Here is a 72,089-nt window from a genome sequence, read left to right as displayed (position 1 = left end):
TCGAGTGTCCTGGGGCAAGTTCAGCCCGCAAGTGCCGCCACGCTTCCGGCACCAACATAGCATGCCCACAACTTCCTAACCCGTACATCTTTAGAATGTGGGAGGAAACCGGAGCACCCGGAGGAAACCCACACTGACACGGGGAGAACGTACAAACTTCTTACAGACAGCGGATGGAATTGAAGCTGGGTTGCTGGCGCTGTAATAGTGTTACGCTAAACTCTACACTACCATGCCTGCCCCAGAGTTTATCGAGTTGAAAAAGGCCAACAAGACTTTTCCAAAGAGTACATGTTGAATATTGTGATGGGATTGATAATTTTTAGCACTCATAGATAGCCAATTATATTAGATTGAGGTAAATCATGTTGAAGGCTGTATACAACTGACTGGGTGCTATTGAAGAATTGAGACCTAATTTATCACATCATGGCTCACCAAAGGAACAAGTTTCAGGTAAATATAATTTTAGTATCTTAAGAAGCAAAATGGAATTAACTACTCTCAGGTCACCCAGCATTCAATTCAACAGCTAATAAATCAGTAAAAGATGTCAAAGGAGATTGAAGAAATGGGTTTTACAGAGGAGTTCAAATTGAACTAAGACATAAAACAGCAAACCTTTTGTTCAGTTAGTTTGAAGCCACATCCCACAGCAGGATATGCAGTCACTGAATTACTAATGGGTGGAAGATATGGAATAAGTTGAGCCTACTTCAGCCAAGACCTGAGAGACGGGTGGAAGAGAGGAAGTTGGGATAAAAATGCAAATATGGTTCCAAGTTATGGAGAGAAAAAGTTCAACATCAAGAGAGAAAGTTCATGTGCTGACACCACACAGCAAATTGGATGTTCAGATATGACTTGTTAAGGTGATGGTTCCAATTCCACAAGATATATGGTGCAAAGGCATACCTTGTGGAAGTAGGAGATGAGTTCAGAAGTGTACATATAAACTGTTTCATTCCAGCAAAATCTATATGATGTAAAATGTGATTATGAGCTTATTCCAGAAGTTGATCTTGTGGAAACAACACTGGATTCTAATGAATTAAGTCAAGTGACACCTTCGTCAAGGCAGTCTAATGTATGTAAACCTATAACATATATTTGTGATGCAGTGTTGTTGGAGGTTGAATTACGACAGGTTCTAGCAGCTCTTCACATCCTGGTTTCTCCATATGCTTTGTATTGCTTGGGTTCACAGTAAAAAACATGTGCACATGCACATACGTTTCATACGCTGTGCCCCAATTTTTATAAAACCCAGCATCCTGTATACTTCCTTACCAGCTTTATATCTTGCCACCTATATATCTTTATCTATATGTCTTTATATCTGTATATCTTTATATCTATATGTCTTTATATCTTGCCACCTTTATATCTTGGAACAGAATATGAAGTATTACATTAAGGTTTAATTATGTAATGAGTCACTGTATTTTGGAGGTCATCTTGATGCTTAGTTCTAGGACTTGCATGCCTTTTTGTTGTATATTGTTTACACCGGACTTCATTTACTGCTCCAGAGCTAATGCATTGTTATTGTATTGAAAACTGAAGCAGCACAATGCATGTTGCAATGTAATCATCTATTAATGGCTGTGGTGTCTGAATGCCCAGATATTGTGCTGGAGCCACTTATAAAAAGCCTTCTCTTGGTAATGCAATCACTTCTCCAATCTCCATCCTTGAATAGATCTTCCACGTCTAGACATAAACGATAATCATTAATCTGGAAGGAGACGGTATACCCATTACCATCCTTTTAATACCAACCCTTCGTTCATTCATTCCTATCAAATGAATCTGTTGAAATGACTTAGCAATTGGCACAATTATAAAACATATACATTACATTCCAGTTACAGGCAGTGTGCAGCAGATCTTCACAAGTTTGAAAACTGATGCAGAATAGAACATTAAAAGCTACAAGTCCTGACACATCACAATTAGTAGAAATAAGTTTATACTTATTCTTAGCATATGTGGCAATGTAGCTTTTTTTGACATCCCCAATAGCTCTGTGATAGAGTGGAGTCACATACACACTGGACCAAGCAACATCCTCTCCACAAGGACATAGGTGAAACAGAAGTTTTTCTTCCACCAGTCTGGAAGCTCGTCACCAGATCCGGAATTACCAGTTTCTTGAATTCACTCTTGAAGCTTGCTGCAACGGGATCTCAAAACAAGATCACTGCGTTACCACAAGCACAGGGTTGCTTTGGCATTAGTGGACAGCCTTATCAATGAGAGAGCCGGAATAGTTAAATGCTAATGCACCGCAGTGTGGTTCTGCCTGAATGATTTCATTTTAGCTCCTATATCATAGAATCATGAAAGTATTACAGCTCAGAAAGAGGCCACCCGACCCATTGAGTCTATGTCAGCTTCTACAACACTGTCAGTCCTACATTTGTATTTACTAAGTGAATTGGAATTTGAATAATGCTGCTTTCCTTCCTGATTCCTTCTTGCTTAATCCCAGCCCCAAAGTCTTCTGAAGGTCCTTGTCCCTATGAGGAGTTGGGTTCTGTAGCCACTAAATTCTCTTTACCCCGGATGTCTCGAACCTCTTTAATCTACTTCACACACCAGGTGGGCAGCCTGTTCCTTCACAGAGCAAAATAAAAGCAGGAAATGCTGGAAATACTCTGCATCTGTGGGAAAGGAGACAGAGATAATGTTTCAGGTCGAAGCCACCGTCAGAACCGGGGAGGAGGGAAAAGAAGCTGCAGAGAGGGTAAAGGTGGGGGGGGGGGTGATGTCTGTGATAGGGTAAAACCAGGGTGACCATGGGGATAAGCTGTAACCAGGGCTACCTGGTCAATGAGTGGATGGGAGCAGTTAGAGAAGGAGAAAAGAACATAGACAAAAGAACATTGACCTACATCGAGCAATCCTCAGTCAATCCCCACTGTTACCACTCCCTGCCACTTGAACTGAATTTACACTAATCTTTAACAACATTTTTAACACTTTCCAGGTGGGAGTTGTTAGTATTCCTGAAGTCCTGGTTCCATCCACTCGCTACCCGCACACTTCACCCACCACATCTTCTTCCATCTGCCCTCTACCTCTCCCTGAATGGTTCCCGTGATCACCTTCCTTACTTATCAGCCCCCAGCCTCTGGCTCCACCTTCACCCTACCCCTCCCACCCCCCACACCTGCTCCATCTGTGCTTCTGTTCCCCTTGCCTACTTCCCAACCTATCATCCAACTGCCTCTGTCTCCCAACTCCAACCCTCTCCTCCCCCTCCCTGCTCCTCCCGTCCATCTTTCCTCACCCCTCCTCGATCCACCTATCACCTCCTGGCCCCTGTCTCACCCCTCCAGCTCTCCTCCTTATACCGGCTACCTTCCCTCTTCACTCTTGGTCCTGATGCAGGGCCTCGACCCGAAATGTCAACAATTTCCTTTCCCCTCCACAAATGCTGCTCGACCTGCTGAGTTCCTTCAGCAGTCTGGTTTTTTTTTTGTTCTGGAAGCCCAAATCGTTCCCAACTCATATTCCAGTCTCCCTGATCCCTTACATCTGCATTGCGGTAGGGACTGTGTTCCTATTGATAGATTCTCATACTAGGAAGGCAATGGATAGAGAATAGAAGAGAGTAGGTGGAGTTACCACACAGATCGGCCACAGTTTAAGAACACAGAACAGTACAGCCTAGGAATAGGCCCTATGGCCCACGACGTTGTGCTGAACTAATTAAGCTAATGACACTTAACGAAGCTGATCCTTTCTGCCTGCACATGGTTCATATCCTTCCATTCTCTGCATATTCACATTCCCATCTAAAAGCCTCTTAAATGCCTCTATCGTATCTGCCTCCACCACCACCCCCTCAGCAAATTCCAGGCACCCACCACTCTCTGTGTAAAAACCTTGCCCCGCACACCTCCTTTGAACTTTCCCTCTAGTATTAGGTATTATGCCCCTGGGAGAAAGATACCGGCTGTCTACTCTACCTGTTCCTCTCATAATCTTATAAACTTCTATCAGGTCTCCCCTCAGCCTCTGCCACTCCAGGGGAAACAACCCAAACTGCTCCAGAGTTTATTGGAAGGTAGAATAAGCTTGAGGCATTGAATGGCATTCTTTCATTCTATGTTCTTCCTCTGACTTCCGTCTGGAAAACCTGTCTGATCACAGCTCCCATTATTTTCATGCAACTGATTCTACCCTTCCAGTCACAGACTCCATCTACAATGGGATGGTTTCCCTCTCTTCCCATCCTGCTCACCATAAAGACTCCATTTCTGATGCACCGTGGAGGGATTCTGTCAGTCTCTCTCCAGAACGACGCGACCATAAGGTGAGCAGAATTGACAGGAAAACTCATCAAAAACCAGTGCAAATTGTGTTCCTGATTACACCAGGAGAACATCACAAGTCTCAGAAACACAAGAAACTGCAGATGTTGGAAAGAAAAAACTGCTGGAGGAAACTCAGCGGGTCGAGCAGCATCTGTGGAGGCAAAGGGATAGTCAACCTTTCAGGTCATGACTCTGAATCAGGACTGAGAGTGTTAAGGAGGGATGGGCAGTGTAAAGAGGTGAGAGGGAGGGGTGGGACAGGGCCTGGTCTGTAATAGGTGGAACCAGGTGAGGTGGGGGATGACGGACAGAAAGAGGGACGGAGGAGAACATGGGTGGCAGAAGCCCTGAGGAAGCACAATGACCTCCATTACTTTCTCTCAGTCTTCCTTGCCCCAATTTAACTTAGGTAGGAGTTGTGTTGACAAGGGCTGATACAGATGGTGATCCACCCTGGCCCTTGAAGTTGGAGGCCTGTTCTATCTGACTTCCTATCGTTATGACACCATGCCTTAGACTCCCACCCAAAGCAGACTGGGACCACACAGAGTCCAATCAACAGGAACAGGAACTCAGGGGGTCAGGCAACATCTATGGAGGGAAATGGACAGGCGACGTATCAGGTCAAGACCCTTCATCTGGACTGAAAGTTAGACGGGAGATGGCCATCGTAAAAAGGAGGAGGGAAGGGGGGCACCAAGCAGTGGTGGAAGGTGATAGGTGGATCCAGGTGGGGAGGGGGGGGTTGGATAGGCAGATGGGGGGGGGGGGGGAGTGGGAATGGTGCCGGCAGCTGGGAGGCGATAGGCGGAAGTGACAAAAGGGCTGAAGATGATGAAATCTGATAGTAGAGGAAGATGGAGCGTGGAATAAAGGGAGGGAGGTGGGGAGGGCAGAGGGGAGTGGTGGGAGAGTGTGTGGGTGAGGGGCAGATCGAGGATTGGGAGAGGGGAAAGAGAAATGGTGATGGGGGGAGGTAGATCAAGAGGGGAGAGAAAAGGGTCAGAGGGAGAGCAGCTACCGTCAGTTGGAGACTGAGAGAACTTTTTATACAGCTATCTCCCTCTTTCTTTCAGTCCAGATGAAGGATCTTGACCCAAAACATCGACTGTCCATTTCCCTCCATGGATGCTGCCTGACCTGCTGAGTTCCGCCAGCATTTTGTGTGTGTTTCTCCAGATCCCAGCATCTGCCGTCTCTGTGTCTCCAGGAACCAGGGAACCAGTAACTCCAGGGCACTGGGAGAGCAAGGGAATCCTGCTTCAAGGTATATCAATATCCCACCCATTAATTCTGCCAGTCTTATGGTCACATTATACTAGATGAAGAATGAAAGAACCTTCCCCACCCCCGCAACAGAGTTGCAGAACTAGAGCCTTCACAATGAGCAGAACAGGAAAAGAGGGATCCCAGAATAGTGTAGACAGAGTCTAAGAATGGAAGGGGAGACTCAGTTGGAGACACAAGAGATTGCAGATGCTGGAATCTGGAGCAACCCTTAAAACGCTGGAGGAATTCTGCGGGTCAGGCAACGTCCATGGACAGTTGACACTTCAGGTCGAGACTGTTCATTTGGACTGGAAAGAAAGTGGGGAGATAGACAGTATAAAAAGGTGGGGGGAAGGGGTGGCAGGTGATAGGTGGATCCAGGTGAGGGGAGTGCACAGAGGGGGAGCAGAGAGAGAGGGTCTCACAGAACTCCTGTCAAAGAGAGGAGGAAAGCTTCTTTAAGGTAGGCATACCTTGAAGAGACTCACAGCGGAGCAGCAAAATGGAGACACGAGAGACTGCAGATGTTGTCATCTGTAGCAACACACCAAGTGTTGGAGGAATTCAGCGGGACAGGCAGCATCTATGGAGAGATCTATGGAGGGAGATTCAGTTGGAGATTGTATGAGAATAATTGTACCTGCAGTCAAGTGAGTTTTCTGGATTGAAGCTAGAGAAATGTAGAAGGCCATCCAGCCCTTCAAGCCAGCAAGGGGGAAGGTGAGGAAATGATCATGAGCCTGGGATAGGAGAGGTCCAAAATCTATCCACAGCTCCAGGCTTCTCGTGGTACCTTGTTGATTAGATCCTTCAACCACTGGAGAAGAGTCTCATTGGCCTAGATTTTCCAGTTCCCTTTGAAAATTGCAACTGAGTGTCCTACATCATGCACAGGGCAACAACTGAGTAACACATAAAATGCTGGAGGAACTCAGCGGGTCGGGCAGCATCTATGGAGGGAAATGGACAGTCGACGTTTCAGGTCGAGACCCTTCATCTGGACTCAACCCAAAATGTCGACTGTCCATTTCTGTATTTTTTTTCCTTGTACTACCTCCATGCACTGTGTAATGAATTGATCTGTATGAACAGTATGCAAGACAAGTTTTCCACTGTACCTCGGTACACGTCACAATAATAATAAACCAATTCCCTCCACAGATGCTGCCTGACCTGCTGAGTTCCTTCCAGCATTTTGTGTGTTGCTCCAGATTCCGGCATCTGCAGTCTCTTGTGTCTCCAACTTCCATAATTGAATTCGCTGCCTATTTTTTTTAAATAAGGAAGGTTGGTTCAGCCCTTCCATTATTATAAGGAGGAACAGGGATCTGAATTGTTATAGACAGGAGTATAATATTTGTACTTATTTTACTGGCTCACTTATTACTTTGTAGTAAGAGCACATTGTATCATTTGGCAGCACCTGGCCAGTAGTCAACAAATGAACTCCATGTAAACCACAGACTAAAGTTTTAAAGTGTAATTCTGAAATAGAGCTCTGATATCAACTACACAGGGAACATTAGAAGTAGAAGACGGCTATTCAGCCTTTCATGCCTATTCTGCCATTCATTAGTGATGGAGTCACAGTCATAGAGTAATACAGCACAGAAACAGGCCCTTTGGCCCAACTCATCCATGCTGAGCTAGTCTCATTTGCCCGCATTTGGCCCATATCCTTCCCAACCTTTCCTAACCATGAACCTGTCCAAATGTCTTTAAACATAATTGTACCTGCCTCTACCACTTCCTCTGGCAGTTCGGTCCATATACTTTCTGTGTGAAAAAGTTGCCCCTCAAGTCCCTTATAAGTCATTCCCCTCTCACCTTAAACTTATGTCCTCTAGTTTTAGACTCCACAGATCAGTGACCATCCACCTAATCTCTGCCCCTCATAGATATATAATGTCACCCCTCAGCCTCCCGATCAATTACCTCAGTCCCACTTTCCTGCACTGATCCCATAGCCTTTGATTCTTTTTCCTTAATATTCCCTTAATATTCAAAAATCTGTTGATTGCTGTCTTGAATATACTCAGTCCCTCTGCAGTCCCTTGAACTGTGAATTCCAACAATAATTTTTCTTCTGTCTGATAAACAGAAAATGCTGGAAACACTCAGCAGGTTGGTCAGCAGCTGTGGAAAGAGACACAATTATCGTTTCAGGTCGAAGACCCTTTGTCAGAACTGACCCTTCTCGTTAACCAAAGGTATAAAGGGATATGAGGCAATGGGTCTGGAGAAGAAAGCTGTCTAGTCCTGTCATATGGGGTAAAATATGTAGTTTCAAGTCAGTTTATTGTCATATGCACAAATAAGATAAGATATCTTTATTAGTCACATGTACATCGAAACACACAGTGAAATGCATCTTTTGCGTAGAGTGTTTTGGGAGCAGCCCGCCAAGTGTCGCCATGCTTCTAGCGCCAACATAGCATGGCCACAACTTCCTAACCTGTACGTCTTTGGAATGTGGGAGGAAACCGGAGCACCTGGAGGAAACCCACACAGACACGGGGAGAACGTACAAACTCCTTACAGACAGCGGCGGGAATTGAACCCGGGTCACTGATGCTGTAAGAGCATTAAGCTAACTGCTGCACCACCAGTATACACAGGTGCAATGAAAAACTTATTTGCAGCAGTATCACAGGCACATAAGAAACATTCACAAGAAAAACATAAATTAAACAATTACAAGAAAGAACACAATTAGAACAAGGTCCATTTCAGTGCAAAGTGATCAAAGTGGTCATAGTGTTGCTAAACTGAATGGCTAGCCTCTTATTTTGAGTCTGTGACCACTCCCACCCCCCAACCTCAGGTAGGGGAAAAATTAACTCAGCATCTGCCCGTTCAAGTCCCTTAGGATAGTAGGTAATGGGTACAAACCATGGGTGAGGAACAGATGGGCAGCATGCAGAAAATCTCTCCTGGCAGGTTTACATCTGGAGCATTAACGTGTCTGCTCAGGTGTTGACAGGCCCACTCTCTGTAACTTCAGCTTCAGTTCATAGTTCAGATAGATAACGGTGAAATCCTGAAATAATTCTATATTTAGTCTTATACCCTGAATGTAGCCTTCTTGGCATTTCAGTGTCAATGTGTAGGCTTCTGAAGAAGCTCCAGAAAGTTCATGATATCTTCTGACACGTGGAGGGAGCTAATAGGACATGAATTATGGAGGACTGCTTGCCCAAGTTGAAAATATTATTTATTGCTCTATTTATTATAATTATTCCCTTTGGTTTCAAGATGTTCCATATAATCCCAGTCATAAAAAAGGCTCACATTTCAAACTAACACTTGAAAAGCTGCTAGACTGTACTTATTTTATTTTGGAAATATGCAATAAGCAGGAGATCCCCAATTAGAAAAATGTGCTATTTATATCTAACTGCATGGATGAATACTGGCCTTAAAGAGTTAACAGACCTTTTCTATGTCTGGACAGGGACAAGGGAGCAGGGAGTTACAGTGTTTGGCCCAGTCTGAGCCTGGCTAACAAAGCAACCAGCATAATCAAGTACCCCTCCCACCCCAGACATCCTCTCCTCTCCCCCCCCTCCCACCAGGCAGAAGATTGAAAGCATGTACCACCAGGCTCAAGGACAGCTTCTATCATCCTGTTAAAAGATTCCTGAATGGACCTCTTTCACGATAAAGATGAACTCTTGACTTCACAATTTACCTCAAGACCCTTGCACCTTACTATCTGCCTGCACTGCACTTTCTCTGTAACTGCAACTGAACACCATATTCTGCATTCTGTTATTGCTTCTCCCATTGTACTATCTAAATGTATACATGTTTTGAAATGATGTGTATGAATGGCATGCCAGACTAAGTTTTTCACTGTATTTTGTTACATGTGACAATAATAAACCAATACCAATACCAATAGAAGTTTATAAAATTGAGAGGCATAGATATTGTAGATAGAGTCTTTTTCCAAGGGTGGAAATGTCAAATACTAGAAGGCATAGCTTTAAGATGAGAGGGGGAAAGTTTAAAGGAGATGTGCAGGGTAAGTTTTTTTACACAGAGAGTGGTAGGTGCCTGAAATGTGCTACCAGCCATAGTGGTGGAAGCAGACACAATAGTGGAATTTAAGAGGCATTTAGACAGACACATGAACAGGCAGGGAATGGAGGGATGTGGATCATGTGCAGGCAGAGAGGTTTAGTTTAATTTGACATCATGCTTGGCACAGAAATCTTAGGCCTAAGGGCCTGTTCTTGTGCTGTACTGTTCTATGTTCCATGTTCCATGCTCTATGTTCTATGTATGATGAGGGGTCCTACCTCTTCCTTCCATTCAGGCAGCAAGTTCCAAACTCTACAACCCTTGAAGTGAAAACATTTCCTCAGGTCCCTTATCCACATAGACACCACAGCCATGAAAGCTCAACCACGTAGACAACATGGCCAAGACAGCTCACCAGTGCCTCTACTTCCTCAGCAGGCTAAAGAAATTTAGCATGTCCCCTTTGACACTCGCCAACTTTTACCGATGCACCATAGAAAACATCCTATCTGGATGCATCATGGCTTGGTATGGTAACTGCTCTGCCCAGGACTGCAAGAAACTGCAGAGAGATGTGGACACAGCTCAGCACGTCACGGAAACCAGGGTCCCCTCCTTGGACTCTGTCTATACCGCTCGCTGCCTCGGGGAAGCAGCCAGCATAATCAAAGACCCCACCCACCGGGTCATTCTCTCTTCTCTCCTTTCCCATCAGGCAGAAGATACAGGATCCTGAGGGCACATACTACCAGGCCTAAGGACAACTTCTATCCCACTCTAATAAGACTATTGAACGGTCCCCTTATACGATGAGATGGACTCTTGACCTCACCATCTACCTTGTTTGACCTTGCACCTTATTGTCTACCTGCACTGCACTTCTCCTGTAGCTGTGACACTTTACTCTGTATTCTGTTATTGTTTTTACCTTGTACAACCTCAATGCACTCTGTACTACCTCAATGCTCTGTGTAATGAATTGATCTGTATGAAAAGTATGCGAGACAAGTTTTTCACTGTACCTCAGTACAAGTGACAATAATAAAACATTACCAGTACCAATACCTTATACCAATAAACTTAATTCCATGTCCTGTGATCTGTTCTTATGCTCTGTACTGAGGGAAATAGGTCCTTTCTGTTTACCTTGTTTAACCACTCTTAATTTTATACACCACCCCTTAGCCTCCTTTGCTCCAATACAACAACCCCAGCCTTTCCATGGGTAGGAGAGTGTAGGATCCCAAGGGCACAGCCTCAGAATAAAGGGTAATCCCTTTAGAACAGAGATGAGAAGGAATTTCTTCAGCCAGGGGGGTAGTGAATCTTTGGAATTCATTGTCACAGAGGGCTGTGGAGGCCAAGTCATTGGGCGTATTAAAGGCAGAGATTGATAAATTCTTGATTGGTAAGGGGTTAAGGATTAAGAGGAGAAGGCAGGAGGCAGGTTGAGAAAAAGAAAATCAGCCATGATTAAATGGTGCAGCAGACTCAATGGGCTGAATGGCCTAATTCTGCTAATAATCCTCCACTGCACTTTACAGGAGAATTTACACTATTTTTATGAGGAAAAATTGTCACAGTTTTGTTTGTGCAAGCTCCTTAGAAATGGACTCCATAAACAGACTTTTTGCAACGTGATGCAAACAGAATAAAACAGACTTTACCTATGGCAGTGTGGTTGGTTTTGTGCCTCCAGGGGATGAAACAGTGACGCCGCGAGTGTAGATGCTGCCTCCCAGCTCCAGCGACCCAGATTCGATCCTGACCCCGGGTGCTATCTGAGTGGAGTCTGCACATTCTGCCTGTGGGTTTACCTTGCTGTTCCCAAAGACGTACGAGTTGGTAAATTGGTTTATCATTATCACATGTACCGAGGTACAGTGGAAAAACTTTGTTTTGCATGCAATCTATACAGACCATTTCATCACATCAGTATATCGAGGGTAAGACAATAACAGAATGCAGAATAAAGTGTTACAGTTACAGAGAAAGTGCAGTGAAAGCAGACAAAAGGTGTAAGGCCATTATGAGGTAGATTGTGAGGTAAAAAGTCCACCTTATTGCAGAAGAGGTCCATTCAATAGCAAGATAACAGCAAGATTAAAGCTGTCCTGATGGAAGTTAGTAGGTTGACTGGCCCCTGTAAATTGCCCCTATTGTGTCAGTGAGGGCGTAGAATCTCGGGGAGTTGATGGGAATGTGGGAAGAATAAAATGGATGTTTGATTGTCAGTGTGGAGTAGGTGGATGTCAGTGCTGTACAACTCCTTAGCTCCATAAATTGATGCTGTGAAGTCAATAGATACTCTGACCTAGTTACATAAAGATTAGTAAAGGTGGCAGAGTGGCGGAAGGGGATTAGTCAAGAAATCTGGAAGCTAAAATCACTGTTAATCTCACCTGACAGTATTTCCCTGTGCTTTTTTTATGGTGATACACTTATAACCTGGAGATGTCCATTATAGTCTTCTAATGTTTGGTAATGTGCTTCAGGCAGCTGTTAAATGGATCAACAAATTGGCTGCAACCTTTCCAACTCCACTCCATAATTTTGACCTGTCAAAAGTAATGGGTTTATTTAAACAAAGGAGACGCAATTGATTTAGCAGCTGAACTTAGAAGCATTCAGAAGTATACCTTACCTTCTAAACAGAATTCTTATTATGTAAGTGTTATGGAACAAATAAATGGACACAGGAATTTAACAACAATAATAGGGAACTTTCACAGCCTTCTTAAAGTCTATATCCAAGAGCCCTACACAGCAGTTGTCACAGTGTAATTGCCCTGCCAATCATTGAGCAAGTGGCAGGGTTTGATTTTACCTCGTTAATTTGCAGTGTGTGACTATCCTCCACTGACAGCATTTTGCTGGAAAAGTTGCCATACTTCATGAGAACAGACACAATGGTGCATTGAGCTTTTTAATCTAAATAATGAAAATGTATTTAATTAGTCATTGAAATTTTTTTGGAGTATTTACATATTTTGTAGATAGCTTGCAAGGTGAGAGATAGTTTATAAATTTTGATCTAAAGTAGGAAAATAGCCAGTATAATAAAATGGGAGTTCATTGTTTTCCATAGTGATGTGTGAAATTGTTATTTATTTAAGGTGTCTTGGTGGCACAGCAGTCATATTGTTTGGTAATTCAAAGACTTGGATCAACAAACCAGAGAAACCATATTCAAACCCCACCTGTGGAATTCGAACTTTAGTAAATGACCTGAAACTTTAATAAGGGATTAGTAGTTTCATTAATGATGGCTTTGAAATTATCAGATTGTTGTACAGTAAAAAAAGAAAATGCTTGAAACCCTCAGCAGGTCAGGCAGTGTCTGTGAAAGGAGAAACTGCATTACCTGATGCTAAAACATTTGGATGAGTTGGGCTGAATGGCCTGTTTCCTTGCTGTGTAACTCTATGACTCTATTGCCTTCATCATCAGGGAGATACATACTAAATTGTTGGGACAATTTGGCAGAGTACTTATAAGAAGCCTTCCCTTCCCTGCTCCTGGCACATTGGCTGTTGGTGCTATGTCTTGCTTTTGTATGACTGACTTGGACTAATGGTCACAAGTCTAATTGAAGGTTAGTTAGAGACACAGGAGACTGCAGATGCTGGAATCTGGAGCAACAAACAATCTGCTGGAGGAACTGCTCAGCCCACTGAGTTCCTCCAGCAGATTGTTTGTTGCTGAAGGTTAGTTAACCAGTCCAATTCTCTCGGGGGTGGGGGCATATCTCTGTAGGATTAGGTTGAGGTTTAGAGTAGACCTGTTAGTTCTGTCAGTCATGTTCTGCAGAACTCTGAATTGCATCCATTGAATCTGGCAGCCATCCTTCCTTTCTGGATCTGATTTAGAGCCTTCCATATTTTATTCAGCTGATCCAAGCTAGGAGACTTTACTGCTGGGTCAGAGATTAGATGTTCATTTGACTTTACATTCCATGCTTTCCTTAATCCATTGCAATTGCTCCAAGGGCTTGGCTACCAGGTTACCAAGACCAAACACCAAGGGAGTCCTGCACTGGCAACCTGTCTGTTCCTTCAAGTGGATATAAAAGATCCTGTGGAAATATTGGAACAAAAACTTCCCTGTGCCAATTTTTCTCCCTCATTTAATATTAATAATAGATTATCAAGTCATTTTTTGGTTTCTTCCTGTGTGAAAACTGCATGTAAAGCACTCGGAGATGTTCACAGGTTGTGAAAGGTGCTATGTAAATGCAAGTTAGTCTTTCTTCTATGTCTGTTATTCCATGAGGTGTTTTTGGACAAAAAGTAAAATTGAATTGCTGTGTGAAATTTCCTGCTCATTATTTTGATAATGATCTGAAAAAAGCTGATAAGGTGTCCACGAGGTAAGAGTATTTACTTTTTGAAAAAGATGAGATGACTCAGATAGGATCTAATTTGAAAGTTTTCAAAAGTCACTTTATATATTTTACCCCATCAGATCAGAATGAAAGTATCGGGTCAATGTACCATAGATTTTATCTGAAAAGACATGACACATATGACAGGGAGTCGGTGAGACCGATAGACCTGGTGTCTGCAGATAATCCACCATAAAAATCCCATCATTACTGATAAAGGACTTCAGACCCTAACCTAATATATGCTAAGTCAATGTGGACGCTCCATAATTATCAGAAATAATGAGCTTTTCAATCAGGTACACTCTCCTTGAACAGAAATTAAAACTTCTGAGAACTTGAGATGCAGGTACAAACTTTCACATTAAATTCTTGAATTTTCAGAATATTGTACCTTTCTAAATGTTGTGCCATCGGGTAATCTAGAATTGTTAACATAAGAAGACGCTGCAAAGTGATCCAAAAGCAAAATACTAGCAAAGCCAACAACTTGAAATAAAAACAGGTAAAATCTTTCATTAGAACTAGTCAGCCTAGATTCTCCCTCCACAAATGCTGTCTGACCTACAGAGCATTTCCAGCTTTTTCTGTTTTTGACATAATATGCAAGTGTATACAGAACAGAAACACAGAGTCTTAAAGTTGCACAGCACCGAAGCAGGCCCTTCAGCCCACCTCATAACAGCCAACCTTTTTGCCCATCTATACGAATCCCATTTTCCCGCATTAGAACCATATCCTTCTAAGCCTTGCCTATTCAAGTCAATGTCTCTTAAATATAGTAATCGCATCTGACACAACCACCTCCTCTGATAGCAAGTTCCAGATACATAAGAACATAAAAAATAGGACCAGGAGTAGGCCATCCAGCCCATCGAGCCTGCTCTGCCATTCAATAAGATCATGGCTGATCTGGCCGTGAACTCAGATCCACCTCCCTGCCTTTTCCCTATCACCCTTAATTCCCCTACAATGCGTCTTTTAACTGTGTCTTAAATATATTTAATGAGGTAGCCTCTACTGCTTCCCTGGGCAGAGAATTCCACAGATTCACTACTCTCTGGGAAAAGCAATTTCTCCTCATCTCTGTCCTAAATCTTTTCCCCCCAAATGTTGAGGTTATGTGCCCCAGTTCTAGACTCACCTACCAGTGGAAACAACCTTGCTGCCTCTATCTTATCTATCCCTTTCATAATTTTATATATTTCCATCAGATCCCCTCTCATTCTTCTGAATTCCAGCAGGTATAGTCCCAGGTGACTCAATCTCTCTTCATAGGCTAACCCCCTCATCTCTGGAATCAACCTGGTGAACCTCCTCTGCACCGCCTCCAAAGCCAGGATATCTTTCCTCAAGTAAGGAGACCAGAACAGTACGCAGTACTCCAGGTGTGGCCTCATCAGTACCCTGTACAGTTGCAGCATAACCTCCCTGCTCTTAAATTCCATCCCTCTAGCAATGAAGGCCAACATTCCACTTACCTTCTTGATAACCAGTTGCACCTGCAAACCAGCCTTTGAAATTCAATCCTACTATGGCCACTCTTTCCAAGAGGATCCCTAACTGCAAGATCATTAATTTTACCTGTCTCATTGCACAGGACCAGATCTAAGGCAATATTTTCCCTTGTAGGTTCACTAACATGCTGTTCATGAAAGCTATCACGGATGCATTCCATGAAGTCCTCCTCAAGACTGCCTCGATCAACTTGATTCATCCAATCTATGTGGAAGTTAAAGTCCCTCATGACAACTGCTGTTCCATTCTTACATGCATCAAATATTTATTGGTTTATTGCCTGTGCCACTACAATGTTATTATTCCTTGGCCTACAGACAACTCCCCCCAGTGATTTTTTCTCTTTACTATTCTTAATCTCTACCTACTCTGGATTCAACATTCTGCTCCTTACATCTCATATCGTCTCTCACTATCGCCCTGATCTCATTCTTAATCAAGAACGCTACCCCACCTCCCTTACCTTCCTGCCTATCCTTCTGTATTACCTGATACCCTTGAATATTTAAATCACACTCATCTCCATCCTGCAACCACATTTCTGTAATGTCCACGGAATCACACCCCTTTCTACTGAATTGTGCCACAAGTTCACTGACCTGGTTTCGAACACTACGAGCATTCAGATAAAGTGCCCTTACACTCATTGTCCTTTTAGAATCTAACCTTTGTGTCCTTTGTGTTTGACTTTTCTGTACTCCACTCTAACTCTTCTCTTTAACTTTTGCTCTGGTCTCTGCTTTGTTTCCCTCTTATCTTTCTGCATGGATTCCCAACCCCCTGCCACTCTCTGCATCAAAAGTAATCTCCTCAAATCCCCTTTAAAATTCTTTCTTCTCACCTGAAGCTTTACCATCTTGTTTTTGATACCACATCATGGGGAAAAGAAAAATCTCCTTTGATGTTATCAAGGCAGCCTGAAATACTTTACAGCCAATGAAGTAGTTTTGAAATAGTGTCACTTGTAATGTAAGAAAAGCAGACAGACAGTGCCTGGATTAACATCTTTCTGACAGTATCTTTCAAGGCAGGATGATCCTGCTCTCCAGATATTAATCTGTTTCTGCTGTCCTTCTGCAGCCACTGCCTTAACCCCTTCAGATCAATTCAGCCCCACATTTCACGTCCTCTCGAATTTTACTCGATAGCAAAAGCAGTGCAGATACGAGTAATCTGAAATAAAAACAGAAAATGTTGGGAATAGCAGGTCAGGCAGATGAATATTTCCAACAATTTCTGATTTTACACTCTAATATAACTTTGCATTGACTTTATTCACATCCACCCTGTCACTAGTGTTACGGACTCAGTGAAAGTCCCTTTAAGATAGAGAGTGTGTGTGTATGTGTATGTGGAGCGTGCTTACGTCAATAGAAGATAAAGGACGTAAAGACGTTGTTGAAGAAGTTAGAAGAAGGAGAGAGAGAGAGAGAGAGAGAAGGGAGAGAGACACCAGCCTGCTTGTTTTCTCTACCGATGGATGAGAAACAATAACTGTGTTTGCTACTGAAATCCATGTATGGAAGTTGGAAGTAATCCGGTGGAGTTCACTTTGTTGCTGACCTGTAGAAGGAAACAGGTATTTGTGTGTGGACGACCACGGTTCGGATGCTTTTCGGGGTGAGGAAGTCACTACCGAGTAAACACTGAAGTGTCGTTTGGGTTCCATCGTGGAACATTTGGATTTCGTATGTACTCTCTCTATGTTTTTCTACATCTACATCTTATCTTCAGACAACGGTGGTTGTTGAAGAAGCCCTTGCTCATGTTTCACCTTATGGCTTGCGGAACTGAACTTTAAGAACCATTCAGGAACTGGGAGTTTTGGACTTTGCCACACCCACACACACACGAAGAGTTTAGTTTTGGGGTTAACGTTCGAGGTTTAACATTTTTGAATTCTAACATACTAACATTTTTTTAACTTTTATTTTACGTATTATCATAAGTAGTGATTAATAAAATAGTTTTTAACACTGAATCATGCTCAGTGTGTTTCTTTTGTTGCTGGTTTGTGACACTAGTCCTTAAAATGCATTCCTCAATGTTACCTGTGTTAGAGCATTTCCTGAACCCTTGCCTTAAGTCTGTTAATTATATGTCTTATTCAATTCCAGCTAATGTCTGTAAGGAGTTTGTACGTTCTCCCCATGTGTCTGTGTGGGTTTCCTCCCACATTCCAAAGATGTGTGGGTTAGGAAGTTGTGGGCATGCTGTGTTGGCACTGGAAGTGTGGCGACACTTGCGGGCTGCCCCCAGAACACTCTACGCCTTGTTTGACATCAGTTTTGACATGAAAAAAATGCTAAGATGCCTAAAAACCGGTAAATTGGTAAATTGGTTTACTATTGTCACATGTACTGAGGTACAGTGAAAAGCTTGTCTTGCATAACATTCATACAGATCAATTCATTACACAGTGCATTGAGGTAGTACAAGGTAAAACAATAACAGAATGCAGAATAAAGTGTGACAGCTACAGAGAAAGTGCATTGCAGGTAGACAATAAAGTGCAAGGTCATAACGAGGTAGATTGTGAGGTCAAGAGTCTATTTTATCGTACTGGGGAACCGTTCAATAGTCTTATAACAGCAGGATAGAAGCTGTCCTTGAGCATGGTGGCACGTGCTTTTAGGCTTTTGTAGCTTCTGCCCGATGGCAGAGGGGTGGGGCCTTTGATTATGCTGGCTGCTTTACCAAGGCAGTGAGAAGTATAGACAGAGTCCATGGAGGGAAGGCTGGTTTCCATGATGTGCTGAGCTGTGTCCACAACCCTCTGCAGTTTCTTGCCGTCCTGTGTAGAGCAGTTGTCGTACCAAGCCGCGATGCATCCAGATAAGATGCTTTCCATGCTGCGACGATAAAAACTGGTGAGGGTCAAAGGGGACATGCTGAATTTCTTTAGCCTCCTGAGGAAGTCGAGGCGCTGGTGAGCTTTCTTGGCCATGGCATCTACGTGGTTGGACCAGGACAGGCTATTGGTCATGTTCACTTCTAGGAACTTGAAGCTCTCAACTCTCTTGACTTCAAAACCATTGATGTAAACAGGAGAATGTGCATCACACTCACCACCCCCCTTCCTGGTCAATGACCAGCTCTTTGGTTTTGCTGACATTGAGGGAAAAGTTGCTGTCATGACACCATTTCACTAGGGTCTCTATCTCCTTCCTATACTCCAACACATTATTACTTGAGATATGGCCCACTATGGTAGTGTCACCTGCAAACTTGTAGATGGAGTTGGAGCAGAATCTGGCCATGCAGTCATGAGTATATAAGAAGTAGAGTTGGGAGTTGAGGACACAGCCTTGTGGGGCACCAGCGTTGAGGATAATCATGGCTGAGGTGTTGATGCCTATCCTCACTGATTGCGGTCTGTTGGACAAGCAGTCAAGGATCCAGTTACAGAGGGAGGTGTTGAGTCCCAGGTCTTGGAGTTTGGTGATGAGTTTGTTTGGAATTATAGTATTGAAGGCGGAGTCAATAAACAATAGTCTAACGCAGGTGCCTTTGCTGTCCAGATGCTCCATTGATGAGTGGAGGGCCAGGGAGATGGCATCTGCCGTAGACCTGTTTCGGCGAATTGCAGTGGGTCGAGGTTGTCTGGGAGGCTGGAGTTGATGTGTGCCATGAGCAGCCTCTTGAAGCACTTCATGATGGTGGATTTCAGAGCCACCAGGCAGCAGTCATTAAGGCACATTATCTTAGGTACCGGGATGATAGTGGTTTATGTAAAGAAGGTGGGAACCTCAGATTGAAGCAGGGAGAGGTTAAAGATGTCTGCAAATATCCCCGGCAGCTGATCTGCACAGGATCTAAGGACAAAGCCAGGGAGACCATCCGGGCCAGATGTTTTCCATGGATTCCCTCTCTGTAAGACTAATCTTACATTCGCAACTGTGGGTTCAGGTGCATTGGAAGCTGTTGGTGTGCGTGGTGACATTCCTATCTCCTCCTGTTAAAAACGTGCATAGAATGCGTTAAGCTCACCTAAAGGTGCTCCACTGGAATATGCAAAGCATTTGCAATAAATTAGAGGAATTAACAGTGCAGATAGATGTAAACAAGCATAATATAATTGCTATTACAGAGACAGGGTAATAATGAGTGACTTAACCTATATATAGATTAGTCAAAACAAATCAAAATAATACCGTGAAGGATGAATTCTTGGATGTGTACCAGATGTTTTTTTTAAAGACCAGTATGTTAAGGGGCTATAAGGGAACAGGTAGACCTAGATTGGATATTTTTGCAGTGAGAACGGGTAGAATCAAAGTCAAAGTCAAAATCGAGTTTATCGTCATATGTACAGGTACATGTACGCACAGGTGCAATGGAAAACTTACTTGCAGCAACATCACAGGTGCATAGCATCGTATAAGCAGCATTCACAAGGAAAACATAAACATAAATTGTACGCAGTTTTTACAAGAAAAAAACGTAATTAATTAGAACAAAAAAAAAGTCAATTTTAGTGCAAAGTGATCAGAATAAGATATCTTTATCAGTTACATGTACATCAAAACACACAGTGAAATGCATCTTTTTTTGCATGGAGTGTTCTGGGGGGGCAGCCCGCAAGTGTCGCCATGCTTCTGGCACCAACATAGCACGCCCACAACTTCCTAACCCGTACGTCTTTGGAATGTGGGAGGAAACCGGAGCACCTGGAGGAAACCCACTCAGACACGGGGAGAATGTACAAACTCCTGACAGACAGCGGCCGGAATTGAACCCGGGTCACTGGCGCTTTAATAGCGTTACGCTAACCACTACACTACCGTGCCTGTTGTTGCTATACTGTAGTGGTGATTAGGCTTTTGCTGGTTGGTTCAAGACAATCTTATTGTGTTGGGTGCTTTAGGGAAGAGTGATAACATGATAGAATTCTTTATTAACATAAAAAGTTAAGTGGTTCAACCCAAAACCAGGGTACTAGATTTAAATAGAGGTTTGAGGAGGGAGTCATGATAGACTTGGGAGCTTCATTAAAAGGTATTAAGGTCGATAGGCACTGAAATTGCAGAGCAATGAAGAGGATATAAATAACTCCCTAGTAATGCCAGGGAACCAAGAATCTAATGGAAGGGAGGAATTAAAGGAAATAGGTACAAGTAAAAATAATGACATACAACACAGAAGCAGTCCCTTCAACACACCATATCCGCACAAACCATCAAGTACCCATCCATACTAATCCCATTTACTGGTTCTATGTCTGTAGCTTTTTTTATATATTTTGGCAATTCAAGTGCCAGAGAAATAAATGTCACTGAAAGCTGATTAATTAAATAATTAATCTGCGCGCGCGCACGCACGCACACACACACACACACACACACACACACACACACACACACACACACACACAAACACAAACCCCCCCCACTCTCTCTCTGTCTCTCTCTCTTTCTCTCAGAAATTTAACACTTATCCAATTTATTGGGAAAGAGTGGACATTTCGGGAGGTTAGCTCCAGTGTGTGTCAGTGGGTTCAAGATATCTGCACCTAAGGAACATGATGGGGGTACGATGACATCAGCAGTGGTCAGCAACAAAGTGCATAGAGCCAGATTCACCAGGAGAAGGTGTATTTTTTTAAAATTTATTTATTTTATTTATTATTAATTTTTTTGCATAAACTGGTGTATAAAATAGGTGTATAAAATTATGAGGGGCACAGATAGGGTGAATGCACACAGTTTTTATCCTAGGGTTGGGGAACCAAGAATTAGAGGGCATAGGTTTAAGGTGAGAGGGGAGAGATTTAGCAGGAACTGGAGGGGTTACATTTTCACCCAGAGGGTGGTCCATTTATGGAATGAGCTGCCAGAGGAAGTGGTTGAGGCAGGAACATTAACAACATTTAAAAGGTACTTGGACAGGTACATGGATAGGAAAGGTTTCAAGGGATATGGGCCAAATGCAGGCATACAGGACTAATTTAGATGGGCATGGTGGTTGGCATGGACCAGTTGGGCCGAAGGGCCTGTTCTGTACTGTATGACTCTAACTTCAATGTTGAATGTGATTTATCTGAATTTATTATCATTTATTATTATAATTACATTTTTTTAACAATTTAAATGTCTTTAATTGTTTCCAAACACCTCTGCTGTCAAAAGACCATCAGTGTTGTCCCCCGTGGCTTAGTCACCAGCAGCAGCTGTGTCTGCCTCAAAGAACAGCCACAGCAGCGAGTTTCGAAGGAGGTTGGAAACCCTGGGTATCCCATGAGCAATGAATGAGTCAGGGGCTAGGCCCCATGTGACCTGGCCCAAAATCACATTGCTGTCTGTAGGTCCTTGCTGTGTGTACCTTGATGACCCCAACATTACGACTGTGACTGCACTTCAAAAGATCTGCATTGTTGCAAGGTGTTCAGGATAACCTGAAAGGGATGCGGGAAGTGCTACATGAATGCAGTTCCTAAAAGAATTACTTTCATAGGAGCCTGCTGAGGAAGTGGGAGCTGCACAGCAACAGCAGGCACGGTAGTGTAGCGGTTAGCGTAACGCTTTACAGCGCCAGCGACCCGGGTTCAAATCCGGCCACTGTCTGTAAGGAGTTTGTACGTTCTCCCCATGTCTGTGTGGGTTTCCTCCGGGTGCTCCGGTTTCCTCCCACATTCCAAAGACGTACGGGTTAGGAGTTTGTGGTCATGCTACATTGGCGCCAGAAGTGTGGCGACATTCGCGGGCTGCCTCCAGAGCACTACACAAAAAGATGTATTTCACTGTGTGTTTTGATATACATGTGACTAATAAGGATATCTTATCTTATTCCAAGTCCATAGCTCTCCGAAGGTGACAATACAAGTAGATAGAGTGGTAAAGAAGGCAAATAACATGTTTACCTTCATGGCTTGGGGCAGAGAGTACAAGAGTCAGCATGTCATGTTGCAGTTGTATGAAATTTTGGTTAGGCTGCACTTAGTGTACTGCATGCAGTTATGATCACCGCATTACAGGAAGCACGTGGAGATTTTGGGAGGGGTAGAGAAGAGGTTTACCAAGACATTGCCTGGATTAGAGAGTATTAACTCGAAGGAGAGGTTGGACAAACTTGGATTGTTTTCTCTGGAGTGTCGAATGGTGAGGACAGACCTGATAGAAGTTTATAAAATTAAGAGAGACATAGATAAAAAGTACATAGTCAGAAACGTTTTCCTAAGGCAGAAATATCGAATACTAGAGGGCATAGCTTTAAGGTGAGAAGGGAAAAGTTTAAAGGGGATGTCAGGGCAAGTCTTTTGCACAGAGTGTGGTGGGTGCCCGGAACCTGCTGCCAGGAGCGGTAGTGGAAACAGATATGGTAGTGGTATACAAAAGGCTCTTAGACAGGCACATGAGTATGCAGGGAATGGAGGGATATGATAATGTGCAGACAGAAGGGATTAGTTTAATTTGGTATCATGCTCGGCACAGACATTGTGAGCTGAAGGGCCTTTTCCTGTTCTGTACTGTTCTACGTTCCCTCGAATCACTGAGAAAGAAAAGGCAAAAGGAAATGTTTTAGTAGAAGAGATTGTGCTCCAGCGTTTTTCTTTCCACAATGTACCTTAATGACCAATGGGTTGATAATTGTAGTGTTTAATTTAATATAAAGGTACGTATTTGAATAAGTATGGAGTGGGAGAGACTGGGGAATTGTTGCTGGACTATGCTTGAAGATTAGAAACACAAATGGAATTTTTATAAAATCTATTCATTCATGGGATAGAGACACTAGTACAAGACCGGCATTTTTTGTTCAACCCTAATCGCCACTGAATTGATAGGGCAGTTAAGAGTCTAAAAATAGAAGAGAAAATCACAGACCATGTCACAGAAGGTTATTAGAAGTGAAGTATACAGCTCGATTGCACACTTGAAATATCAATGATCTTCTTGACAAATATATGAACCTAAGTCCTTGATTAATAAGATATTCTGTCTCATTTTTAACCAAGTGAAGGAAGTAAAAAAGGAATCAATTATTTTTTAATTTTATGTGGGGTCGATGTGTCACTGACAAGGTGCTTTCCTAAACCACTGTTATAGAGTAAAATTTTATGACACAAATACCTCGAAATCTTTGTATTTCTCAAACCCAGAGGGTTGTGTTTGCCCAGTCATTAGATATCTTCAAGGCTAAGATTGATAAATGTTTGGACACAAGGGGAGGGGTCAGGGGTTTGGAGGGCAAAAGTGACTTGACAATCAGAAGTGATCTTGTTGAATACCAAGTAGACAAGAGGGGCCGAATGGCCTTTTCCTGTTCCTATTTCTTATGTTCTTATGCAACTGAAACTCGCACTAAATGAAAGAGATAATTGGCCCTTTAGGCAGAGTCATAGAGTTAAATAGCACGGAAGCAGGCCCTTTGGCACAAATTGTCCATGCTGACCAAGATATCGATCCAAGCAATAAACCTGGTTTGATAATTTGCCTGCATTTGGCCCACATCTGTCTTTCCGATCCATGTACCTGTCCAAAAGTCCTTTAAACATTGTAACCGTACTCACCTCTACCACTTCACTCGTTCCATATACCCCACCACCCTCTGTGTGAAAAAGTTGCCCCTCAGATCGCTTTTAAATCTTTCCCCTCTCACCTCAAATCTATGTCCTCTAGTTTTAGATTCCTCTGCCCCGGAAAAAGGACTGGTAGATGTTATCATGCGCCTGAAACAGCTAATGGAAAGTAGCTCTGATCGTAAGGGGGCATGACGAGGTGTATGTTGAGATGCTTTCGCTAGCGTGGGAGCTCCCGATCGAGGGGACATAGATAGAAGATAAGGAAGACAAAGGAGTTGAGGCCAGGGGCAGATCACCCATGATCATATTGAATGACAGGACAGTTGAGGGGCCAAGTGGCCTACTCCTGCTCCTATTTTCTAATATTCTTTACTGCTTGAGAACCTTATGGATGCAGCAATCTCTTATACATTGACAGAAATCTGATTCCTCCGTTGGATGAATGATTTATTCAGAAGACTCACCTCTACTCTAATCTGTGGGCTCTTTTCAAAAGAGAGAATAATTTTACAAAGGTTACTGATCAGTACTTTAAGATATCATCAAAATGATAAATACAATTAGCAGCAAATTCATCACCTAGCGACGGCTCACTTTGTTCTTAGACACCAGGTAGTTCATTTCTTCTCTTCCTTGATGTGATTAGATTTGTTCTATATGAAGAAAAACCCTTAATAAGTCCTGCCTTTGATATTTCAAATTACTACATATGCTGCGGATTATTGCCAGCATTGATTAGAAAATCAATTATGGTATATTGGCAACAAGAAACAGCCTACTCGACCCGTTCAATCAATGAGATGTTTTCTTCCATCATTCCCCATCTCCTCTTCGTTCCCCGCTCCTCTTTTTCAAGCAAGTGTCATTTTTGTTTTAGAGGCATTTAGACAGACACATGAACAGGCAGGGAATGGAGGGACACAGACCACATGTAGACTGATGTGCAGTTTGGCACAAAGAACTTGTCCCTGTGTCGACTGTATTGCTCTATGTTCTATGTTTCCTCAAAGAACAGAAATATGGTCTCCTCACCTGCGTCTGTGGCAGAGAACTCCATCTCATAACTGTCTGTTGTGTGTTACGTTTTCCATTCCTGTGCGGAATATCTTCCAATTATGTGCCCTCCTATTACTGCCTATAATCACCATCCTATGTTACTTCAGATTGTTTTGTATGTTACTGTGTCACTTTAGTATGTTCTGTGCAGATCCTCCCTCTTGTTGGCCTGTTGGCAGATCTTTTATATTCCTTGTGACTCTCAGTCATACTGCCCTGAAGCATCATTGGTAAATATTCACATTGTTCCCATTAATGTTATTGAATTACAGTGGTGACCATTTTAGTTAAATCACATTGAGTGCAGCACAGTGCCTTATAATCACAGAATGGTTATAGCATGGAAAGAGACCAGTTATATCTTCTTTCAACATAGAAGTAGGCCATTCACACCTTTGAATCTATGCTGGCTCGCTGAGCATTTCCATCAGTCCTTTTCTCCCACTTATGCCCTCTTCTCTCCAAATGCCCATCCACTCCCCCTTGATTCCCCTGCCTTCCACCAACAAGGGGCAATTTACTTTTGGCCAATGAACCTGTCAACATGCATGTCTTGTGGGAGAAAATCAGAGCATCCGGGGTAAACCCATGCAGTCATAGGGAGAACATGTTAACCTCACACAGGCAGAGGTCAGAATTGAACTCAGGTCACTGGAGCTGTGTGGCAGCAACGCTAACTGCAGCACCACTATGCTGCGTTGGATCAATGGGTCTGTAGTGGCTCTGTGTAAGAGCAATCCAGCTACTCTCACTCACCTGCCGTCTCCTCACAGCCCTGAAAGTTATTTCCTTTCAGATATTATCCATCTCCACTCTTAATTTTGCAATCATCTGCCTCCAACACCATCCGCAGCAGTCTATTCCTGATCTTAAACACATTGTTATGTTTATAAAACTTCTCCATAATCACATTTAATTTGTTTGCCCATCACCTTCATTCTATGTTCACTGGTTTATGACCTCTCCACCAATAGGGACTGTTTCTCCTTGTCCATACACTTCATGATTTTAAATACTTCCATCAGATCTCCTTCCAACCTTTTCTTTTCTAAGGAGAACAACCCCATTTTCTCCAGTCAATCCACTCAAACTAACTCCAACTAAAAATCCCTCATCCCTGGAATGATGTCAGTACAATCCTTCTGCACACTCTCCATCAGAATTGGACACAATACTCCATTTGTGGCCAGCCAGAGTTTTATGAAGGTTCATCACGACTTCTTTTCTCTTCTACACTATTCCTTTAATTATTGTCCACAATCCCGTGTGCTTTTCAAACCACCTTCTCAACCTGTGCCACCACCTTTCAGTGAATATGCACACGTACCCCAAAATCTCTCTGCTGTTGTACCCCAGTTAGAATTATTCTCCCCCAATTTTTATTCCCTCTTCTCATTCTCCCTCACAGAAGATAAAACATCCCAGTTCTTAGCATTAAATTTCACTGACCATGTATCTGCCCATTTTAACAACCGTGAGCCTCCTCACACTTTACCTCAGCTCCAAGTTTTACACCAACTACAAAGATGGTGTTGGTATTGGTATTGATTTATTATTGTCACTTGTACTGAGGTACGGTGAAAAGCTTGCCTTGCAAACCGATCGTACAGGTCAATTCATTACACAATGCAGTTACATTGAGTTAGTACAGAGTGCATTGATGTAGTACAGGTAAAAACAATAACAGTACGGAGTAAAGGGGAAGTGCAGTGCAGGTAGACAATAAGGTGCAAGTTCATAACAAGGTAGATTGTGAGCTTAAGAATCCAACTCATTGTAGAAGGAAACTGTTCAATAGTCTTATCACAGTGGGATAGAAGCTATCCTTGAGCTTGGTGGTATGTGCCCTCAGGCTCCTGTACCTTCTGCCTGATGGGAGAGGAGAGAAGAGAGAATGACCCAGGTGGGTGGGGTCTTTGATTATGCTGGCTGCTTCACCGAGGCAGCGAGAGGTAAAGACCATGGAGGGGAGGCTGGTTTTCGTTACGTGCTGGGCTGTGTCGACAACTCTCTGCAGTTTCTTGCAGTCCTGGGCAGAGCAGTTGCCATACCAAGCCGTGATACATCCAGATAGGAAATTATGCTCTGGATACTCGGGTCCAAATCAAGTTAATTAGGCACAATTTGCTTTTAACAAATCCAACACTTGTCTACCCTCTTTTGTTTTAATCTTCTGGCCTCTTTTACCACCACGATGTCATTGACCAGCAGATCCCATTATCGATGCACCATAGAAAGCATCCTATCTGCATGCATCACAGCTTGGTATGGCAATGGATCTGCACGAGACTACAAGAAACTGCAGAGAGTTGTGGACGCAGCTCAGCACATCACGGAAACCTGCCTCCCCTCCATGGACTCTGTCTATACTCCTCAGTGCCTCAGTAAAGCAGCCAGCATAATCAAAGACCCTACCCACCCTGGACATTCTCTCTTCTCCCCTTTCCCATCGGAGGGAAGCTGCAAAAGCCTGAAAGCACGTACCACCAGGCTCAAGGAAAGCTTCTATCCCGCTGTTATAAGACTATTGAATGGTCCCCTAGTACAATAAAATGGACTCTTGACCTCACAATCTACCTCGTTATGACCTTGCACCTTATGGTCTGCCTGCACTGCACTCTCTCTGCAACTGTAACAGTAACTGCGTTCTGTTATTGTTTTCCCTTGTACTACCTCAATGCACTGTTTTAATGAAGTGAACTGTAAGGATGGCATGGAAAACAAAGACTTTCTCTGTACCTTGGTACATGTGACAATAATAAACCAATTCCAATTCCAAATGTTTTACGGACTCAGTGAAAGTCCCTTTAAGATAGAGAATGTGTGTGTATTTGTGTGTGTGGCGTGCTTACGTCAATAGAAGATAAAGGACATAATGACGTTGTTGAAGAAGTCAGAAGAAGAAGAGAAGAGAGAGAGAAGGGAGAGAGACACCAGCCTGCTAGTTTTCTCTATCGATGGATGAGAAACTATAACTGTGTCTGCCACAGAAATCCATGTATGGAAATTGGAAGTAATCCAGTGGAGTTCACTTTGTTGCTGACCTGTAGAAGGAAACAGGTATTTGTGTGTGGACGACCACGATTCGGATGCTTTTCGGGGTGAGGAAGTCACTACCGAGTAAACACTGAAGTGTCGTTTGGGTTCCATTGTGGAACATTTGGATTTCGTATGTACTCTCTCTATATTTCTCTACGTCTACGTCTTATCTTCAGACAACGGTGGTTGTTGAAGAAGCCCTTGCTCATGTTTCACCTTATGGCTTGCGGAACTGAACTTTAAGAACCATTCCTGAACTTGGAGTTTGGGACTTTGTCACACACACACAAAGAGTTTAGTTTTGGGGTTAACGTTCGAGGTTTAACATTTTTGAATTCTAACATACTAACATCTTTACTTTTATTTTACGTATTATCATAAGTAGTGATTAATAAAATAGTTTTTAACACTGAATCATGCTCAGTGTGTTTCTTTTGTTGCTGGTTCGTGACAAATGGAATTGGCCATTAGTCCATATCTGCAGTTTGAAAGCCACGTGAAGCATTCTTAAAGCAACTGTGAATGAAAATGCAAATTCTGCATGCTTGACACTTATTGCTGGCACGGAATATTATTGGTGAAAGAAAATTATGAACAAAACAATTTTCCATTTAGGCTTTGGGGGTTTGTTCAGCTTTTATTGGTCAATATTAAAAATGTAAAGGTTGAACGATTTCTTAACAAATGCCATATACTGTATATACTAATTACTAACATTGTCTCTGGCATGGATTCCTGTGAAACATTCCTTTGAAGTCAATGGTGCGTACTTGTGAAGTAAGGGCAGTGAACAGTCACTATCACAACACATGCTTAATGCTGTTAACCAGGGATGACTTCCCAGCCAATCATTTTCCAGTCAAATAGACATCCTTGTATTCTACCAATCACCTCAGACTCCTGTCTCACCACTCCCCTTCTCCTCTCCATACTGCCCATCTCACCTCTCCACGCTCAGTCCTGATGCAGGGTTTCGACCCGAAACGTCGACGATTCCTTTCCTCCCACAGACGCTGCTCGACCCACTGAGTTCCTCCAGCAGATTGTTTGTTATTCCAGTGTCCAGTATCTGCAGTGTTTTGTGTCTCCATTCAAACGCTGTGCTGCATTTGGCACAATTCTACCTACACTCTGAGTGGTAACTTGGGCTTTTTTTTATTTCTGATTCAATTGTCCTGTGCTTCATCGATTTTTATTAGTGTTTGGCAAAATTGGGTTTTAAAAATACTTTTCTCAAGAGATCCATGAACTTCCCACCGCTATAAATGGCAACTAAATCAGAATCAGTTATAATAGCAATAATTATAGACTAGCTCAGATGTTCCCTTAATTATGTCTTCAACACAAATGTCATTTTAGTTAATGTTTTAGATTTTCCTTCTTATTTCCAGACGAGCTTTTATTCTTTCTTTTTTCACCACTGTGACGTCACTGAACAGCACATCCCACGGACAAGCGAGACTGGTCAAAACGTATGAGCATTTGAAAGCCATGCACAGCATTCTTAAAATAAAATGTAAATTCTGCATGATTGTCAAAGTTAAAGTCAAAGTCGAGTTTATTGTCATATAGATAAATGGAGGACTACGTAGGAGGGAAGGTAGATCTTAGAGCAGGATAAAATGTCGACACAACATTGTGGGCCTAAGGGCCTGAACTGTGCTGTAATGTTCTATGTTCTATGCACAAGTACATGTATGCACAGGTGCAATGAAAAACTTACTTGCAGCAGCATCACAGGAACATAGCATCAAAGAAGCAGCATTCAGAATAAAAACTAATTATACACTATTTTTACAAGAAAGAACACACTTAGAAGTCCATTTTAATGCAAAGTGATCAAAGTGCTCACAGTGCCGCTAAACTGCAGTGATTTGGGTTTTGCCAGTTGTTTCAAAAACCGAATGGTTGAAGGGAAGTAGCTATTCTTGAATCTGGTGGTGTGGGACTTCAGGCGTCTGTACCTCCTGCCCCATGGTAGCTGTGAGAAGATGGCATTTATTGATTATTGATTGACCTTTATTGCCAAGATAGATCTTTAAACTTTTCTAGTTAGGCCTCCACTGAGGTGCTCACTGCTTTTAACTGAGTAGAACTGAAAATTTCTCACTTACTACAACACAGCAGAAGGCCACTCAGCCCAGTGGGTTCATGCCAGCTCCAAACAGAGCAATCCCATTATTCCCATTCTCCACCAGCTCAGCCATTTATTCTCAAAGGCCCATCAACTCCCTTTTAGGTCCTTTTGCCATTTACCTACATTAAGGGGTAATTGACAGTGGCTAATTAATCAACCAGCACGTCTTTGAGATGTAGGAGGAACCTAGAGCTCCCAATAGCATCCCACACGGTCACCAGGGAATATGCAAAATCTTCTCAGCAAATCACCTGAGGTCAGGATTCAACCTGAGTCGCTGGAGCTGGGAGACAGCAGGACTAACCTGCGCCACCCTCACTTAATGGTACCTTATCAAATATCAGGCTCGGCCAAGTGGTAGGATCGGTGCCTGTGAGACAGAGCACAGTGCGTTCAAGCTCCTCACCCAGACCTGAGCAGATAAAATAGTCTGACACTTCCATGCTGCATTGTTGGAGGGATTGTTCGACAGGTGCTCTGAGCGTGAAGCTAAATCAGAAGGGAAAGTATCTGTTCTGTCTAATAGTTAACCAACACCACTGAAAATATAATCTGTTCATGGCCAAAGTACTTGCTGTATCAAATTAACTGCTTTGTATCACAGCATTAGAACAACAATAACATTTCAAAAGTACTTTGTTGGCTTCAACGTGTCTTGAAACATCCAACATTTCTTCAAGGTAAGTAAATTCTCGTCCTGTTTTGAAATCTTAATTTAAAAATCCATCCAGTATATTTCATTGCTACACTTCCACAATATGATGGTAAAGCAGGGTGAAGGATACCTTACTGTCTTGGCTATTGTGATGGTGATCCCACAGGCAATAAATACGGTCAGGGGGCAATGATTGCCGGGCCTCCGACTTGGGCATTCTGTTGCAAGTTCACCACCACTGAGATCAAAGAGGTGGGTGGAGGCCATCTTCTCAAAACAAATGTAATGCACAGAAATGCTCTTCTTTGGCTAATCAATGTGAAGAATATTCTGATCGGTGACTTGACCCGTATCATGGATGCGGCTGGATGATCCAGCATGGCCAACAATAAATTGAACGTCATCTCGAGAGTCCTGGAAGCAGTGAAAGGTGCCAGGATGGGCAACATCTTCAGCAACCTGTAGGTGGAGCACTGCAGCAATACAGCTGATTGAGACCAGTCCTGGACAGTCCCAAGCAGTCATGGTGGGATCATCCAATGTCACGTCAGTGTTCTTCTCTAACACACCACTGACCATCATCTACAGGAAGGCTAGCATGGGCAGGCACGTGGAAACTGAACAGCAAACTGCTGACCCCAGAAAACATCAAGTCAAGTTGAGTTTATTGTCAAGTGCATAAGTACGATGAGGTACAGGTACAATGAAAAACTTGTTACAGCAGCATCATAGCCACATAGGTGCCTATTACATGAGTTAGAACATAGAACAGTACAGCACAGGAACAGGCCCTTCGGCCCACAATATGCCAAACAAACTAAGATAATGATGCCTAATTACACTAATCCCTTCTGCGTGCACAAGGTCCATATCCCTCCATTCTGCACATTCATGGGCCTATCCACGAGCCTCTTAAATGCCTGTATCGTATCTGCCTCTTGTATTGTATATCATATAAGCTGAAGAACTGTAAAACCTTTCTTTGCTTCCCTAATCCATTGGTGGGAAGCAATCAAAGTGGACATCAAGAGGTTCTTCAACCTCAAAGGTGTTCAGAAGGTGAGAGAGTCAGAGGCAGTTGTGTCCACTCCAGAAAAGCATGCAGAATCTGCTCTTGCTGCAGACATTTAGAGGTGAATATGGAGCAGGAGCTCCAAGAGGTAAAGACCCTCAAATCTCCTTCCATAGGCCAGCCCCACTCCCCACAAACACACTCCGTGAATTTTCTTCCAACGCCACCCTACTCCCTATCTACAGACCCTCTGAATCTTCTTCCTCACACCCAGAGTTCACTAAATGATGCAATCGTGTTTAGTGTTCATTCAGTGCTATCGGCCTCCAGATTCCCCTGGCTTGCTGACAGTCCAGACCTTCCTCGGCTATTGGAGAATATTTTCCTCAAGGTGAGGGCATCTTGCTGATTTGGAATAACTCTACAATCGTGGTTTTTCCAAAACTCAGCTTTAAAATATGAAAAGATATGTAAAATTTAAAAAAAACTTCTGAATCTCTGGAATGCAAGAGCAGATTTTACTAGGTTTGTTAATCCCTCCCTTCAAGTTTCCATGATGCAAGTACTTAAAAGGCTCTTTCAAGCTGCTGAACAAATTAGGAGATCTAACATCTCCTGCATGTCTCCTGAAGTCTGATGCAAAAGATTGTAAATATTATTTTCCATTACTGCCTGCAGAGCAGGGTAATGAAGCATTATGACAGTGTGCTATCAGCTGTAAACTCGCCCAGTCACCCACCATCCTACAGAATAATCGCATAGATACTTTCATAACAATGAATACAGAAAAGATCCAAAATCCCCAAGATGCAGATTTTCTAGCACACTTGGAAAGTTATCTAATTTACCAAGCATCATCAAATAGACCTAATCCATTATATTAATTTGCATTGTCCGTAACCACTTATTGCAATTGTTAGTTCTTGTGTGCAAAGTATAATTGATTAGGAGAATGAGGGGCATAATATTATGTTGAGGTGAAAAGCTCCCTTTGTCTCACTGGACAGATTACGAGGACAGAGCCACACAAAGCTATCTCCTTCCTGCAGATGTGAGAGCTCATAGACAGATAGGTGATTTCTTCTTTCATTTCTAGCTTCTCCCTCCCACTCTTTGTTGTTTTTTTAATTCCTATATGGTAATTGTTCCTCTAAGAATTTTCCTGTTATGGCTCCCAAGCTTCAGTAAATCACAGATGTGCAGTCACTCCCACACCCTGACAATGAACTGAAATAAAATTCAGCCCCCTCCTTTCCTTTAACAGGACCTTAGCTCTGTAAAACTGCTTTAGACATTCTGTCTTCCCTTCCTCCTCCAAACCAAAAGATTCGTCTTTGCTTCACCTGTTTGCTACCTTTTTTTACTCCTGTTCTTTCAGCAACTTTGTCCAGCTAAGCGGCACAGGTCTTGTTTTTTTCAAATTACAATCACTCACTGTTCCATAATGCAGCTCTAAGAATTTCTGCTTTTGCTTCGCGTTACTTGTCAAGCAGTATTTAATCTTCCCAGCGTGGAAAGCGCAAGGGAAGGGCTTGCCGTGTTCTCATTGCATCCTCAAGGTAATCCGAAGGGCACCACAAACCAATTTTTGATTTTCATTATTTGCAGCGGAGAGGAGTAATGGACCATTGTGACAGCTTTGAAGTGGCAAAGGTAAACGTGGTAACTGGTTTGGACACGGCAAAGGCCCGTTAAAAAAAAACAAATAAATAAATTGCACGTGTGCTTTTGAAAGTGCCTTCCTTCAGATGAGACATTAATCCCAGTTCCTTCTATCCAAGCAAATCAAGACAATTCATGGAACTATTTCAAAGGAGAACTGGGCAGTTCTCTCCATGTTCTGGCCTATATTTATTTCTCAACCGGTAACCAAAGCAGTTGTTCTGGCCATTGATTCTCTATTTGTGGGAGCCCATCTACACTTCCCGCTGCCTCGGGAAAGCAGCTAACAAGATCAAGGACCCCTCCCACCCTTGGTCATCCTCTCTTCTCCTCCCCTCCTGGCATGCAGAAGATACAAAAGTCTGAGAACACGAGCCACCAGGCTCAAGGACAGCTTCTATCCTGCTGTTAGCGGGCTTCGCTTCGGAGGACTTCGGAGCAGATAAGTTTTTCTTTATCTTTTTATTAGGGTTTTAAGTATAAGGCTTAGGTTTTAATAGGATTGTTATTTATTAGGGTTAGTGTTTTTATAAGGTACCTTTATAAGGGTTGTAAAAGTTTTAAGTGGTAGAGTGGGGGCTGGACTGCACAGGCACGGCGCGGGCAGTTTAAAAAGCCAACCGCCACATCCAGCTGGCAGCGGACTGAGAGGGAGCATAGTGTTTTGGGCTTTGGCTCAAGGGGCTTCGGCGTAAAGGGGTGAGGAAAGGTAGGTGACTTGAGTTAAGGAAGGAGTATGAGTGCGGTTTCCTGTACTCAGTGTCAGATGTGGGACTTCCCGGAGTCTCCCTGCCTCCGGGAGGGCTACATCTGCACCCAGTGTGTCGAGCTGCAGCTTCTGAGGGACCGTGTTAGGGAACTGGAGATGCAGCTCGATGACCTTCGTCTGGTCAGGGAGAGTGAGGAGGTGATAGAGAGGAGTTATAGGCAGGTGGTCACGCCGGGAACATCGGAATCAGGCAATTGGGTCACAGTCAGGAGGGGGAAGGGAAAGGAGAAGGTGAAGAGTCGGGTGCTAGAGATTACCCCTGTGGCTGTGTCCCTTGACAATAAGTACTCCTGTTTGAGTACTGTTGGGGGAGACAGCCTACCTGGGGGAAGCAACAGTGGCAGTGTCTCTGGCACAGAGCCCGGCCCTGTGGCTCAGATGGGTAGGGAAGGAGTGAGGAGGGCACTAATGATAGGGGACTCGATAGTTAGGTGGGCAGACAAGCGATCCTGTGGATGCAGGAAAGAAACTCGGAAGGTAGTTTGTCTCCCAGGTGCCAGGGTCCGGGATGTTTCAGATCGCGTCCAAGATATCCTGAAGGGGGAGGGAGAACAGCCAGAGGTCGTGGTACATATTGGTACCAACGACATAGGTAGGGAGAGGAATGAGGTCCTGAAAAAAGACTATAGAGAATTAGGAAGGAAGTTGAGAAGCAGGACCTCAAAGGTAGTAATTTCTGGATTACTGCCTGTGCTAAGCGACAGTGGGTATAGGAACAGACTGAGGAGGAGGTTAAATGCGTGGTTGAGGGATTGGAGTAAGGAGCAGGGATTCAGTTTTCTGGATCATTGGGGCCTCTTTTGGGGCAGGTATGACCTGTTCAAAGAGGACGGGTTGCACTTGAATCCCATGGGGACCAACATACTGGCAGGGAGGTTTGCTAAGGCTACTGGGGAGAGTTTAAACTAGAATTGTTGGGGGGCGGGATCCATACTGGAGAGATTGGGGAAAAGGTGTTTGGCTCTCAAATAGAGGAGGCTAGGAGTAAGTACCATAGGCAGGTGATAGAGAAGGGGCATGTTCAGACAGGCTTGAGATGTGTCTATTTTAACGCAAGGAGTGTTGTGAACAAGGCAGATGAGCTTAGAGCTTGGATCGATACTTGGAGCTATGATGTGGTGGCCATTACGGAGACTTGGATGGCTCCGGGGCTGGAATGGTTGATTCAAGTGCCGGGTTTTAGATGTCTCAGGAAGGACAGGGAGAGAGGCAAGAGAGGTGGGGGAGCGGCACTGTTGATCAGAGTGTCACGGCTGCGGAAAAGGTGGACATTGTGGAGGGATTGTCTATGGAGTCTCTGTGGGTGGAGGTTAGGAACAGGAAGGGGTCAATAATGGTGCTGGGTGTTTTTTATAGGCTGCCCAATAGTGACAGGGTTATTGAGGAGCAGATAAGGAAGCAGATCCTAGAAAGGTGTGAGAATAACAGAGTTGTTGTGATGGGGGATTTTAATTTCCCAAACACCAATTGGCATCTCCAGACAGTGAGGGGTTTAGATGGGGTGGAGTTTGTTAGGTGTGTTCAGGAAAGGTTCTTAACACAGTATGTAGATAGACCTACAAGAGGAGAGGCTGTGCTTGATTTGATATTGGGAAATGAACCTGGTCAGGTGTCAGATCTCTCAGTGGGTGAACATTTTGGTGATAGTGATCATAATTCTACCTCTTTTACATTAGCACTGGAGAGGGATAGGAACAGACAGGCTAGAAAGGTGTTTACTTGGAGTAAAGGGAATTATGAGGCTCTCAGGCAGGAAATTGGAAGATTAAATTGGGAACAGATGTTCTCTGGAAAAGTACGGAAGATATGTGGCAAATATTCAGGGGGTATTTGTGTGGAGCTCTGAACAGACATGTTCCGACGAGACAGGGGAGTCATGATAGGATACAGGAACCGTGGTGTACGAAGGCTATAATAAATCTAGTCAAAAGGAAAAGAAAAGCATACAAAAGGTACAGAGAGCTAGGTAATGTTAGAGATCTGGAAGAGTACAAGGCTAAAAGGAAGGAACTTAAGAAAGAGATTAGGAGAGCCAGAAGGGGACATGAGAAGGCCTTGGTGGGCAGGATTAAGGAAAACCCCAAGGCGTTCTACAAGTATGTGAAGAGTAAGAGGATGAAATGCAAAAGGATAGAGCCTATCAAGTGCAGCAGTGGGAAAGTGTGTATGGATCTGGAAGAAATAGCGGCGGTACTTAATGAATACCTTACGTCAGTATTCACCATGGAAAAGATCTGGGGGATTGCAGTGGGGACTTGCAGTGGCCTGAAAAGCTTGAGCATGTAGATATTAGAAAAGAGGTGGTGCTGAAACTTTTGGAAAGCATCAAGTTAGATAAGTCACCGGGACCAGATGAGATGTACCCCAGGTTGCTGTGGGAGGCGAGGAAAGAGATTGTGGAACCTCTGACGATGATTTTGGCATCGTCCATGGAGACGGGAGAGGTTCCGGAAGATTGGAGGGTTGTGGATGTTGTTCCCTTATTCAAGAAGGGGAGTAGAGATAGTGCAGGAAATTATAGACCAGTGAGTCTTACCTCAGTGGTTGGTAATCTGATGGAGAAGATCCTGAGAGGCAGGATTTATGAACATTTGGAAAGGTATAATATGATTAGGAATAGTCAGCACAGATTTGTTAAGGGCAGGTCCTGCCTTACGAGCCTGATTGAATTTTTTGAGGATGTGACTAAGGACATCGATGGAGGGAGAGCAGTAGATGTAGTGTATATGGATTTCATCAAGGCGTTTGATAAAGTACCCCATGCAAGGCTTATGGAGAAGATGAGGAGACATGGGATCCAAGGGGACATTGCAGTGTGGATCCAGAACTGGCTGGCCCACAGAAGGCAAAGAGTGGTTGTTGAAGGGTTGTATTCTGAGTGGAGGTCAGTGACCAGTGGTGTACCTCAGGGATCTGTACTGGGACCCTTACTATTTGTGATTTTTATAAATGACCTGGATGAGGAAGTGGAGGGGTGGGTTAGTAAGTTTGCGGATGACACGAAGGTTGGGCTTGTTGTGGATAGTGTGGAGGGCTGTCAGAGGTTACAAAGGGACATAGGTAGGATGCAGAGTTGGGCTGAGAAGTGGCAGATGCAGTTAAACCCAGATAAGTGTGAAGTGGTTCATTTTGGTAGGTCAAGTATGTTGGCGGAATATAGTCTTAATGGTAGGACTCTTGGCAGTGTGGAGGATCAGAGGGATCTTGGGGTCTGAGTCCTTAGGACACTCAAAGCGACTGCGCAGGTTGACTCTGTGGTTAAGAAGGCATATGGTGTATCGTCCTTCATCAATCGGGGAATTGAATTTAGGAGCCGTGAGGTATTGTTGCAGCTATACAGGTCCCTGGTCAGACCCCACTTAGAGTACTGTGCTCATTTCTGGTCACCTCACTACAGGAAAGATGTCGAAGCCATAGAGAGGGTGCAAAGGAGATTTACAAGGACGCTGCCTGGAATGCGGAGCATGCCTTATGAAAGCAGGCTGAGGGAACTCAGCCTTTTCTCCTTGGAGAGACGGAGGATGAGGGGGGACCTGATAGAGGTGTATAAGATGATGAGAGGTATTGATAGAGTAGATAGTCAGAGGCTTTTCCCCAGGGCTGAATTCGTGGCCACAGGAGGACATAGGTTTAAGGTGCGATTGTATCAGCCTCCACCACCATTTCCAGCAGCCCATTCCATGCACTCACCACTCTCTGAGTAAAAAACTTACCCCTGACATCTCCTCTATATCTACTCCCCAGCACCTTAAACCTATGTCCTCTTGTGGCCACCAATTCAGCCCTGGGGAAAAGCCTCTGACTATCAACCCGACCAATACCTCTCATCATCTTATACACCTCTATCAGGTCCCCCCTCATCCTCCATCTCTCCAAGGAGAAAAGGCCGAGTTCCCTCAACCTGCTTTCATAAGGCATGCTCCGCATTCCAGGCAGCATCCTTGTAAATCTCCTCTGCACCCTCTCTATGGCTTCCACATCTTTCCTGTAGTGAGGTGACCAGAACTGAGCACAGTACTCCAAGTGGTGTCTTATATAGGGTCTTTGAAGAGACTGTTAGATAGGTATATGGAGCTGAGTAAAATGGAGGGCTATGAGTAAGGCTAGTAATTTCTAGGGTAGGGACATGTTCGGCACAGCTTTGTGGGCCGAAGGGCCTGAATTGTGCTGTAATTGTTCTATGTTCTATGTTCCTGAACCAGGCCTCTCACACGCTAAAAGATGAACTTTTGATCTCATGTTCTACCTCGTGGCCCTAGCACTTTATTTGTCTACTTGCACTGCACCTTCCCTGTAACTGTAACACTATAGTCTGCATTCTGTTTTCTTTTTACTACCCTGATGTAATTATGCATGGCATGATCTGTATGGATGGCATGCAAAACAAAAGCTGTTCACTGTATCTCGGTACACATGACAATAATAAACCAATAGTACTAAACCAATAATAAAATTGCTGTGGGGAAATTGACAGCACTTCAGAAATCAGTGCCTTGTTGGCAATCATATTCCCTGGGATATCTGGACTCATAAAAATTATGGCATTAATGGAAGTCTTTCAGTCATTTGTTTCTTTAAAGTATAAATTGGAAATAAGGCTGTCCAATTAACACCAGCTCCAGGACATGGCTTGTGCTTTTAGAGTCTTAATTTCAGAGTGGCACAGTAGCACAGCTTGTAGAGCCATTGTCTCACAGCGCCAGAGACTCAGGTTCAATCCCGACCTCAGGTGCAGTCTGTGTGGGTTTCCTCCGGGTGCTCTGGTTTCCTTCCACATCCCAAAGGCGTGCTGGTTGGTAGGTTAATTGGCCACTGTGAATTACCTCCAGTGTATAGTGAGCAGTAGAAACTGAGGAGGGAGTTGTTGAGAATGTGGATAGAACCTAGAACAGTACAGCACAAGAACAGGCCCTTCAGCCCACGATGTTGTGCCGAACTAATTAAGTTAATGACACCTAATGCCTTCTGCCTGCACATGGTCCATATCCCTCCATGCTCTGCATATTCATGTGCCTATCTAAATGCCTCTATCGTATTTGCCTCCACCACCTCCCCTGGCAGCGCATTCCAGGCACCCACCTGTGTAAAAAAAAACTTGCCCCGCACATCTCCTTTGAACTTTCTCCTTCTCACCTTAAATGCATGGCCTGTAGTATTAGATATTTTGATGCTGGAGATAAAATATCAGCTGTCTATCTATGCCTCTCATAATTTTATAAACATCTATCAGGTCTCCCCTCAGCCTCTGCCACTCCAGAGTAAATAGCCTAAGTTTATCCAACCTCTCCTTGTAGAACATGTCCTCTAATCCAGGCAGCATCCTGGTAAACCTCCTCTGCACCCTCTCCATAGCCTCCACGTCTTTCCTATAATGGGGGCGACCAGAATTGAATGCAACACTCCAGATTCAAAGAGGTGCAGCACCCTCACTGACTCCTGGGAATCTCTGGTCGATGACTGTCGAAAGTGGAGAAGCAACACTGGAATGGTATTGAGAAACTTGAGTCCATGCATTGGGAAAAACAAGACCTTACATGAAGGAGCACACCACCTCACAAGCTACCTACCCACCCCAACAGCACCTCCTGTCACCTCAGAGTCTACTAAACCTGAGCTCATCCTCAATCCTGAGGGACTGCCAAAGAAGAAGTTTGCATACACATGGCATGGGTTCAGCTTGGGTCCTGATGCAGGGTTTCAACCCGAAACGTCGACGATTCCTTTCCCCCCACAGATGCTGTTCGACCCGCTGAGCTCCTCCAGCAGATTGTTTGCGGCTCCAGATTCCAGCATCATTGTGATCTCATTGTAACAACTGAAATTGCATTTAATCACTGGAATGTAATTGAGAAATGGAGACTTTCTAACATTAAATTTGTAATTATAGACGAGATCAGAAAGGGAGTGAAAAAGCTGAAGAAGGGAGGGGGTGCGCAAGATCAGTGTTAGATCAAGGGGAAAACTGCACTGGGACTTAATGTTCAAAGTGGGACACCTCAGCCACTGAGTTACTGCAGTGAGAAAGGATGAACTGGTCAGTGACCACCAGCAGATGTCAGCAGGCAGACCACTGAGGACAGCAATGATACCCATCTGGTCAGCCTATTGAGAGCTGTCCAAAATCATCTACAGTTAAAGAACAAATATTTGCAGTTAAAGGGTAGCTTTGAAAGGAACAGCAAACGGAGTTGACCACCTGTATGAGAGAGAGAGAGAGATTCAGAGAGAAAGAGATTGAGATTCAGAGAGAAAGAGATTGAGAGAGAGAGATTCAGAGAGAATGAGAGAGAGAGATTCAGAGAAAGAGATTGAGAGAGATTCAGAGAGAAAGAGTGAGAGAGGGAGAAAGAGGGAGAGAGAGAGAGGGGATTGAGAGAGAAAAAGATTGAGAGGGAGAGAAATGCAGGATTTTCAATTTAAGGTTAAAGTTGTTTATGATTAAGTCCAAATAGAGTATGAAGCTTGTAGTGCGTTCATTATTCCTTCAGTAATTTAATGTAACCTGTTATGAAATATTATTTGCAGTATTTATATATTTGTGTCATTTGGTAAGAAGATGACCGATTTAATAGTGGTGGAGACATATTTTTCTGGAGAGGAAAACTGAAAAGAATCATCATCTTCATGGATTCAACCTCACCGTCAAGAGTGTGCCCTGCGTAAGTAGTGGAAGGAGGACACCACCTCACTATCTATGTGTCCAACCCACCAGGCACGTCCTGCTCCATCTGTGGAGAGTCTGTCATTCCCACATTGGCTTCATCAGTCGCCCCAGTACCTGTAAAACCAGAGAGGAAGCAAGTCATGCTCGATCAGGACTGTCTTAGATGAAGAAGATGTAGGGTATGAACTGCTCTCAGGAAGAAGGTGAACTGGGAAATGGTTGCTTGTGGGAATGTTAACGGATTTAATGAGGATCATTTGTGGCTACTAAACAAGAGCCCATGGTGTTAGAGGCAAGGTACTGGCATGGATAGAAGATTGGCTGACTGGCAGAAGGCAGAGAATGGGGACAAAGCAGTCCTTTTCAGGATGGCTGCTGGTGACTCGTCACAGGAGTCAGTGCTGGGACCACAACTTTTCACTTTATGCTTTAATGATCTGGATAAAGGAAGTGACGGCATTGTGGCCAAGTTTACAGACAAATGGAAGAACAGCTTTGATGGGCCGAATGACCTAATTCTGTTACTGTATCTTATGTTCTTACGGTTTAATGGATTGATTACTGGAGCAGTTGTCAACACAGGACTTAGTTCCTAGAGTATAACACAGCTGAGTATAGCACAGGGCTTAGTTCCAAGAAAGGAGAGTGAAAGATTCAGGAAAAGTATCCTAACATCAGCAATTACATTAAAATTAATGCAATTTCTTAACCTCAAGTAATGGCATTTCACGACAGAATAAGGGATTCTGGTCTGTTGTCATTGAGGAAAATCCCTAGGCAGGACGTATGCAGAGATGGCAGTGATCTCACTTCTGGTTCATTGTCAATGTCGAGGGCGGGGGAGATTGCATGACATTTTGCAGAAGGCACTATTGGGCTTCTGGTGGTATTTATTCAGGTCATAATGTTAACGTTTCGTTTCACAGCAGTAACCAAAGGAAAGGTCCCACCATGAGCAGGAGGAGAGAGAAAGAGCAGAGGAAATAGAGATGATACCATGTGTGGGGCAAGTTTTTTTGCACATTGGGTGCCTGGAATGTGCCTGTCTTGTTGTATTCCAGGAGGAATGGCCAGTGTCTGGGAACGGCTGGCTATTGCAGAAGCTTTGAAGCCAACACAAGCTCCTGGTACACCTCTCCCTGTAGCCAAATTGCATAGAGGTCCTGAGGAACTCTTTGCAGCACTCACAAGAAATCAATCATTGACAAGCCTGCAAGTGTACGGTGGATATGCTGCATACTCCTTAAGTCTGTCCACATTCCTGTTCACCCTGTATCCATGTTTCACATATTCTATTGCTTTTATATCCTGCTTGTCATACAATATCCCAAATAATGCAATAATGTGTAACTGAGGGCTTCTGCAAATTCTACAATATTATCTCACTGTGTTTGAATCTCATGCTTCTAGCTTTAAAAGCATTTGTCTTTATATGGTGTAATCTACTTGAATTGCCAGTTATATGTGTGGTCTGTCTATGAGCCAGCTGAGTGAACTACTACAGACCAAGTTTAATTTTCTCTTTCCCTCCATTTAAAAGCTTGCAATTTAAGCTGGGCATTCATTCATGCTCACTCAATAGAAATGGCTACTGAGTTTAGGGAGTTTGTCAATTCCTCTACAGTTTATCTGTTAGACCCTTGGCATAAGTGCTGATTGAACAAGCACTCCTATTAAAGGACTAATAATACGCCTCAGCAGTAACTGGCAGCGTGAATCTTTATGCACTCTCTCCAGTGCTTCTATATCTTTCCAACAGAACTCTTCACAGTATGCTGCAGAGGTCTGTTTAAAGTTCTGGACGAGTTTAACAGAACTTTTCTGCTTTTCAAACCATTTCCTCAGAAGTTGATGCTGATTTATCTGTTTGCAGTTTGTATGGCTTCATTAATCAGTGCTGACATTGTGATATAACAAAATGGACCTCTTGTACGTTAAAGCTGGAGTCTTGACCTCATCATGGCCCTTGCACCTTATTGTCTACCTGCACTGCACTTTCTCTGTAACTGTAACACCATATTCTGCATTCTGTTATTGCTTCTCCCCTTGTACTACCTTGATATATATCTTTTTTGAAATGATCTGTATGGATGGCATGCAAAACAAGTTTTTCACTGTATCTGGGTACCTGTGGCAATAATAAACCAATTCAGCAAATAATCCATTCCCCAGCAGATGTAGTGATGGTAAATGAAGTTAGATTGGTACTTGATGGGAAGTATGAACATGATGGGCCGAAGGGCACATTTCTCATCTGTATGACTCTATGACTGAGTTATACAATAAATCACAACATTCTGATGAAAGTTCACACAGTAACGTGTCACCTTGTAACCTTGAAGTCTAAGAGTCAAGAGTCAAGTATAGGAGTCAAGAAGTCATGATGCATCTCTATAGAACTCTGGTTAGGCCGCAGTTAGAATATTGCCTGCAATTCTGGTCACCTCACCGTAGGAAGGATGTTGAGGCTTTAGAAAGAGTGCTTACTAGGATGCCGCCTGCAATATAATTGTGGAAAATGTGAAATTATGCACTGTGGTGCACAGAACAGAACATCAGAGTATTTTTTAAATGGTGAAACATTAGGTAATGTTGACATCCAAATGAACCTAGATGTCCTTGTTTATAAATCATTAAAAGCCAACTTTGCAGGTGCAGGAAACAATTAGGTGCAAGAAGGCGCTCAGTATGTTTTTATTTACAAGAGGATTTGAGTACAAGAGTACAGGTGTCTTGCAGCAATTATAAAGACCCTTAGTGAGACAGTGCCTGGAGTATAGTGCACAGTTTTAACCTCCTTAACTTAAAAGGATGTGGTCATCATAGAGGGAGTGCAGGGATGATTCACAAAACTGGTTCAGAGCTGGCAGGTTTGCTGTATAAGAAAAGATTGAATAGGCCTGTATATTAGTTTCTAATAACCAATAGCTAATTGTTTATTAGCAAATATAGGTTTCTGGGCCTGTATTCTCCAGCGTGTATTAGAGGAGATCTCATTGAAAGTTACAAGTTTCTTAAGGGCTAGAGAGGGTGGATGCAAAGAGGATGCTTTGGGTATAGAAAAAGTCTAAAACATCTAAAATGGCTGAAAAGTTTAAAAGCAGGGATTCAGTATCAAAATAAGGTATAGGCTGTTTGGGATGGAGGAGAAAAATTTCTTGGTGCACAGGGTAGTGAACATCTGACATCGTCAAAGACCCCACCCACCCTGGACATTTTCTCTTCTCCCCCTCCCATCAGGCAGAAGATACAAAGGCCTGAAAGCACGTACCACCAGGCTCAAGGACAGCTTCTATCCTCGGTTATAAGACTATTGAATGGGCCCCTGGTACCACAAGATGGACTCGTCACCTCACAATCCACCTCGTTGTAGCCTTGCACCTTATTGTCTGCCTGCACTGCACTTTCTCTGTAACACTTTATTCTGCATTCTTTTATTGTTTTCCTTTGTACTACCTCGATGTACTGATGTGATAAAATGATCTGTAGGGATGGCATGCAAAACAAAGTTTTTCACCGTACCTCGGTACATGTGACAATAATAAACCAATTTTCCTTTGGAACTTTCAACCCCAGAGGGCTGTGTAAGCTCAGTCTTTGAGTTCATTCAAAACAGAGATGGATAAGTTCCCAGAGAATTAAGGGACAATACATAAAAAATGCTGGAGGAACTCAGCAGGTCAGGCAGCATCCATGGAGGGAAATAAACGGTTGACGTTTCGGGCTGAGACCCTTCTTGTGTCAAGGAATTAAGGGATATGGGGAGAGTGCTGGAAAAATGGCATTGAACTTGAAGATCAGCCATGATCTTGATGATGACAGAAGAGGCTTAAATGGCTAAATGGTCTACTGCTGTTCCTAATTCTTATGTTCTTATGTTAATTTTCATATGAGGGAAGATTGAATAGAGAGTTACACTGACAGATATAGAAGAAGAAAAATAGAGGCTTCAGTGGAGTATGAAAAAAAAACAGAAAATGCAGGAAACACTGAGTAAGCCTTGGAAAGAGAAATAGAACTAAATTTCCAGTTTGAAGACCCTCCTTCAGAAGTGATGCTGCCTCACCTGCTAAGTGTTTCCAGCATTTTCATTTTTTTTCAGATTTCCAGCATCTGCAGTTTTTTTAGTGTTCATTGGCCACCATGAGCTGTCAGGCTGAATGGCCTCTTTTTTTGTTGTATATCCTACGTAAGACAAAAACTAGAACAGCTGCTCCATTTTACACAAAACATTAGCCATGCAACATGCTGGCTGTGTGAAAGGCAAACTGCCAGGTGTGTATTTTGGAGACATATTGTGCAATTCTAGACTCCCGAAATATACAGTAAATTGCAGAGAATTTATTTGTGGGTTTTTTTGGCATGTAACAAATATTGATGCAACATTCTGAGCTAAATCTCTGCCAATGCTAAATTTGTGCCAACAGATTTATTGTTTTGCAATGTTCTGTGTGATCTTACACTGCAAATTCAAACCACTTAGCAATCATCAGGATGCAAGGTGAATACTCTGGCTCAGAACTGTGAGCAGACTCAAAATGGTACACCAAATGCTAGTTATTAACAAAGCTCTATGTCTCTCTCTCTCTTTCTCTCAACAGACAAACACTATGGTTTAATTAAAGAAAGAAAATGAATTTTTGCTGGAAAAGGAAAGGCTCAGTGGTTTAAATATTTCACAAAATAAGTAAGAAATAAACATAGAACATAAGTATTTACTGAAGGTATTTTTTTAGAAAAATAGGGTAAAATTATGTGGACAATTTGCTTGTAAGGCAAAAGCTGTATTGTGCTGTTGACAGACAATTGAAGAATAATCAGATTCAGATGTTTGTCTCAATGTGTCTTTTTAAATCTTTTAACTTTAAACTATTTCCCTTTCTTGAGGAGTCCCAAATGAGGGATAATGTTAAAACTAGAGCCTAGTGTGTGTGTGTGTGTGTGTGTGTGTGTGTATGTGTGTGTGTGTGTGTGTGTGTGTGTATGTGTGTGTGTGTGTGTGCGTGTGTGTGTGTGCGTGTGTGTGTGTGTGTGTGTGTGTGCGCGTGTGTGTGCGTGTGAGTGTGTGTGTGAGATTGTGTGTGTGTGTGTGTGTGTGTGTGTGTGTGTGTGTGTGTGTGTGTGTGTGAGTGTGTGTGTCTATTTTACATTTAGCAACAACCCAGCATCCAGCATCATCGTGTTTTTTATCAATGAACAAGCACATGTTGACAAATCAATCCTTGGTATTCATATTAATATTGGTTTATTGGACAGGTATATGCCTAGGACAGGTTTAGAGGGATATGGGCCAAAGGCAGGCAAATGGGACCAGCTTAGATCGGCGTGGATGAATTGTGCCGCGGGGCCTGTTTCCATGCTGTTTGGCTCTCTGACTCTCCGACTCTATTGTACGGAGATACAGTAAAAAACTTTTGTTTGTGTGCCATCCAGACAGATCATGCCGTACATGAGTACATTGAGGTAGTAAAAAGAAAACAGAATGAAGAACATAGTATTGCAGTTACAGAGAAAGTGCAGTGCAGGCAGATAAATAAAGTGCAAGGACCACAGCGAGGTAGATTGGGAGATCAAGAACTCATCTTCAGCCTATGACTAAATAATTGTCTGTATTAATACTATGATCACTTGTGTAAAGTGGCTTCCTGATGTTCCACATCAGAGCTGGTGTTCAAATAGACAGTTTACTTTGTTTTCACAGCTGTATCTTATGATTTCAAAAGTGATCACTGCGAGCAAGTTTCAATGGAATTAGGTGGAAGTCTAGTTCTGTCTTATATCAATGGTTCCTATCTTAAGTATAAACCCTCTGTCTTTGGAACTCTACTCCTCAACTTTGTGATTGCAGTCATAGAGAGGCACAGCACGGAAACAAGCCCACTTTATCTGCATTCACCATCAAGCACCCATTTACACCAAACCTTTATTCATCCCATTTAATTCTCCCCACGTTCCCATCAACCCCTAGATTCCATCACTCATCTATGCACTAGGGCCAATTTACAGTGGCCAATTAACCTACTAATACATACATTTTCGGGATGCAGGAGGAAACCAGAGCACCTGGGGAAAACTCACATGATCATAGGGAGAACATACAAATTCCACACGGACAGCAGCAGAAGCCAGGATTGAACCTAGGTTGCTGTTGGTATTATTGCTATTGTTCTGATTGATGCTATCATTGTGAATGTTGTTGTTGCTTGTATAATTTATGTTTAATTTATGTTTTTCTTGGAATGTTGGTATTGGTATTGGAATTGGTTTATTACTGTCACTTGTACTGAGGTACAGTGAAAAACTTGTGTTGCATACCGTTTGTACAGATCAATTCATTACACTGTGTATTGAGGTAGTACAGGGTAAAAACAAAAACAGAATACAGAGTAAAGTGTCACAGCTACAGGGAAGTGCATTGCAGGTAGACAATAAGGTGCAAGGTCATAACAAGGTAGATTGTGAGGTCAAGAGTCCATCTCATCGTATGCCTGATGTTGTGTCTCTAACGCTGTGTGCCTGTGATGCTGCTGCAAGTAAGTTTTTCATTGCACCTGTGCATACATGTGCATATGACAATAAACTTGACTTTGACTCTGCTGTTGCTGCAGTTGTGGTGTGCTGTTACAAGCTGGAGTGTAACAGATTGACACCTCAGCATTCTTGAGGACATTCAAAGGGGCACTCTTGAGAAATTTTGCATTATCATTGGGTTTGGCAGAATTTCTCAAAAGTGCCCTTTAGCCATCATCCCTTTTCACATTTAATCCTGCCTGGCTTCAACAGATCAGACAACACCAATCTGTGTCGCTCATTTTCTCTCATTCTCTGCCCTCTCTGTTTTCCCCACCCCTCTCCCTTCTCTGCAACCTGAAACGGGTGTGTTTTCTACCTTTCCCCAGTTCTGGCACGGTAGTGTAGCGGTTAGCATAATGCTTTACGGCGCCATCGACCTGGGTTCAATTCCGGCTGCTGTCTGTAAGGAGTTTATACGTTCTCCCCGTGTCTGCATGGGTTTGCTCCGGTTTGCTCCGACATTCCAAAGATGTATTTGTTAGGAAATTGTGGGCATGCTATGTTGGCGCCGGAAGTGTGGCGACACTTGTGGGCTGCCCCCAGAACACTGTACGCAAAAGATACATTTCACTGTGTGTGTTTGATGTACATGTGACTAATAAAGATCTGATCTGATCTAATGAACTTCCTCTGATGTAGTGCCTCAGGATTGAGGATTACGTGCTTCCACTCCAGGTCTGTGGTTCTGATGTGACTGATGAGGCCAATGTGGGCTCCACAGATCATTCACAGATGGACCGTTGACCTCACAATCTACCTCGTTATGACCTTGCCTGCACTGCACTCTCTCTGTAACCGTAACACTATATTCTGCATTCTGTTATTGTTTTTCCTTGGACTGCCTCGATGCACTGTTGTAATGAAATGATCTGTGTGGATGGCATGCAAAACAAGTTTTTCATTGTACCTCGGTACAGGTGACAATAATGAACCAAAATTTACCAAAAAATAATTTACCGAAACAAAATTACTGATGGGACAGGAGATGTGGATGGATAAATTTGGAGTGGAAACTCTGTTCCTCTCTCCATAGACACTATCAGGCCTGCTGAATATTCCCAACAATTTCTATTTTTATTTTTTCATTTAACCTCCTTGACTTCGACCCCATCACAGACTGTTCCTTTCACCAGTTTCCGTCTCTTTCCTCCTTCTGAACTTGCTTTCAAACCTGTTGCATCTCAGAAGTTTTTCAGTACAGCTGACAGGTCTTCAACCTGAGAATATTACTCTCCACAGGACCTGCCCAACCTGGTGATTACTTCCAGTGTTTTATTTGAAAAATAAGAAACGTCTGCAGTTCCTTGTGTGCTGATCAGAAAAGTTGCTTTTAAAGTGTGACTTGGGGTTAACATTATCCTGTTGTCTAAAGCCTGGACAGGAAGGTTTGGCCACACAACCAGAAATGTTCCTCACCCCGCAATTAATAGGAAGCCAGCTGCCTTGTATAAACAACTTCTGTGTAAATTATGTATTTACACTTTTGACTGCATTCTTCCAACCTGGCAACACTGAGTGACAAGTTAGTACTCCTAAAGTACGCATGGCCATCTGTCTTTTAGGAGCAGACTGCCACCTTATTAGTCTGGTGCCACTCACTTGCTTTCTCTTCTAATTACACCTCTTCAATCCTTTCCATGTCAGGAGCACTCGAAATGCTAACTTGTCTTTTCGCTTCATTGAACCCGTCACACACCTCCAACACTTCCTATATATATATATGTGTGTGTGTGTATATATATATATATATATATACTTTTAACTTCAAAATTCTTCTTACTTCTTTCACTGGGTGAGAGGAGTACCGCTAGTTCCAAGACATGGAAACATTGTGAATGCGTCAGCGAGGACCTTCTTCGACAGCTAAGTTGCCAATTTAATGAGAGGTGTTGACCAGAGGAAATCCTTTAAAAATGCCTTCACAATGCCAACTTGTGGAATTGTCACAGTTTACAGAATGGCTTCAGAGAGCAGATTCACCAGGATGCTTACCGGGGTTGGTATTAAAGCAAATGTGGGGAAGGACTTGAACAAGTAAGTGTCATTTCATCAGAACAACTGAGAGAGAAGAGAGAGAGAGAGAGAGAGAGACTCGGCATCTCGCGGAATGGCACCATTGGCGTGTCGGCCAGGCAGCTCAGGTTGTGCCGTGCCGCCTCCCGAGAGAGACGCCGTGCCCTGGGCCCGACCAGCAACTCTGGTGGGGCGAGGGCCAGCGCGGCTGGGACCCCCCCGGCACCCCCCCCCCCACTCCCAGCGCCTGCCGCGATGGGAGGGGGAGCAGCCTCGCATTCACTGCACGACAATCATGTCCTTCCTATTGTGTGGCGATCAGAGCTGTACACAGTACTCCAGTTGTGGCCTAATCAATGTGCCTATAACAGCCCTGCTCTTATATTCTATGCCCTGATGAATAAATGCAAGCAACCAACAAATGCAAGCCTTCTTCACCACTTTATCTACCTGTCCTGCCACCTTCAGGAATCCTCGGAATTCACCAAGGTCCCCCGTCCCTCAATACACCCTGAACCCAGCAACAATGAAGGACTGGTGATACACTTCTACGTCTGGATGGTGTCCAAAGTGAAGGGAAACGTGAAGGCTTGCGGTATTCCCGATCTTCTGCTGCCTTTGTCCTTCTTGACCGGAGAGGTCAGGGATTTGGGAGGTGCCATCCACCCGAGGTGAGTTACTGAACTGCACTCCGCAGGTAGTATACACTGTAGCTACTGTGTGCTGAGGGTGGAGGGAATGAACATTTAGGGTGGTTAATAGGGTGCTAATCAAGCAGGCTGCTTTGTCTTGGATGGTGTTGAGCTTCTTGAAAGTGTTGGAGCTTAGGCAAGTCTTGTACTTTGTGGAACAAAGAACATAGAACAGTACAGCACAGAACAGGCCCTTCGGCCCACAATGTTGTGCCGACGTAGCTAATCCCTCCTACCAACAGAATGCACATATCCCTCCATTTTCCTCTCATTCAAACCTCTCTTAAAAGCCCCCAATGAATTTACCTCCACCACCCTATTAGGCAACACATTCCAGGCATCCACCACTCTCTGAGTAAAAATTGTACCCCTCATGTCTGTTCTGAACCTACCCCCTCTCACCTTAAATGCATGCCCTCTGGTTTTGGATCACCCAATAATGGGAAAAAGATATTGCTTGTCCACCCTATCTATGCCCCTCATAATTTTATACACTTCCAATAGGTCACCCCTCCAGAGAAAGGAGCCCAAGTTTGTCCAGCCTCTCCTGATAGCACATGCCCTCTAATCCAGGCAGCATCCTAATAAACCTCCTCTGCACCTTCTCTAAAGCCTCAACATCCTCCCTATAATGTGACCAGAACTGCACACAATACTCTAAATGCAACCTAACCAGAGTTCTATAGAGATGCATCATAACTTCTTAACTCCTATACTCAATACCTTGATTAATGAAAGCAAGTATTCCATAAGCCTTCTTAACTACCCTATCTACCTGTGTAGCCACTTTCAATGAGCCATGGACTTGCACCCCAAGGTCTCTCTGCTTTTCAACACTGTTAGGAGTCTTGCCCTTAAGAGTGTACTGCCTCTTGACATTAGTCCTACCAAGGTGTTATTTATCTGGGTTAAACTCCATTTGCCATTTTTCTGCCCACATCTACAACTGATCTATATCACACTGTATCCGTCGCCAGTTTTCTACACAACTCCACCAATCTTGGTATTGTCTGCAAACTTACTCACCCACCCATCAACATACTCATCCAGGTCATGTTGTCTAATCCAAATCCAATACAGGGTTCAGCATAATGTGCATACTTTCCACTTCTGTCCTTCTAGAAATAAATCCTGGGGCTTTGTTTGCTCATGTAAAGGTTTGGCGAATCTAGAGTTCATTCAAAACAAAGATCAATAGATTTCTGATATAAAGGGAATCAATGGTTATGGGAATAATGCAGGAAAATAGATCTGAGGTAGCCTATTCTTGCTCCTAATTCTTATGTTCTTATGAACTAACAACAAGTGTAAGGCCAGACAGTATCAAGTCTGCTCCACCATTCATTAAGATCCTGGCTGATCTGACCATTGCTCTCAACTTCACTTAAATGCATAACCCTATCAGTGTCGCTCTTTGCTTTTGTACTGTGCACGCTCCAGCACTATATCAATAAGCTATAAAATGCCAATTTCAAACGCTGACTTATTAAGCTGAAGCCCATTTCAATTAATGTTCTAATGCATGAGCACTGTAAAATAATAGACCTGCCAGCTTAATTCATCTCAGAGAGTTTTCAAAACAGAACACAACCACACATGTCATTAGTCTCCACTGATTATGACTCCAACCCATTAGCCTTTGAACTATGCTTTTTGTTAATTGGTGGCTTTTGCAAATACAAATTCCTGATGTGTTTCCAGAGACGTGTGGTTGGAAAAGACCCCAGGTATTTCATGATAGAATTTATCTGTACACAACTCTCTGATGCACTATGCATTACTGTGAGATAAATTGTTGAAAATCCCCTAAAAAAATCATTCCAAATGCCACCTTTAGGAATATGAGAACATTAGAATAAATTATTTGGTCTCTTGGGCATGCTCCATCATTTAACCACAATGCGGTTGCTCTGTATTTCAACTCTACTGTGCTCCGAGTCCCTTGACATCTTGGCTAACAAAACTATCATTCTCAACTCTGAAAGCTCCAAGTGATCAACAGCCTTCAGAAGGAGGGAGTCAGTGGCGTGGCTGGTAGAGCCGCTGTCTCACAGCACCAGAGGCCCGGGTTCAATCCTGACCTCCAGTGCTGTCTGTGTGAAGTTTGCACATTCTCTCTGTGTCCATGTGAGGTTTCCTCCGAGTGCTCCAGTTTTACTTCCACCTCGCAAAGATGTGGGTTGGTCGGTTAAACGGCCACTGTAAATTGTCCCGAGTGTGCAGGTGAGTGGTGAATTCTTGGGGGAAGTTGATGAGAATGTGGGGGAAAATAAAATGGGATTAGTGTCCGATGAGTGTGAATGGGTACATGGGCCCAGTCCAGGTGAAGGGTCTGAACCCAAAATGTCAACTTTCTATTTCCCTCCACAGATGCTGCCTGACCCATTGAGTCCCCCAGCAGTTTGTTTTTTTTGCTTGAGTATCAATAGGTGCCTGACGTCCAACATGCACTTGGTGGACCGAATGGCCTGTATCCCTGCAGTATGAATCTAGTTTCAGATTTCTTTGACCCCTAGTTTGAAATAGTGCTTCCTGATTTCACTCCTGAATGGCCCCAGTATATTTTTAAGGTTTGGATACTCTGTATTTACCCTCATAAATCGTGATAAGGTGTGAAGCACATGGTGGGCATCCTTGGATTTCATTTTGTCATCTATGACTCATTCAACAGGACACTTGAAACATCATTTGCGAGTTCAAATGTTTAGGCTGATGCTCCACTGAAGAATTGAGGGACAGTTGCACTATCAGTGTCTCTGCTTTTAGAACACGATTGATGCCTTTCTTTTGGTGGATTTAAAAGGATCCATGATACTCTTTTGAAGAACAAGCCAGGGAACCTTGAGGTAAGGTAAGACAAGATATAAGATATCTTTATTAGTCACCTGTACATCAAAACACACAGTGAAATACATCTTTTGCGTAGAGTGTTCTGGGGGGCAGCCCGCAGGTGTCGCCACGTTTCCGGCATCATCATAGCATGCCCACAACTTCCTAACCTGTACGTCTTTGGAATGTGGGAGGAAACTGAAGCACCCAGAGGAAACCCACGCAGACACAGGAAGAACGTACAAACTCCTTATAGACAGAGGCCGGAATTGAACCAGGGTCGCTGGCGCTGTAAAGTGTTACGCTAACTGCTACACTACCATGCCTGCCCAAAGGCCAATGAACCTAAGTTGAAATTTGGAGTGTAGTGTGAGAGACAGGATCTATCTGCAGTTGGAAAGGCAAGGACTGATTGGGGATAGTCAGCGTTTCTTTGGGAGATGGTGCCTCACAAATCTAACCGAGTTTTCTGAGGAGGTGACCGGGAGAATTGATGTGGGCAGGGCATGGACATTGTCTACATCAACTTTAGCAGGGTCCTACGTGGTGGACTGGTCCAGAAGATTAGATTACATGGGATTCACGGTACAAGTCAATTGAATACACAACTGGCATGGTGGTAGGAGACAGAGGGTGGTAGTGGAGGGTTGTTTGTCAGACTGGAGGCCTGATATGCCACAGGATCAGTGCTGGGTCCACTGTTATTTGACATCTATATTAACAATGGACAAGAATGTAGTTGGTGTAATTAGAAATTTTGCGATGACATTAAGATTGGTGGTATAGTGGACAGTGAAGTAGGATATCTACGATTGCAACAGGATCTAGATCAACTGGGAAAATGGGCCAAGGAATGGCAGATAGAAATTAACTTGGACAAGTGCAAAGTGTTGCATTTTGGTCAGTTAAACCAGGGCAGGACTTACATAGTAAATGGCAGGGCTCTGGAGAGCGTTGTAGAACAGAGAGACCTAGGGGTATTAGTACATAGTTCCCTGAAAGTGGGGATGGAGATAGATGAGTTGGTGAAGAAGGCATTTGGCACACTTGCCTTCAATGGTCATAGCAATGAGTACAAGAGTTGGGACGGCATTTTACTGCTGTACAAGATGTTGGTGAGACCATACTTGGAGTATTGTGTGCGGTTCTGGTCGCCCGGCTAGAGGAAGGATGTCATTAAGCTAGAAAGGCTGTAAAAAAGATACACAAGGTTGTTACCAGGACTGGAGGGCTTGAGTTATAAGGAGAGGCTGGATAGGCTGGGGCTTTTTCCCTGGAGCGTAGGAGGCTGAGGGGTGACCCTTTCATAAAATTATGAGAGGCATAGATGGACTCATTGGGAATACTCACATTCTGAGGATATTAATAAGCTAGGACTCTCCACAAACTGGGAAAACACATACATTGGGAATATCCACACATGGAAATACATTCTTGGAACATCTGCACTTGGAATATCCACTCACCAGGAATTCTGAGTCTGGGAATTCACTCAGTCTTCCAGGGTGCACCTGATGCAGACAGCAGGTGGATTCCAATGAGCTGTGCCATGCTTGGTGGGAACAACAGTGAGAGAATTCAAATGGCTTGACGGAACAGAGGGAAAGTTATTCTAGCTCTGAGTGGCATAGAAACAGAAAGTCGCTCCTTTTGTGGAAATTCTAAAGAGCTCGTCATAGTTTTTCACATAGCAGTAACAAACAGTCTTCATGTCATAGACTCGTACAGCACAGAAACAGGCCCTTCAGCCCACCTCACCCATGCTGCCCTTATTGCCCACCTACACTAATTCTACACTTACCTGCATTCACACAGTACCCTTCCATACCTTGCACATTTAAGTGTCAATCTAAATGCCTCTTTAAACAGATCATTATATTCTCAGAGAACAGAATGAGATCTGTGCCAGTGGGCAGCAGGCTCTGGACAAAGTGTCCAGCACGTTCAGTTCGACCTGGAAATTCACATTCTTGCAGGGAGAAAGGAACAATCTGCTGGAGGAGCTCAACGGGTCAACGGCAGTGTAGCGGTTAGCGTAACGCTTTACAGCGCCAGCGACCCGGGTTCAACTCCGGCCGCCGTCTGTAAGGAGTTTGTACGTTCTCCCCGTGTCTGCGTGGGTTTCCTCCGGGTGCTCCGGTTTCCTCCCACATTCCAAAGACGTACAGGTTAGAAAGTTCTGGGCGTGTTATGTTGGCGCCGGAAGCGTGGCGACACTTGCGGGCTGCCCCCAGCACACTCTACACAAAAGATGTATTTCACTGTATGTTTCGATGTACATGTGACTAATAAAGAAATCTTATCTTATCCTAACATATCTGTGGAGGCAAAGGGTCGAGACCTTGCACCAGGACTTGCCGCCAGTTGCAAAGGGATCTCATCACCAGTCACCTCTCCCCCCTTCCCCGATTTCGCACCCACCCACTCCCACGCTTTCTTCCTTCCACAGGGACCACTCTCTCTGCAACTCTCTGGTCCGCTCATCCCACCCCAACTGCCGATCCTTCTCCCCGGGCACTTTCCCCTGCAACCGCAGGAGGTGCAACACTTGTCCCTACCCCTCCCCCCCTCACTACCATCCAGGGACCTACACTTTAGGAACAGCTTCTTCCCCTGCACTGTCAGATTTCTGAACGGTCCATGAACCCATGAACACGAGCTCGTTATTCCTTTTTCTGCACTATTTATTTATTTGTAATTTATAGTAATTTTATGTCTTTGCACTGTACTGCTGCTGCAAAACAACAAATTTCACATCATATACCTGGAGGTCGGTGACCAGTGGTGTTCCGCAGGGATCTGTTCTGGGACGCCTACTCTTTATAAATGACTTGGATGAGGATGTGGAAGGGTGGGTCAGTAAGTTTGCTGATGATACAAAGGTTGGTGGTGTTGTGGATGGTGTAGAAGGTTGCTGTAGATTACAACAGGATATTGATAGAATGCAGAGCTGGGCTGAGAAGTGGCAGATGGAGTTCAACCTGGATAGGTGTAAAGTGATACACTTCAGGAGATCGAATTCGAAGGCAGAATACAAGGTTCATGGCAGGACTCTTAGCAGTGTGGAGGAACAGAGGGATCTTGGGGTCCACGTCCATAGATCCCTCAAAGTTGCCACGCAGGTTGTTAGGGTTGTTAAGAAGGTGTATGGAGTGTTGGCCTTCATTAATTGGGGTATTGAGTTCAAGAGCCGTGAAGTGATGTTGCAGCTCTATAGAACTTTGGTTAGAACACACTTGGAGTATTGTGTTCAGTTCTGGTCGCCTCATTATAGGAAGGATGTGGAAGCTTTAGAGGGGGTGTAGAAGAGATTTACCAGGATGCTGCCTGGATTGGAGAGCACGTCTTATGAGGGTAGGTTGAACGAGCTAAGGATTTTCTCTTTGGAACGAAGGAGGATCAGAGGTGAACTGATATAAGTGTACAAGATGATAAGAGGCATAGATCGAGTGGACAGCCAGACACTTTTTCCCAGGGCGACAATGGCTAACACAAGGGGACATAATTTTAAGGTGATTGGAGGAAAGTATAAGGGGGATGTAAGAGGCAAGTTTTTTACACAAAGAGTGGTGGGTGCGTGGAACGCACTGCCGGCAGAGGTTGTGGGGGCAGATACATTAGGGACATTTAAGAGACTCTTAGATAGACACATGAATGATAGAGAAATGGGGAGCTATGTGGCAGGAAAGGGTTAGATAGATCTTAGAGCAGGATAAAATGTCGGTACAACATTATGGGCCGAGCGGCCTGTACTGTGCTGTGGTGTTCTATGTTCTATATTCTGTATAAGACGATGATAATAAACCTTATTCTGATTTTGAACCTGAGATCACGCCCACTTGCTCCAACCCAGTCTATTGCATTCGCTGCTCTTAATGTGGCCTCCTCTACATCAGGGAGACCAAGCACAGGCTAGGCAACCATTTTGTGAAGCATCTACATGACAGCCATCTTGAGCTTCAGGTTGCATAACACTTCACCTCCCCTCTCCACTCCCACACTGGCCTGTCTGTCCTCTGCCTTCTCCACTGCTGCAGTGAGGTCAAACGCAGTCCTCGATGCAGGGTCTCGACCCGAAACGTTGACCATCCCTTTGCCTCCACAGATGCTGCCCGACCCACTGAGTTCCTCCAGCTGCTTCAGATTCCAGGATCTGCAGTCTCCTCTGTCTCCATTCCTGCAGGGAAAGTTTGAGATAACAGCTTTCAGTGGACGGAGTGATCAGGAAACAATTGTGCCCATGGAAACGCAGTCAGACTCTGCAAACTGGAATTCCCCAGACTCTGGGATTGTCCCACACCCTGGGAATTATCCACAGTCTGAAAACACCCAACTCGGAGAATGTACACAGACGGGGGATCCTCACACTGGATACATTCACACTCTGGGATTGTCCCCCACACTCTGTGGATTATCCAAACCCTGGGAATAGCCACATTCTTGCAATGGTCATCCTGAGAATATCCCCACTGATAACACTCACTCACTAAGAATCCTCACAAACATTGGATTAATGGACAGACGTAAAAGGAATACATTTAAGATACAATCAGCTAAGAGACTTGTTGCATTCTAAGAAAAGTTACCGTTATTCCATGTCAGACACCGTGCCACTAAGGAATAAAAAGACGCCAATGCAAAATCTGGTTGGATCTCACAGTTAGCTTCAGTAATTTTATTTTAAATCCTGATTATTTTGATTCCAGGACTGATATTCAAATGCACACTACATTCACTTATTTAACTATCCCGACAGTTTCTTTATAATATACGTGAAATCTTCTATTAAAAATTGATTTTTTGGGGAGTAGTATTCATAGTTTGATGTAAGGGTGATCTATTACTGTAAACACGCTCTGTAAATCATAAAAAACAGATACAGACTACGTTCTGGTGAAATTGCTCTCAAGATATTTCTTCCTCAGCTGAATAAGCAGCAAACACAGTTTAGTGCATTAATTTTCAGAAACCAAAGCGAATGTCAGTGCTCTCCCTGACAGTTGACCTGCTTTTTTGGAAGAATTGTTGGCTTTATAATGTGTCTTATCACATATATCCCATGTCTTTCCCAATGCATTAGTCATGGATGAAGAACTAATTGCTGAATTTTTAGCTGGGCTGTCCCATCGTAAAGCAAAATCGTAGCAGAGTTTGCAGATTAGTAATCTAGTTTGACAAGGTATCAGTGGAATATGATATCTGTAGAGGGAGGGCTATTAAAAAAAGCGCAGTAAAATCATGAGAGACTGGATGAAATGGCAAGAATTGACAACAAACTCCGGGGAGTTCTCAGTCCCAATGCAGGGTTTCTACCCGAAACATCAACAGTTCCTTTCCCCCTCACAGATGCTGCTCGACCTGCTAAGTTCCTCCAGCAGATTGTTTGTTGCTCCAGATTCCAGCATCTGCAGTCTCTTGTGTCTCCAAGGAATTTTTTCCAGAAGTTAAAGGAAATGGGGAAGATCAGGCAGAAATACCGCGCAGGTTGACAGGGCTGTTAAGAAGGCGTATGGAGTGTTGGCCTTCATTAGTCGGGGTATTGAGTTCAAGATCTGTGAAGTAATGTTGCAGCTCTATAAAACTCTAGTCAGACCACACAGAGTATTGTGTTCAGTTCTGGTTGCCTCATTATAGAAAGGATGTGGAAGCTTTAGAGGGGGTGTAGAGGAGATTTACCAGGATGCTGCCAGGATTGGAGAGCACGTCTTATGAGGGTAGGTTGAGTGAGCTAGGGCTTTTCTCTTTGGAGCAAAGGAGGATGAGAGGTGACTTGACAGAGGTGTACAAGATGATAAGAGGCATACATCAAATGGACAGTCAGAGACTTGTTCCCAAGGCGAAAATGGCTAACATGAGGCGGCATAATTTTAAGGTGACTGGAGGAAAGTATAGGGGGGATGTAAGAGGCAAGTTTTTTACACAGAGAGTGGTGGGTGTGTGGAATGCACTGCCAGCAGAGGTGGTGGGGGCAGATACATTAGAAACGTTTAAGAGACTTTTAGATGGCCACATGAATGATAGAGAAATGGAGGGCTATCTGGGAGGGAAGGGTTAGATAGATCCTAGAGCAGCATCGTGGGCCGAAGGGCCTGTACTGTGCTGTAGTGTTCTATGTTCTATGTAATAGGGCAGCCTGGCACTTTCAAGCCTATAGCACTGACACCAGCAGTACAGCATAGAGCCTTGGAAGTGATACAAGGGCTGTGTAGTTCCCAGTGCTTGAACTTGGGGCAAAATTCAATGGCGCCAATCTTATCTCCAGGGACCACTGATGCAGGGAAGTAACATTAAGAAGGGAAAACCTCAGTAAGGGATATTCCTGACTTTTTATGGCAGCACATCTTTCCAATTTGATGACCAACTTGATCGACATGATAGTCTACCACACAGGTCCAGCAGGCCATCAAGCTCAATGGTGCAGCTGATAGAGCTGCTGTCTCACTTCCCCAGAGGCCTGGGTTCAACCCTGACCTCGGGTACTGTCAGTGCGGATCTCCCCGGGATACTCCGGTCTCCTCCCACATCCCACAGAGGTGAGGGTTGGGAGGTTCAACAGTCTGCTGGAGGAACTCAGCGGGTCGAGCAGCATCTGTGGGCAGAAGGGAATTGTCGACGTTTCGGGTCAAAACCCTGCATCAGGACAGAGAGTGGAGAGGCGAGAGGAGAAGGGGAATGGTGGAGACAGGAGTCCAAGGTGATTGGTGGACTGAGGAGGGGTGAAAGATGACAGGCAGGTTGTGCCAGGTAGGGGAGGGGAGCATGGATGGGTATAGCAGTTAGCGTAACAGTATTACAGCGCCAGCGACCTGGGTTCAATTCCTGCCACTGTCTGTAAGGAGTTTGTACATTCTCCCAGTGTCTGCGTGGGTTTCCTCCGGGTGCTCCGGTTTCCTCCCACATTCCAAAGACGTACAGGTTAGGAGCAGTGGGCAGGCTATGTTGGCACTGGAAGAGCGGTGACACTTGAGGGCTGCCCCCCAGAATATTCTCAGTAACGCAAACAGACTCATTTCACTGTGTGTTTCGATGTACATGTGACTAATAAATAAATGTCTTACATCTAAGGAGACAGAGGGATGGAGGCCGACAGAGAGAGAGAGAGAGAGAGAGAGAGAGAGAGAAAGAATGGGGGGAGCAAGATGGGGGGAGGGGAGCTGTTGGAGTGAGATAAGCAGGGACACAAGGCTCTACCATTGCTGGACTCTTGAGAAGTAAAGGAGATGATAATGGAAACCATAACATGGGAGGTTACTGTGAATTTAATGGATAAAATGGGATTAATATAGGACCATGTGTAGGACCTGTGTAACTGGCTGTTCAGTGGCTGGCATGCGCTCAGTGGGCCAAAGGACCTGTTTCCATGCTGTATGTCTGAGATTTTATGACTCAGGAAGGGGGCCAGTGCACACGCTCCTGTCTACAGCAACGATGCTGAGGTCAAGGGGTTCGTAGCTCCAAGTTCCCAGGAGTGAACATCACCAACAGCCTGTCCTGGTCCAACCACATTGACGCCACGGCCAAGAAAGCTCACCAGCGCCTCTGCTTCCTCAGGAGGCTAAAGAAATTTGGCATGTCCCCTTTGACACTCACCAACTTTTATCGATGCACCATAGAAAGCATCCTATCTGGATGCATCATGGCTTGCTATGGCAACTGCTCTGCCCGAAACTGCAAGAAACTGCAGAGAGTCGTGGATACAGCTCAGCACATCACGGAAACCAGCCTCCCCTTCAATGGACTCAGTCTACACTTCTCGCTGCCTCAGTAAAGCAGCCAGCATAATCAGACCCTACCCACCCTGGACATTCTATCTTCTCCCCCCTCCCATCGGGCAGAAGATACAAAAGCCTGAAAGCACTTACCACCAGGCTCAAGGACAGATTCTATCCTGCCGTTATAAGACTGTTGAACATTTCACTAGTACAATAAGGTGTACTTTTGACCTCCAAACCTACCTCGTTATGACCTTGCACATTGTCTACCTGTCTACTTCCTCTGTAACTGTGACACTTTACTCTGCATTCTGCACTGTTTTACCCTGTACTACCTCAATGCACTGTTTAATGAATTGATCTGTATGAAATGTATGCAAGACAAGTTTTTCACTGTAGCTCAGTACAAGTGACAATGATAAACCAATTCCAATTCCAATTCCATATGGAGCAGGTAGGACTGGTCATAGAGTTGTAGAATCATACAACAAGGAAACAGGCCATTTGGCCCAACTGGTCCATGCCAACCAAAATGCCCATCCAAGCCAGTCCCACTAGTGCGTGGAGACGGTGAGAGGCATGGGCCTGGTTGTGTGGACATCATAGAATCATAGCAAATTTACAACACAGAATAAGGGCATTTGGTCCATCGTTTCTGTGTCGGCCTAATCTTACCCCAACAGTAGGTCAGGACCAACGAACTTCATGTACGGATCCTAGAAAGGATTACATTTAAATTTTTAAAAATATAGATGCTGTCAGTCTAAAATAAAAACAGAAAAGGCTGGAAATACAGGTCAGTGATAAGAGTGCTAGATAAAACAGCATGGAAACTGGTCCTTTAGCTTAACTAGTCCATGCTGACCAAGATGCCCATCTAAGCTAGTCTCAATTGCCCACATTTGTCCCATATCCCTCTAAACCTTTCCTATCCATGTACCCTTCTAAATGTCTTTTAAATATTGTAATTATACTCGCCTCCATAACTTCCTCTGGCAGCTCGTTCCACATAGCCACCATCCTCTGAATGAAAACGTCACCCCTTAGGTACCCTTTAAATGGAATTCAAAGACCCTTCATCAGAACTGAGAAGGAGAGAAAAGAAGGGGGGGATGTCTCTGATAGGGTAAAACCAGGGTGACCGTGGCGATAAGCTGTAAACAAGGTTATCTGGTCAATGAGTGAATGGAAGCAGTTAGAGAGTGAGAACATAGACAAAAGAACACACACAAAAGAATGTGGGAGTTGCAAAATGCAGAACAGGAGGCCACGCCGGACAGGTCAAGCTGGGCTTATCCTCCACTCCCAGAGGAAAATAAAAGAAAAAATATGTACTCACAATATGACCTCCTCTCTAAAGGAGAAACCAAGTGCAGATTGGGTCACTGTTTTGTGGACCACCTGCATTCAGTCCACGCGGGCAGCCCTGAGCTTCCCATTGCCTGCTGCTTTAATTCTCCATCCCACTCCCACTCTGACCTATCAGCCTGTGGCTTCCTACACTTACAGTGAGGCTCAACGCAAGCTTGAGCAACAGCACCTCATCTTCTGTCCGGGCATGTTGCAACGTTCTGGATTCAATATTGAATTCTGAACTTCAAGTGTTTTGATTTTGCTCCACAGATACAGCCTGGCTTGCTGAGTATTTCCAGCATTTATTCCTCCACGGCTCAGTTCTAAATGCCTGCCTCCTTCTTATCTCCAGTCAAACCAGAAGTGAGAAGCTTTGGTTCCCACCTCAGATATTTTGTTTTCTAAACATCCTAGCCAAACCAATAAAGGTGGGAGGTTTAAGAGTCTTTGACCTTAAACTTCAGCTGTTTCTCTCTCCATAGATACAAGCCGATACAAGCATAGATACAAGCATTTTCTGTTTTTATTTCAGATCTTCAACATCTGCAGTTCTTTGACTTTGATCTACCCGAACCAAACCCAGTCACTTATAGGTGTTAAAATTTCCTCTTCCCATTCCCTCCTTCCCTTGCTGTGGAATCCGCAGTCTCTCACCTAGCACTGCAGCTACTTTAGACCTGTGGCTGATGCAGCTGATTTTCCACTCATTGATAATCCCCAGCACAGAACACAGAACAGTGCAGCTCAGAAACAGGCCCTTTGGCCCACGATGTCTGTGCCAACCATGATGCCAAACTAAACTAATCCCTTCTGCCTGCACAGTGTCCATACCCCTCCATTCCCTTCATGGTCATTGGCTGTCTAAATGCCTGTTAAACATCACCATTGTGTCTACTTCCACCACCACCCCTGGCAGTGGGTTCCAGACTCCCACCTGTCTCTGTGTAAAAAATTACCCTGCAAATCTCCTTTAAACTTCCCACCCTCACCTTAAAGCTATGCTCATTAGTGTTTGACATTTCAACCCTGGGGAAAAGATTCGTCCACCCTATCAAGCTTTAAGAAACTTCTATCGGCAATTTGATATTGGCACGTTCAATTTTGGCAATGCCATGGAACATCAAAGGCAGGTGCTGAAACTGTGATCACTGATTGAGACAGATCACAAAGGTATTTTTAAAAAAAACAGTATTTCTTTTATTTTTAGGAGCTTAATATAATGCAAACAAATTAAGACAAAAATACAGCCTAGAGTAATTCCTTGTAGTAAAGCTTTGGCAACAAAAGAGAGAAAACTTGTTGAAAATACTCGGAATGGAAGGGATTTTACAAAATAGGGCTTGACTGGCAGATAATTAAAGGCGTGCAGTCAAAAGCAATTAATGTAGGAGTCATTAATCTCTGATCCCTCTCACCCTCAAGTGACTGGTGATGAATTTCTTTTCTTGGTTTGTTTTTAAATATTACATTAAAGGAGACAGGTTGCCTGTCCCAGGGGAGCTGTTAATAGATCCTGTTGAGAACAAGGGCAAGAAAAGAGGGAGAGAAGTCACAGACAGAAGCGAAACTGAATCAGAAGCAACAGTAAAAAGTAATGAGCAGGAAAAATATGTGGAAAGATTAAAAAAGAAACAATGCAAATGGAGAAAGAGTTCTAAAGGGCACAAAAAATTACATTAAAAACAGAGGCAGATATTTGATACTTATGAAATTGGCCTTTGAACAGTAATGTTTCATGTGAAATGGAGATATAAGAGATTGCAGATGCTGGAATCTTGAGCAAAAAGCAAGCTGCTGGAGGAACTCGGAGGGTCAGTCAAAGAATCAGAGTCATAGAGTCATACAGCAGGGAAACAGGCCCTTGTGTAGCCCAGCAAGCTAGTCCCATCTACCCACGTTTGGCCCATAGCCCTCTAAACCTCTCCTATCCATGTCTGTAAGGATTTTGTACGTTCTCCCCGTGTGTCTGTGTGGGTTTCCTCAGGGTGCTCCGGTTTCCTCCCACATTCCAAAGACGTACGGGTTAGAAAGATGTGGGCATGCTATGTTGGCACCGGAAGCAGGGTGAAACTTGTGAGCTGCCCCCAGAGCACTCCACACAAAGGTGCATTCCACTGTATGCTTCGATGTACATGTGACTAATAAAGATATCTTACCTTATCTTATCTTATCATCTTAATGTTCCCGCCTCAACCACTATTTCTGGCAGCTCATTCCAAATACGCACCACCCTTTGCTTGAAGAAGCTGGCCCTGATGTCCCTTTTAAATCTCTCACTTCTGATCTTAAACCTCTGCCCTCTCATTTTTGGCACCCCCTCCCTGAGAAGAAGACTACATGCTTTCACTCTGTCTATGGGAAATAGACAGTCGATGTTTCGGGTCGAAACCCTTCATCTAGATTCATTGTTTCCTGTGAATGAAGTTTTTTTTTACCCAGAATGTGGAAACAAAGAATTAGAGGAATCTTAAGATTTGGGAGGTTGTGAGGGTAATATTTAAGTCAGAGATAGATAAATAATGGTCCAATCACATAGACACCACGGCCAAGAAAGCTCACTAGCACCTCTACTTCCTCAGGAGGCTAAAGAAATTCGGTACGTCCCCTTTGACACTCACCAACTTTTATTGATGCACCATGGAAAGCATCCTATCTGAATGCATCACGGCTTGGTACGGCAACTGCTCTGCCCAGGACCACAAGAAACTGCAGAAAGTTGTGGACACAGCCCAGCATGTCACGGAAACCAGCCTCCCCTCCATGGACTCTGTCTTTACCTCTCATTGCCTTGGTGAAGCAGCCAGCATAATCAAAGACAAAGACCTCACCCACCCGGGTCATTCTCTCTTCTCTCCTCTCCCATCACACAGAAGATACAGGAGCCTGAGGGCACGTACCACCAGGCTCAAGGACAGCTTTTATCCCACTGTGATAAGACTATTGAACAGTTCCCTTATGCAATGAGATGGACTCTTGACCTCACAATCTACCTTGTGGTGACCTTGTACCTTATTGTCCACCTGCACTGCACTTCCATTGTAGCTGTGACACTTTACTCTGTACTGTTATTGTTCTTACCTGTACCACCTCAATGCACTCTGTACTACCTCAATGCGCTGTGTAATGAATTGACCTGTACGATCGGTATGCAAGACAAGTTTTTCACTCTACCTCGGTACAAGTGACAATAATAAACCGATACCAATACTTGAAAAATTGAGGAATTGAGGGCTACGGGGCGTTGGCACAGGAGTTGAGGCCAGCATAGATCAGTCATGATCACATTGAATAGCAGGACAGGCTTGAGGGTCCAAGTGGCCTACACCTTCTTCTACTTTCCTGTGTTCTTTTGTTTGAGAACGTGGGTCACTGGAGCTGTGAGGCAGCAGCTCTAGATGGTTCCCTGAAAGTGGCGACACAGATAGACAGGGTGGTGAAGGAGGCAAATGATACACTTGTCCTCATAGGTCGGGGGGCTGAGCACAAGAGTTGGATCGTCATATTACAGCTGCACAGGATGTAGGTGAGACTGCACCTGAAATGTTGTGTGCAGTTCTGGTCGCCTCACTGTAGGAGGGATGTGGTTAAGCCAACAAAAATGCAGAAAAAGTTCACAAGGACGTTGCCAGAACGAGAGGGCTTTAGTTATAAGGAGAGACTGGATAGCATGAGGAGCGTTTGAAGGCTCTGGGCCTGTACTTACACCTTGCAGGTGTCGGGAGTTGGAGCGAGATTTGGAGCAGGAGATTTGACAAGAGGTGAGTCTCTGCGTTTGTAAGCTTCACCTTGCAGGAGTCTAAAAGAGGTACATTTACAAGCTGTTCATAGTTGATTGGCTCATTGGCTAGTTAACAGCAGCCAATAAAAAGAAATAAGGGTCAAGCAGAGCAGCCATTTTGGAGTGGCTATTGTTGGAATGGACCAGTGTTGGAGTGGGGGAGCTGAAGCTTTGGCTCAAGAGGCTTCGGTGAGAACAGGAGGAGGCTAAGGAGTTGGCAACTTGGCATGAGAGTGGGAGAATTGGAAAAAGTGAGTCTCCTTGCTTGTGAGTTTCACTTGCAGGAATTTAAGAGGTAAGTCAGCTAATTGTTAGTTAATAGGTGACTGGCTAATTATCAGCAGCTAATAAGTTAGGGTCAAGTGGAGTGGCCATTTTGAGAGGGGCTGCTGTCAAGTCAAAGTGCTGCTGGTTATCTAAGTGTGGGCTTTGGCAAATACCGGGCTTCAGTGAGGAGGGTGAGCAACACTAAGGTAAGGTGAGGGTAGGTCCTTATTCTTTTTTTCTGTCTCTTTATTTTCCCTCAAAGCTTTTAGTCATGGCTGGTGAGCTCAGACTGGTGTCATGCTCCTCCTGCACAATGTGGGAACTCGGGGAGGATGCCAGTGTCCCTGATGACTACATGTGCAGGAAGTGTGTCCAGCTGCAGCTTCTGACAGACTGCATCACGGCACTGGAGCTGCGCACAGACTCACTTTCTCACGTCTGCAATGCTGAGAATGTTGTGGATAGCACGTTCAGTGAGTTGGTCACACCACCGTTTAAAGGCCTAGGAAAAGATGGGGAATAGGTGACCAATAGGCAGACCAGTAGCAGGAAGGTAGTGCAGGAGTCCCCTGCCGTCATCTCCCTACAAAACATACCATTTTGGATACAGTTGGGGAGGTGGCTCATCAGGGGAAGCCAGTAGTAGCCAGGATCATGGCACTGTGAGTGGCTCTGCTACACAGGAGGGCAGGAAAAAGAGTGACAGAGCTACTGTGGGAGGGGATTCCATGGTAAGGGGAATAGACAGGAGCTTCTGTGGATGCAAAAGGGACCCCTGGTTGGTATGTTGCCTCCCAGATGCAAGGGTCAGGGATGCCTCAGAGCGGCTGCAGGGCATTCTGGAAGGGGAGGGTGAACAGCCAGTTGTCGTGGTGCATGTAGGTACCAACGATATAGGAAAAAAGCAGGATGAGGTCCTACAAGCCAAACAGTGAGCTAGGGGATAGATTAAAAACTAGGACCTCAAAGGTAATAATCTCAGGATTACTACCTGTGTCACGTACTAGTCAGAGTAGGAATAGCTGCATAGTTAGGATGGATGTGTGGCTTGAGCTGTTGGTGCAGGAGGGAGGGTTTCCGATTCCTGGGGCATTGGAACTGGTTCTGGGGGAGGTGGGACCAGTACAAACCAGACGTTCTACTCCTGGGCGAGACTGGGATCAATGTCCTTGGCGGATTGTTGGGGAGGGTTTAAACTAATATGGCAGGGGGATGGGAATCCATTGCCGAAAGACAGAGGGAAGCAAAGCAGAGACCAAAGCAAAGTTAGAAAGAAGAGGTAAGAGTGGAGTACAGAAAGTCAAACGCAAGGACACAAAGGTTTGATTTTAAAAGGATAATGAGTGTAAGGGCACTCTATCTGAATGCCTGTCGTATTTGAAACAAGGTTTGTGAACTTGTGACACAATTCAGTAAAAAGGGATATGATTTAGTGGCCATTACAGGAATGTGGTTGCAGGGTGGAGATGAGTGGGAATTAAATATCCAAGGGTATCAGGTAATATGGAAGGATAGGCAGGAAAGTGGGGTAGCGTTCTTAATTAAGAATGAGAGCAGGGCGATAGTGAGAGATGATATAAGATTTCAGAAGCAGAACATTGAGTCCATCTGGGTAGAGATTTGGAATGGTAAAGAGAAAATATCACTGGGGGGATTTGTCTATAGGCCACGGAATAATAACATTGCAGTGGCACAGGCAATAAACCAAGAAATATTTGATGCATGTAAGAATGGAATAGCAGTTGTCTTGAGGGACTTTAACTTCCACATAGATTGGGTGAATCAAGTTGATCGAGGGAGTCTTGAGGAGGACTTCATAGAATGCATCCGTGATAGTTTTTCTTGAAACAGCATGTGAGTGAACCTACAGGGAAAATGCTACCTTAGATCCGGTCCTTTGCAGTGAGACAGGTAAAATTAATGATCTTGTAGTTAGGATCCTCTTGGAAAGAGTGATCATAGTTTGATTGAATTCCTTATACAAATGGAGGGTGCAATAGTTCGAACTATAACCAGTGTATTATGCCTAAACAAGGGAGACTATAATGGGACAAGGGAGGAGTTGGCTGGCGTAGACTGGAAACACAGGCTATATGGTGGGACAGTTGAGGAACAGTGGAAGACTTTCAAAAATATTTTCAGTGCTCAACAAAAATTTATTCCAGTTAAAAGTAAGGACAGTAAGGGTGGGGAGAGCCAGCATTGGGTAACTATGGAAATAAAAGAAGGCATCAAGCTGAAAACTCGTGCATGAAATGTGACCAAGAGTAGTGGAAAACTGGAAGATTGGGAAAACTAAAAAGCAACAAAGAACCACAAAGCAAACAATAATGAAAGGGAAGATAGATTATGAAAGTAAACTAGCACAAAATATAAAAACATAGTAAAAGTTTTTATAATTATATAAAGTGGAAAGGGGTGACTGAAGTGAATGCAGGTTCCTTGGAAGATGAGAAGGGGGACAATATTTGGTAATGTAGAAATGGCCAAGGCCTCGAATGACTATTTTGTGTCAGTCTTCTCAGTGAAGGACATGTCTAACGTACCAAAGAGAAATGTTATGGATGTGATGAGGTGAGGACCTCGATACAATCGCTGTCACTAAAGAGGTAGTGATGAGCAAACTAGTGGGCATAAAGGTAGATAAGTCCCCTGGCCCTGATGGGATGCATCCCAGGGTACTGAAAGAAATGGCGGAAGTTATAGTAGAGGCGTTTGTGATAATTTACCAGAATTCTCTGGACTCCGGGCAGGTGCTGGCAGATTGGAAGACAGTGAATGTCACGTCACAGTTTAAAAAAGGATGCTAGCAAAAAGCAGGTAACTATAGGCCAGTTAGCTTAACATCTGTAGTCAGGAAAATGCTTGAAGCTATCATTAGGGAAGAAATAGCAAGACATCAGGATAGAAGTGGTTCCATCAGGTAGACACAGCATGGATTTAGGAAGGGCAGGTCCTGTTTGACAAACTTACTGGAGTTCTTTGAGAATATAATGAGTGCAGTGGATAGAGGGGAATAGGTGGATGTTCTACACTTGGATTTCCAGAAGGTGTTTGATAAGGATAAATGACTTGTCCATAAGGATGTATGGAGTTGGGGGTAATGTATTAACATGGGTAGAGGATTAGTTAACCAATAGAAGACAGAGTTGGGATAAATGGGTGTTTCTCTGGTGCCCAGGGTTCAGTGCTGGGCCTGCAACTGTTCACAATATACATTAATGATTTGGAATAGGGGACCAAGTGTAGTGTGTCTAAGTTTGCTGATGACACTAAATTGAGTAGAAAGTCAAATTGCGCAGAGGATGCGGAGGGTCTGCAGAGAGATATAGATAGATTAAGTGAGTGAGCAAAGGTCTGGCCGATGGAGTACAACGTTGGTAAATGCGAGGTCATCCACTTTGGAAGGAAAAATAGAAGATCAGATTATTATTTAAATGGTGAAAGATTACAGTGTGCTATTGTGCAGAGGGACTTGGGAGTGCCTGTGCGCAAATTGCAAAAGATTGGTTTGATAGGTGCAACAGGTTATTAAGAAGACAAATGGAATGCTGGCCTTCATTGCTAGAGGGATGGAATTTAAGAGCAGGGAGGTTATGCTGCAACTGTACAGGGTACTGGTGAGGCTGCACCTGGAGTACTGCGTGCACTTCTGGTCTCCTTACTTGAGGAAAGATACTGGCAGAGGAGCTTCACCAGGTTGATTCTGGCGATGAGGGGGTTAGACAACGAGGAGAGATTGAGTCGCCTTGGACCGTACTCACTGGAATTCAGAAGAATGAGAGGGAATCTTATAGAAACATATAAAATTTGAAGAGGATGGACAAGATAGAGGGAGGAAAGTTGTTTCCAGTGGTAAGTGAGACTAGAACTAGGGTACATAGCCTCAAGGTTCGGGAGAGTAGGTTTAAGATGGAGATGAGGAGAAACTGCTTTTCCCAGAGTGGTGAATCTGTGCATTCTCTGCCCAGGGAGGCAGTAGAGGCTACCTTATTTTATATGTTTAAGACACAGTTGGATAGATTTTTGCATAGTAGGGGAATTAAGAGTTATGGGGAAAAGGCAGGTAGGTGGATCTGAGTCCACGGCCAGATCAGCCATGATCTTATTGAATGGCAGAGCAGGCTCGATGGGCCAGATGGCCTACTCCTGCTCCTATTTCTTATGCTCTTATTTTCTTCCTGGAGTTTAGAAGGATGAGAGGGGATCTCATTGAAACCTACTGAATATTGAAAGACCTGGACAGAGTGGATGTGGAGAGGATGTTTCCAGTAGTTGGAGAGTCCAGGAACAGAGGGCACAGCATCAGAATAAAGGGACATCCCTTTAGAACAGAGATATGGAGGAATTTTTTTAGCCAGAGGGTGGTAAATCTGTGGAATTCATCACCACGGATGGTTTTGGAGGACATTGGGTATATCAGAATCAGGTTTATTATCACTGACATATGTCATGAAATTTGTTGTTTATTTGTTGTATATTTAAAGCAGAGGTTGATGGGTTCTTGACTAGTAAGGGTTTCAAAGATTACAGGGAGGAGGCAGGAGAATAGGGTTGAGAGGAAGGAAAAATAAATCAGCCATGATTGAATGACAGCAGACTCGATGGGCCGAATGGCCTAACTCTGCTCCTATGTCTTATGGTCTTATAGGCTGGGACAGTTTTCCCTGGAGCAAAGGGGGCTGAGGGGTGACCTTATTGAGGTTTACAAAATCATGAGGGGTGTAGACAAAGCAAATGGTCAGTTTCCCCCGGTGGATCTGCCCTCCCCTCCTCCCCTGCACCTGCCTATCACTATCTCTTCCCTGCATCTACCTATCACCACCCTGGGCCCACCCCACCTCTCTTTTGTCCACCTATCACTGCTCTATTTTTCCCTCCTATATATTGGGCTTCCCCCTTTTCCTTCAGTCCTGAAGAAGGGTCCTGACCTGAAATGTTGACCACCTGCTTTTCTCCACGGATGCTGCCTGGCCTGCTGAGGTCCTCCAGCATCATAATGTTTTTCATCTAGATTCCAGCATCTGCAGTCCTTTGTTTCTCTGGCTCTGTGTTTTCTTCACTGCAGTCTTCTCAAATTATATAAATAGGAGACTGTCTCATCAGATAACCTGGAATCACACAATGACAAGGCACAGAATGAGACTATTCAGCTCACCAAGTCTGGGCCAACACATATTACCCTGAAGGCTGAAACTTCACCAGTGAAAAGTTTGAAATTCATATTATATTTTTTCTCTCTCCCATAACAAGCAACATATTGACTAATCTGGACAAAGATTGCTTTGAGCAGTGCAATACCGTCAGTCTCATTCCCTGCTACTTCCCTGAAAATTATTCTTTCAAGTGTCTGTCCAATTCCCTTTTGAGGGCACTGATTGATTCTGTTACCAGCACCCCCTACAGGCAGTGAGTGCCAGATCACAACTCTCTAACAAGCTTTCCCTCACATCCCCTTGTATCTTTTGGACAGGATTTTAAATCCCTACCAATCTGATCTACCCTGTCAGAATGGGCTCAGACAATGGCCCTGGTTGTCAACGTTGGAATATGCAAGCTGTACATTGAGATCCTTGAACTGATAGACAGAGTTGAGATAATGATCAGCCATAGTCTAGATAGAACTCATCAAGGGACTGAATGGCCGAAACTGGTTGCTTTGGTCCTGGAAATGCAATTATAAGATATTATGGTGCAGATAATGTAATTTCACTGTAGTTAAGATTGAAATTTTGGCAAATTTTCATGAGATTTCTTTCCCCTTGGAATCATTTTCAGAACAGAAGCACCACTTCTAATTACACCAATCTGCTTTGTCCAGAGCAGTCAATTCAT

This window comes from Pristis pectinata, chromosome 5 (genome assembly GCF_009764475.1).
Source record: "Pristis pectinata isolate sPriPec2 chromosome 5, sPriPec2.1.pri, whole genome shotgun sequence".
NCBI lineage: Eukaryota > Metazoa > Chordata > Chondrichthyes > Rhinopristiformes > Pristidae > Pristis > Pristis pectinata.
The sequence above is the reverse complement of the archived record's forward strand: the minus strand, read 5'-3'. Positions refer to the sequence as shown.